Source organism: Ascaphus truei, unplaced genomic scaffold, assembly GCF_040206685.1.
Source record: "Ascaphus truei isolate aAscTru1 unplaced genomic scaffold, aAscTru1.hap1 HAP1_SCAFFOLD_1359, whole genome shotgun sequence".
Classification (NCBI taxonomy): domain Eukaryota; kingdom Metazoa; phylum Chordata; class Amphibia; order Anura; family Ascaphidae; genus Ascaphus; species Ascaphus truei.
The window spans coordinates 17,179-89,267 of record NW_027454238.1 but is presented as its reverse complement, the minus strand read 5'-3'; the positions used below and the strand labels follow the sequence as shown (position 1 = coordinate 89,267).

Below are 72,089 nucleotides of genomic sequence, written 5' to 3'. Positions count from 1 at the left end.
CAGAGAATACACAGAACAATGCAAAGAGCCACCCACAAACAGAACTGGTTGATGATAAACCAATGAATACCAAATTTCAAACCACAGAAACATTAACATTCACAGTATTTACAATCTTTAACAGAACTCTTATGGAGACAATAAAGGGGGTAGGTGCTCTGGGGAATTTCATACACAAGAGCCCCACAAACAGGGCTGGTTGATGATAAACCAATGAATACCATATTTAAAACCACATAAACATTACAAGTTACAGTACTTACAATCTTTATCAGAACTCTTATAGACAATAAATGTGGATATAAACACACACATTACAGTATGTGGGTGTATATGTGTACATTATCTCTAGGGGTAGGTGCTCTGGGCTATTTCACACAAAAGAGCCCCACAAACAGGGCTGGTTGATGATAAAACAATTAATACCATATTTCAAACTGCATAAACATTACAAGTTACAGTACTTACAATCTTTATCAGTACCCTTGTAGACAATAAATGTGGATATACACACACACACACACACACACACACATTACAGTATGTGGGTGTGTATGTGTACATTATCTCTAGGGGTAGGTGCTATGGACTATTTCATACACAAGAGCCACCCACAAACAGGGCTGGTTGATGATAAACCAATGAATACCATATTTCTAACCGCATAAACATTACAAGTTACAGTACTTACAATCTTTATCAGAACTCTTATAGTCAATAAATGTGGATATGGAGAAGGGAGAGAGAAAGAAAAGGGAGAGAGAAGGGAAAGGGAGAGAGAAGGGAGAGAGAAGGAAAGGGAGATAGAAGGAAAAGGGAGAGAGAAGGAAAAGGAAGAGAGAATGGAGAGACAAGGGAGAGGTAGAAACAAGGGAGAGGGAGCGACAAGGAAAGGGAGAGAGAAGGGATAGGGAGAGAGAAGGGAGAGGGAGAGAGAATGGAGTGACACGGGAGAGAGGAGGGAGAGAGAAGGGAGAGAGAAGGAGAGAGAAGGAAAAGGGAGGGGAAAGGAAGAGGGAGAGAGAAGGAAGATGGAGAGAGAAGGAAGATGGAGAGAGAAGGAAGAGGGAGAGAGAAGGAAGAGGGAGAGAGAAGGAAGAGGGAGAGAGAAGGAAGAGGGAGAGAGAAGGAAGAGGGAGAGAGAATGGAGAGACAAGGGAGAGGTAGAAACAAGGGAGAGTGAGCGACAAGGGATACGGAGAGAGAAGGAAGAGGGAGAGAGAGAAGGGAGAGAGAGAGAGAAGGGAGAGAAAGAGAGTGATGAGGGAGTGACAAGGAAAAGGGAGAGAGAAGGGAGAGGGAGAGAGAAGGGAGAGGGAGAGAGAAGGGAGAGAAGGGAGAGAGAGAGAAGGGAGAGGGAGAGAGACAGAAGGAAGAGGGTGAGAGAGAAGGGAAAGGGAGAGAGAGAGAAGGGAGAGGGAGAGAGAGAGGTAGAGGGAATTATGAGGGAGTTATAAGGGAGAGGGAGAGAGAAGGGAGGGGGAGAGAGAGAGAGAAGGGAGTGGAGAGAGAGAAGGGAGAGGGAGAGCGAAGGAAAGGGGAGGGGAAAGGAAAAGGGAGAGAATGGAGAGACAAGGAAAAGGGAGAGAGATTGGAAAGGGAGAGAGAAGGAAGAGGGAGAGAGAAGGAAGAGGGAGAGAGAAGGAAGAGGGAGAGAGAAGGGATAGGGAGAGAGAAGGGAGAGAGAAGGCAGAGGGATAGAGAAGGGAGTGAGAAAAGGGAGAGAGAAGGGAGAGAGAAGGGAGAGAGAAAGAAAAGGGAGAGAGAAAGAAAAGGGAGAGAGAAGGGAAAGGGAGAGAGAAGGAAAAGGGAGAGAGAAGGAAAGGGAGAGAGAAGGAAAGGGAGAGAGAAGGAAAGGGAGAGAGAATGGAGAGACAAGGGAGAGGGAGAGTCAAGGAAAGGGAGAGAGAATGGATAGGGAGAGAGAAGGGGGTGACAAGGAAGAGAGGAGGGAGAGAGAAGGGAGAGGGAGAGAGAAGGAAAAGGGAGGGGAAAGGAAAAGGGAGAGAGAATGGAAAGGGAGAGAGAAGGAAGAGGGAGAGAGAAGGAAGATGGAGAGAGAAGGAAGAGGGAGAGAGAAGGAAGAGGGAGAGAGAAGGAAGAGGGAGAGAGAAGGAAGAGGGAGAGAGAAGGAAGAGGGAGAGAGAAGGAAGAGGGAGAGAGAATGGAGAGACAAGGGAGAGGTAGAGACAAGGGAGAGGTAGAAACAAGGGAGAGGGAGCGACAAGGGATAGGGAGAGAGAAGGAAGAGGGAGAGAGAGAAGGGATAGGGAGAGAGAGAAGGGATAGGGAGAGAGAGAATGGATACGGAGAGAGAGAAGGTAGATGTAGAGAGAAGGGAGATGGAGAAGAAGGAAGATGGAGAAGGGAGAGAGAGAGAGAGAGAGAGAGAGAGAGAGAGAGAGAGAGAGAGAGAGAGAGAGAGAGAGAGAGAGAGAGAAGGGAGAGAGAGTGATGAGGGAGTGACAAGGAAAAGGGAGAGAGAAGGGAGAGGGAGAGAGAAGGGAGAGGGAGAGAGGAGAGAGAAGGGCGAGAGAGAGAAGAGAGAGGGAGAGACAGAGAGAAGGAAGAGGGTGAGAGAGAAAGGAATGGTTGAGAGAGAGAAGGGAGAGGGAGAGGGAATGACGAGGGAGTTATAAGGGAGAGGGAGAGAGAAGGGAGGGGGAGAGAGAGAAGGGAGAGGGAGAGAGAGAGAGAAGGGAGAGGGAGAGGTTGAGAATGGAAAGAGAGAGAAGGGAAAGGGAGAGAGAGAAGGGAGGTCAGGTGTTCAGGATATCCAAGCTTCAACACAGATGCTTTAATCAGTCCCTGCTTCAGCACAGGTGGCTCAATCAGGGTCTCTGTCTTCAAACAAGCCTCTGTTTGAGCCACTTGTGCTGAAGCTGGAAAATCCTGAAATTCAGACATGTTTCGTGGCTTAAGGACTTGAGTTGAGCAGCCATGTGTTCAAATTCTATTATACTTTTTATTTACATTTGCATCTAGAGTACTCTTTAGAAGCGGTTTGTCTCACTTCAGAGTGGCTAGGATAGGCCGCAAAAGCCATTGAGGTTTACAGGGAAAAAAAGAGGCCTAACAAACTAAGGCTGCCATCTCTTTATATCACAAGGTTACTCAGCAAACTTAACAGAAAAAACACAGAGAATACACAGAACTATGCAAAGAGCCACCCACAAACAGGGCTGGTTGATGATAAACCAATGAATACCATATTTCAAACCAAAGAAAAATGAACATGTACAGTATTTAAAGTACGTGAATGTGACCGCAATCACCGTTATGAATAGGTATATAGGATCAAACGACAGGTGCTCAAGGGGTATAGATATAATGTTTATCAGAGTTGATCAAAAAAGATTTGATCAGAAGAGTTCCCCTTATATACAGCACTCTATTGTCATTCGTATGGTAAAGGTAGACAACAATTGGTCTTGCAGTATATTACTGCAGATCTGTCAGGTTGGCCAGAATCACTGCGGATATCAGAAAATAATAAAATTTTATTAATTCTACATAGATAATTAAAAACACATATACATGATTAAAAATCCCTTTTTGTGGCTGATATGTAAATAGGATGAGGATTATTTGGATCTATTGCCATATATCATCATATCATGACTATCAGAGTAATAACAGCAGGTCTGTAATTGATTTGTATGTGGCTAGCTAGCAAACAAATTGGTCTTGCAGTATATTACTGCAGATCTGTCAGGTTGGCCAGAATCACTGCGGATATCAGAAAATAATAACATTTTATTAATTCTACATAGATAATTAAAAACACATATACATTATTAAAAATCCCTTTTTGTGGCTGATATGTAAATAGGATGAGGATTATTTGGATCTCTTGCCATATATCATCATATCATGACTCTGAGTAATAACAGCAGGTCTGTAATTGATTTGTATGTGGCTAGCTAGCAAACAAATGTTGGCAAAAATCACAGTTTGAGATCATATCATAACTCACAGAGTAATAACAGCAGGTCTGTAAATGTTTTGTATGTTATTAACTCGCAGATAGATACTTGCAAAATTCACCATTCAAACCACAATCACTGTCTAACATATATACTGGTATTGCTGCTCTGAATAGATAATTTACAGGGCAACTCTTCTGATCAAATCTTTTTTGATCAACTGATAAACATTTACAGTATTTACAATCTTTATCAGAACTCTTATAGAGACAATAAAAAGTGGATATATATATACACACACACACACACACACACACACACACACACACACACACACACACACACACACACACACACACACACACACACACACACATTACAGTATGTGGGTGTGTATGTGTGTATATTATCTCTAGGGGTAGTTGCTCTGGGCTATTTCATACACAAGAGCCCCACAAACAGGGGTGGTTGAGCCTTTCAGGTACAGACACATCTCAAATAAACACTGATACCTTATAAATATTTCTCTATTAAACAGAAAGTAATCAGCAGCTTTGTGCTTTTTCAGTAACAGACCCTCTTTAATCACAGAAGATTCCCAGAGATAAAAAAATAAAGCAACTTACTGTATTTGAGACACACACCACTCGGTTAAACACTTTGAATTGAAGCCCAGGCCCATCTGACATCACATGATCAGTGACCAATTAGAGAATTTGTAGCAGAGACAAAAAAACTACAGTGCCCATGAAGCTTTGCTGCAAACTCATCCTGGAGTTCAAGAGTTTACAATGATTGATGTCTTACAACTGGGAGTGAGACAAATTGTAACAAAAACTAAATGTATCTATTCTGCTTATTGTAATGTCAGTGTGTGTGTCTGAGGTCCAGGGATATGTCATTTAATTGTGTGTGTGTGTGTGTGTATGTGTGTGTGTCATCTTAAATCAATCTATTCTTAACAAATAAAAATATTTTACATGTACTAATTCTCTAATTTCTTTTAATTCACTATGAATTGACTGAATTATTTTAGTATTTTTCTCTCCGCTCTTAATTATTGCTTAATTATATATTTTTTCATGTTTGTGGTTCTGAATCCACACATTAGGAAGTATAGACAGTTGCTTTCTTTCTTTCTTGCTTTCTTGCTCTCTTGCACTCTTGCACTCTTGCACTCTTGTGGAGAGGGAGTGGCTCAGTGAGTAAAAGACACTGAGTGGCACTGAGAGTTTGAAGCCTGGGGCCTGGTTCAATTCCTGGTGTCAGATCCTTGTGACCTTGGGCAAGTCACTTTATCTCCCTGTGCCTCAGGCACCAAAAACATAGATTGTAAGCTCCATGGGGCAGGGACCTATATTATATTATTATAAATTATATTATTATATTATTGAGCATTTCCCATTTTAAATGCAAAATTACTAACTAATATGTTTTTCTCCTTGTGCTATGAAATGCCTTATTTGAATCCAAAACTCATTGTATGAGGATAGACGCCATTGATTTTTCTTTCATTATTGCACATATGAATGTACAGCTGCAGCAGCAGCGGCCTTTATTCGAACACTTCACGCTGTGTATACTTCAGAATACCCATGTAGTGGCACGTGATCTCTTCCAACCTTCCCGCCTTATCAGCCACTATCACTGCTTACTGAATAGCAGTAGGCATTAAGTGCTTGATAAGTGGCTTATGAACGCTTACTGCATAGGCGTGTGTGTGTGTCTGTGTCTATCTGAGGTACTGAGATACAGTAGGTCATTTAATTGTGTGTGTGTGCATGTACAAACTAAAAAAAAGTAACAGTGTTATTATAGCAATTACCAGTGTTACAAATATAGAAGTGCAAATAGCTAAAATGTAAGGAATCTACCGTTTTTTTTAAAAAAGGGGGGGACTATTCCATTGTGCATTTCACTTAATGTGACTTATTACCTTGCAATTAGATTTCTAGATATCTCTTGTATTTTCTAGGGTTACTCTTTGGGAGTATGTGTGAGAGCAAGAGACGGGTTGAGTGAAAGAAATAGAGTGGGAGTCAGGGTGAAAAAATGGAGAGAAGGGAAAGTGAGAGAGAAGGGAATGTGAGATAGAAGGGAAAATGAGAGAGAAGGGAGAGGGAGAGAGAAGGGAGAGGGAGAGAGAGCAGAGGTAAAGAGTGGTGTTTAAAGAGGGGGCAGTTTTAGTCGGGGAAGTAAGGCAAGGGTCATATCGAGAGAGATAAAGGGGGAGTGAGTGATAAAGGGAGAGAGAAAGGGGGAGAGAATGAGCTCTTAAAACAGGACTGCTTTAATGTTTTTAAAGCCTAAGAAATCAGATCAACATACACTGAAAATGAAGGATTTTTTAAAACCGATCGAATTGGCAGAACCAGACTGAAACAGCTTCGTACAAAGCCTTTTTAGATACAGATTGGACATGCGAGAAGGGCTTGCAGCATAGCAAACCATGCCAATTCGCATCTAGAGTGCTCTTTCGAAGTGATTTGTCTCACTTCAGAGTTTCTAGACTAGGCCGCAAAATCCTTTACGGTGTACAGGAAAAAAGAGACATAAAATACCAAGTCTATTTCAAAACAATGAATGCAACTTAAAGACTCAACATATCTGGCTGATGAATGCAAGGGTTAAACCTGGGAATACTATATTTTCAGTGTGACATGACCCTATTAAGATGCATTTCTCAAGGTTTACAAGTTACTGTATGGTTATTTTGCTGTTTAAAGTTTTTCTACCTTTTTTTGTTTAATTTCTTGAAATTACCTATGTACTGGTAGGAAGATAAATGTTTGAACAGGGGTTCTCAACTCCAGTACTCAAGCCTGTCCAACAGGTCAGGTTTTCAGGATATCCCACCTTAAGCACATGTGGTTCCATCAGGGGCTCAGTTTTCAACCAAGCCTCTGATTGAGCCAAGATATATGACACATATTACTAATGCAGGAATAAGTCATCAGAAATAGGCCCCTTGTTCAAAACAATATAACCATTTTCTCCTGGGATGTTGGAAGCATTAATATGCCTGATGACGCCATATGCTGGGCACAATGACCGAGATAGCAGCTGAGAGAAAGAGCAGAGAATGTAATAGTGTTTAAAATTGTTTCCCAATAGCTCAGATATAGCGATCAGTGAAAGAACAGTGTCCCATCAGCAGTGGCTGGACTGGATGTCTTGCTCACAAGTGCTATGTAATGTGGAAAAATGTTGCACACCAAAAATCAAAATAAATTTGAGATACTAATACCAGTGGGAGTCCGAGTGAAAAAATGGAGAGAAGGGAGAGTGAGAGAGAAGGGAGCGAGAAGGGAGTGGGAGAGGGAGAAGAGGTAGAGAGAGGTGATTAAAGATTGATTAGTTTGAGTCAGGGGAAGTGAGGCAAGGGTCATATAGAAGGAGATAAAGGGGGAGTGAGTGATAAAGGGAGAGAGAAAAGTTGAGAGATAAAGGGGGAGAGAATGAGCACTAAAAACAGGACTGCTATAACGTCTTGAAAGCCTAAGAAATCAGATCAACATACATAGACCTGAAAATGGAGGATTTTTTAAACCGATCGAATTGGCAGAACCAGACTGAAACAGCTTCTTATCAGCCGTCTACCACTGAGATGTATATTCTTTCAGTGGTAGAGAATGTATCATACCCTCCATTAGCAGTGTCTGATTACAATGGCTGCAGTGAAAGAAGTTAGGGTTAGGGTATCCTGAAAACCTGGCCTGTTTGCGGCTCTCGAGGACTGGAACTGTGCAGGCCTGGCTTACAGCATAGCAAAGTAGGCCAATTCACATAAAGAGAGCTATTTAGAAGTGGTTTTCCTCACTTCAGAGTTACTAGAATAGGCCACAAAATCCTTTGCGGTGTACAGGAAAAAAGAGGCATAACATACCAAGGCTGCCATCTCTTAATATTACAAGGTTACTAGATGCTCTGCAGAATTTTATAAATGCAGTAATTAATTGAAGCCAACTAAAGTGTCACTAATTTTAAATATCTTGGCATTTGGTTTCACTCCCATTTAAAATTTGAGTTGCATATTGATAATCTGACATCCAAAATCATTGCCAAACTGGGTGTACTTTATAGGAACAAATCCTCCCTAGGCCAAGGTGCATGATGGGTTAACTTTTGTATCTTACAGACATGCTTAAATGTAGTTAGTACTGCATTGCTGTGAACAGGACACATAGTGGAAAGTTACCTTAATTAAGAGAAACTCTCCAGAGTTGTATGGGAGTCTCCTGGGCCCTCCCCTAGGTCATGCTTATAGTGCCAGCAACGCGACTGGCGAAGTGACGGGTGACGTCACCTGCGAAAGTTATAATTTAACTTTCGGGGATGTCGCTGGCGACATGGGCATTGATTGGTTCAGAGGCTGTCACATGTGGCGACAGCCTCTGAAAAATCTGATTTCCCCAGCTCCAAATTTTGAGTCGCCAGCGTTACTCCCGTCGCGTCGCACTTACTATAAGCGCTGCCTAACTGGGATGTATACTGAATGCCTGGATGTGTTCTCTGACACATTTGTACAGCAGAGAAATGTGCCAGACTCTCAACTGTGGCAAAGCTGATAGTATACTCAGGACTGCGTGCAGTAAAAATTGATCACATAATAGCAACTATTGGGAGTCCCCTGGTTGTTGATGACATCATGAGCGCTATCCTGAGTGTCATAGAATGCTGAAATATATCCAAAGCTATGTATCCAATAAATTGAGCAGAAAGAGATAGGGGAAACTGTCCAAGCATTGCTGGAGTCAGAGGTAATATGGACCGCAGCCAGTTTGTTCAACTATCTGGGCTGTGGAAATACCAGATGGGTAGTGTAGGGTGGCTGTGCACTGTAGAACCCTAAACACAGTAGTGCCACTGTTGGTCGCTGTCATCGCTGACGTAGTTACTTTGGTGGAACATATGCTGTGAAGTATGTATATACAATTATACCAAGGTACAAAAATAGGAGAATGAGAAAAGGAACATAGAGTAGTACGTCTTTGGCTAAGAGAAGAAGAAACCACTTGATTGTCTCTCTCTCTCTCTCTCTCTCTTTATATATATATATATATATATATATATATATATATATATATATATATATATATATATTTATTTATATTTATATTTATATTTATTTATAAATAAATATATATATATAAAAAAAGAGAGAGAGAGAGAGAGATACTGACTGCACTGCACACAGATAGTGAGTATAACATGACCACACAATTATTACCCTATTTATTATTATCCTCTATCTACTCTATAATTCTTGATGCAATTCCTCAGATATACTACATACATTGTATCATTAATATGTCAGTGAGTTGACTGTATTACCCTGTTAATTTAATGTAATCATGTATGGTTATAACTCTGTTCCCAGGTCATTCTTGAAAATGAGAGGTAACTCTCACTGTATTACTTCCTGGTAAACATTTTATAAATACATAATCTAGTTTTTGTTAAACGAGTATACACTGGCGACACACTTTATTTGAGCTCGGCTAGTCCCACGAATTCGGGTATACCCGGGTGTATTGAGGTTTGTGACTGTTTTCTGCCCAAGTGCATTGAGTTATTTTCCAAGCAGGGATTGAAGCATTTTATTCCCGCTGGCTGCAATACTGCACAGTATATATATATATACTGCATTACAATTCATGAATTTATGCCATCTGGTAGACACACGAAGCATTGCAGCCTATTAAATCCTTATCATTATCATTTAACAGATCAGCCGCCCATCAGCCAGGCATGAACCCAGGCTGGGAAGGCAAATGCAACGGGGCTTGTCAGAGGTGAGAAGCGGCGCATTCCAGGTATCTGCCAGGTACATACCGGGTATTTGCTCGAATAAAGTGTGTCGGTGCAGTAAATGGCTATTGGATTTCAGAGCGCCCTCCTGGATGCTACAAATGTGGGCGCAATGGTGTCTCACCAGTACACATATAGCAAATAGAAACAAAGAAACACAGAGTTTACAGCAGGTACAACCAAGGAATCCTTTCAGATAAAGGGATTCATCAACTGTAATACTCAATAGGTGGTATATCTCCTGACATGCACATGCGGCCTACACTATCTAGGCCATACGAAACGAACAATGTGCAAAAAGTTTTTAGAACATCGGCGCACTAATGTCAAGGGATTCGTAGTCCTTTCAGTAGCTATCAGGAAGGTGATAAACCAAATCAAGGAATTTTCTGATAAGGGGATATCAAGGGCTCAAGAGCACTATAGTCAGAGATGTACAGCGGTTCCTATGTAAATCTGAAGAGTCATTTAAAATGCATGCCCATTAAGTAATAGGTATTGCAAGCTTACAAAAACTGTTGAATACAGGGACACCGATATAATCTAATAAAATTAAAATTAGAATTTGAGATTGTATTATGCTTAATGAACCATTTATTGAACAAAACAGCCAGCAAATATACGAGTGCACAGAGATATCTTCATAAGATCCCCTAATATTCTCTAAGTAGGTAGAGCATTATGAACTTTTCCCACTTTTGTTATATGAAGGGGTGATTAGATTTTCTAGGCCCAAAGCCTGGAACAGGTTGAAATGTAACTTACACGAATAGCTTTGGGCAAACCTCAATGAATGAAAAGTGTTATGATATTGCCTAGATTGAATAGGATGCCTACCGAGCAGACATTATGTATTAACATTGTTTCCCATTTTGATTTTATCATTTTATTATTGTTAGAACTTTAATAAAAATTATTTTAACTTTAGTTCCTATATGGATTTCACTAGCACTATAAGTGCTATAATGAAAACACTTGGGTGAAAAAAAGAAAAATACTTTTAACCATTAAGTTTTTTTCTCATTATGGCTTTTTAAAAATATATTCATACCCATAATTACTTGCACTTTTAAGTTTATTATTATTCATGTATGTTTAATAAATGGGCATCAAAGTGTCAAGGACCAAATAATACCTCTCTTAAAATGTTATTGTTGAGTTTTCCCTAGCTGAGGATGTTTGAGCTCATTCATATGTATTTTTATTCATGTCAATTTTATGCCATTATTTATTTTATTATATTTATTTAAAAAATCTTTTACCCAAGGAGCTGACAGTCAACCCATTTCACATGCTGGGAGGAGGTAAACTTAGGTCATATAGTGTTATACCACTGAATTTATTTGCACCAATCACCATCTATAGACATTGCACTCCCAGTGTATAAATTGGGGGCTGTTCCCCATCTGGGGTATCTCAGATGAAGTCACCTAGTGGCGAAATGCATTACGAGTTAGTGTTGGAGCATTTGCCACCAGCTAGCATGAGCTAGAACCCGTTGCCTTAGCTGCAGCACTCCTAGGCTGTGCAGAGGCATCCTGTATGATCACAGAGCTTTGTCAGCTGTTTGGAGACCAGCTACTGCGGGCCCAGGGAATCCCTTTCCTGATACAGGAAGTAGTCATATGTTTTTAAACGTATTGCGAGGGAGTGGGGGCTTCTATATACACTGGCGACACACTTTATTCGAGCTCGGCTAGTCCCACGAATTCGGGTATACCCGGGTGTATTGAGGTTTGTGACTGTTTTCTGCCCGAGTGCATTGAGTTATTTTCCAGGCAGGGATTGAAGCATTTTATTCCCACTGGCTGCAATACTGCACAGTATATATATATATACTGCATTACAATTCATGAATTTATGCCATCTGGTAGACACGCGAAGCATTGCAGCCTATTAAATCCTAATCATTATCATTTAACAGATCAGCCGCCCATCAGCCAGGCATGAACCCAGGCTGGGAAGGCAAATGCAACGGGGCTTGTTAGAGGTGAGGAGCGGCGCATTCCAGGTATCTGCCAGGTACATACTGGGTATTTGCTCGAATAAAGTGTGTCGGTGCAGTATGTCTTGGGGCTTTTTTTATATGAATTGGAGGGGTTTTATGTGCATTGGGGAGGTGGGTGGTTGTGTGAATTTGGGGGTTGCAGATTTTTTTGTATGTATTTGGGGGTTGGAATTTTTTTGCATTGGGGTGGTTTTTTTTTGGCATATATTTTGTGGGTGGAATTATGTGAGGGAGAGGGAATTGAGTCAGAGTGTTGTAATTGATGGAAGGGTGAGAGGAGAGAGGGGGAGAGAGAGTGAGGAAAAGAGGGAGTAGGGGTAAGAAATACATGTGAGGGGGGGTAGGTTTAGAGGGAGAGTTGGGTAATTGATGGCGGGGGGAGAGTGAGAGGTGAGACAGAGGGAAGAAAAATACATGGGAAAAGGGAGGGAAATAGAGAGGGCCTACAAAGTGTAAAATGGGGGGGTTTGCGAGGTGTGAAATAGGCCTTGCAACACTACCATTTGAGTAAAAGTTGTGCCCTAAAAAAAATGTCATGGTAGGTGTGCTATGGGGTAGGGAGGGGGGCCTGATCCTTGCATTTGTCCTGGGCCCCAATATTTCTGCTGGCGGCCCTACTGACAAGGGATTCCTCAAATTGGGCCCAGCAGAAGCTACTTCCCAAGCAAGCAATTGCCTTTTTATATTATTTGTTCTGCTTTTTACTATTACCAGTATATATATGTAACATCGCCAAAAGAAGGGTCGTGCGGTCACTGCTGTATTTCATCTCCTGTCTGCACCGCTGATAAGAGGCATAGAGGAATTTGTGAGGGCGGACCCTCGCTCTCGCAGAGGGGAGGGGTTTGATGTCTGTCTGTGTGTGTGTGTGTGAGAGGGAGAGAGAGAGTGTGTGTGTAAGAGGGAGTGTGTGTGTGTGTGTGTGTGTGTGTGTGTGTGTGTGTGTGTGTGTGTGTGTGTGTGTGTGTGTGTGTCACCCACCCTGTTTCCCTCTGTCTCACTTTCTGTCGCCCTCTGTCTCACTTTCTGTCACCCTCTGTCTCACTTTCTGTCACCCTCTGTTTCCCCCTGTCACCCTCTGTCTCACCCTGTCACCCTCTGTCTCACCCTGTCACCCTGTGTCACACCATGTCACCCATTTTCTCCCTGTCAACCTCTGTATCTCTCGGTATCACCCTGTCATTCTCTGTCTCACCCTGTCACCCTCTGCCTCACCCTGTCACCCTCTGCCTCACCCTGTCACCCTCTGCCTCACCCTATCTCACACACTCTCTGTGTCTCACACACTCTCTGTGTCTCACACACTCTCTGTGTCTCACACACTCTCTGTGTCACACACACACGCACACTCTCTCTGTGTCACACACACACTCTTAACAAGGACTAATTGTAGTATAATGTAATACAATAAATAAACATGTCAAAAACGAATGTTGTTCTTACTAGGAATTTATTAAAAAAAATTTAAAGCGGGCCTGGGGCGGGGCTAGGTGATGAGTAGATTTTTTTGTTCAGCGAGTAGATTTTTGGGTGATTTGTCAACCACAATATATATATATATATATATATATATATATATATATATGTAAGGGGGCCACTCCCGGCTTCCCTGATGTTCCTTTGCCCCTTGCCTTACCCCTGTGGCAGTGGGGGAAGGGGATGGCGACTTTTCCCAGTTGGCGCCGCTATCTGTGCCGGCGCCGTCGGGGGCCCTGATGCTCGAGCATGCGCAGATAGCCACAGCGGCCATGTTGTGTTTGGTGCGAGGTTCGCGCAATACGCAGAGGTTGGCAAGGGTAGTGGTGGCCATTACAAGTGTACAGGAGATCTGGTAGGTTGCGCAGGTGCAGTTATGTGTAGCGGTGGCCACTACAGCTTTGCACAGGTGCAGTAGAGACCGCGCACACAGTCCCCATAGGAAAGAGGTTCTGAGTGGACTACATCCCCCAGCAGCCTCTGGTGAATGCCCTATGTTCCCTGTCACCTGCAACCAACCAGCCACTGAGACTTGCAGATTCTCTGCAGCAGGGAATTTGATACATTGTTTTGTGCAGTCAGGAAGCAGACTGGGAAGCACATGAGTGAGTGAGACTTAGGGGACAAAGGGGGAAAGAAGGTGGGCAGAGAGCTGCGAGATTCTGCCCTAGGCCAGAAATCCCCAGGCTAGAGTTGAGGCCCTGACTTCCCACTAGTGAGGGTGGGTGGTCACAGGGACAGGCCCTAGTACAGGAACCTGTCACTTTAGAGAGAGAGAGAAGTGAAGGAAGCAGAGACTGTCGCAGCACCATTACAGAGGTTTAGGATCAGACCTCTTCAAGCACAGCAGCAACCAATCGGGTGGGATCGCCCTGGAAGGTAACCCTGACGTATCTTCACCGTCGGATCCTTTGCGAAGTCTGTTTGCAGGTCCTAGCGCTGGAGCGCTCGGCAGGTAACATCCATAAGTGCACCAACTATAAATCAGTACATAGTGGCTGTGCAGTCACACACACACATACCTTACTTTGGGGGTGGGGTTGTGGTGTGGGGAGTTGGACATGGTGTGGGTACACGGTGAGGGGTTGCATCCTGCGAGACACGTGAGTTACTGTGTCTCCTAGAAGAGAGACACTTAATGTATGACATGCATAGTTATGTTACTGTTAGAAAAGTCACTGTTCTTTTATATGCTGTGTGCGTGATATTATATTATTGTCCTGTGAGGAACAACTCCCGCTCTGCTTGGAGCCATCACAGGTGGAGGCGCTGCACCATATAGTATTGTTCAGGAGGATACACCCCAGGCTCTCATTGGCGGAGGCTCAGGCCTCCTGTGAGCCTCACAGGTAAAGCACCACACTGGGTAATACATATAGCTCCCCTCACATGCACCCTATCTGCGATTGGGTGGGGGAATATGGGTTACATATATATATATATATATATATATATATATATATAGTACCGACACACTTTATTCGAGTGTGGCCGGTACCGCAAGCCGGGAGATTTCCCGGCTTGCTAGTGGCCGCCCCTCGGCGTGCCGCGCGTCATAGACGCGCGGTCACGCGTCTTTGGGAGCGTGCGCCCCCTGCACGCGCGTCCAGGGGCTCCCCGAGGGAGCCCTGGTGTCCCGCGATCGCGGGACAGCGGCAGGGGGTTCCGGGGGACCCGGCGGACCCGGCAGCGGTAGGGAGAGCGCCCCGATCGGAAGCGCTGCTTCGGCGCGCGCCCGTCACTCTCGGGCGCGCGCCAGGCTACTGCTGCGGCCAAGAACGGGCAAATGCTCGAATAAACTTGGCCGCAGCAGTATATATATATATATATATATATATATATATATATATATATACTTATTATTAGGCTATAACTGCAGCACTGATTATTGTGCTACCTAGTTCTTGTTGGTTCTTAATAGATTGCTATGAGGGATATTGTTATATGCACTTATGATATAATACACCTCATTTAGCAATCAGGACGCCACACTCCATATATTTTAGCACCCTCCCCATCAGTTACATATGTTGCTGGTACCATGGTTTTTTACCTCACTACTTCTTATTGGGACTCACACTGGTACTGTCATTTAGCGCATGAATATTTATTTTGTTCTAACAAAATTAACACAGTATAGGAAAATATGCATTTGTCAGAGGGAAAGGCCAATAATCTGGAGTCAGGTCACCCTAATGTATATTAAAAATAAACACAGGCCTGTCTGATACTCCCTGATATTATAAAGTAAAGAGGCCACTCTATAATAAATATTTACACAGGCCTTTTTAAGTCTGTCCCTAATAATCTGTAATCAGGAGGTCATTATAAGTGTTAAACATTAGTGGTACTGTGATATTAAAGTGACAATCCCATACAAGTTTAATTCAGCCCAAATCCACACAATAATGTTAATAAATGCATTATAAATATCACATGACCATATGTATACTGGCTTAGTTCATGGCTGTGTTATTACATCATTACATGTGTAATTAAATCCGTGACATTCTCAGGCTCCCCCCTTCTGTGACAATAATACAGCCGGGCCGTTACATTGCAACACACTAATCCCGCCCCTAGTGACATCACGTGATCAGTAACCAGTCAGAGAAGCTAGCAGGCAAAGAACTACATTTCCCACAATGCACCTCGTGGAGTGTGGCTAGCAGCTACACCTTCTCTCACTAGTTTGTCTCCTGCGAGCTTCCGTACACAGCGTCTTGTTAGAGTGGGGCGTGGACATGTGTAAACTTCAATGGTGGGAAAATGAGACAGTTTTAGCTGCTAGCTGAGCAGTGGTACAGCGCTCTGTAGAAGGCGCTCTCATTCGGGTGAGTGATTTTTCAATGTGTGTGTTTATTTTATTTCATTTCTCATTTTACTTTCACTTTAAGTACTGCATGCTTACTTTTTTCTTTGGGCATTTAGGGAGTTAAGTGCTCTGTGAGCCGATTCCTCCATTGAAGGAGGAGCTATGAGGCCAACCTATCACAGCTACTGTACCATCTTCAGTTGCTTTCAGTATACTGATTAATCCACGGCACAGAATATGCAACTTCAAATACATCTATCAACTGTCTATATGTTAAGCCCCCGGACAAAGCATTTGGTGAAACAAGCATGTCAGGGCTTGTCTGTCTCATCTAGGATGTGGTGGTGATCTCAGCTATCACTCTGCTGGACACTTTGCTGTACACTCAGGACTGGTCTAAGTACTTTTGCTACCTATTTTGGCTTGTTAGTTATATCTGCCAATTTTTTGCTCATCTGTGTGTTTCATATCTATAGGCTTGGATCATATTACTAACTTATATAATTAACTTATTCATTTCCTTGCTTGTTAGTTATACACTAGTTTCATACAAGCACTTCACACAGGGGGCTTCAACTTAGGTAGTACTTGACCAGCCGGTCTGAGTGTTCTCATTTCCATATATTTCTTGCCTCTACACTTTATTTACACACTTTGTACTTATTACTGCAGTGTAGCATTTTTCCCCACACCTTAAGGTTCAGTTTATAACAGCTTTGTAGGTCACCACTGCTCCTCATTTTAACCATTTATGTGTATGTGATTAATAAACCTTTATTGATACAATTTGTGTATGTTAGAGTGCTATTCAGGGGATTCTTTTTTTCTGTGTTAGTTTTCATATATATATGTGTGTGTGTGTGTGTGTGTGTGTGTGTGTGTGTGTGTGTGTGTGTATATATTTATGTGTCTGTGTGACCTTGGGCAAGTCACTTCATATCCTCTGTGCCTCAGGCACCAATGTCATAGATTGTAAGCTCTATGGGGCAGGGACTTGTGTCTGCAAAATGTCTCTGTATAGCGCTACGTAAAACTAGCAGTGCTTTAAAAGAACATGCTGTTATTATTATTATATATAAATGTGTATGTATTTATTTATATAGCACTATTAATGTATATAGCGTTTCACAGTAGTAATACATGTGAAAATCCTATAAATAACAAATACAAATATCAGGTCATGGGAATAAGTGATTTGGACATAAAAGTAACATTTTGGAAGTGTGGACAACTAATACATCTTGTAGATTGCCTTTACAGTGTGATGTCATTGATTCAGTAGATTGTGTGCAGACCAGGACTGCAGTACAGTGTCACTCACATGGATGACTTGCGTGGTAGAAGCTCAAGAACAAGGATGTCAAACTCCAGTCCTCGAGGGCAGCAAACAGGCCAGGTTTTCAGGATATCCCTACTGAAAACCTGGCCTGTTTGGGACCCTCGAGGACTGGAGTTTGACATGCATGCTCTAGACGGAGCACAGCTGTGGGTGGGAGGTGGATTTGCTTTGCATCAAATGGTTTGGAGCAAGGTTTATTGTATGTATTATCATAATAACAATGCAAGTCTTAACTTTTATTTCAGGAGGGATGACTGCAGAACAGAAGTGAATATTGAAGCCATGTGTTCCTTTTCTTGCAAAAGAGAAAATTTGAAGGACAGTTGAACAGAATGAAAATTACTACACAGAGACAGATAAGCAATGTGTATATTTCTCATTTACCATTTAGTATTTGTCGTTTTATTGACTCCACACAATCCGGCTGCTACGGGTTTCACATTGAACATTTTCATCTCTACTCTACCCCTTCCTGTGATCTGAACCATGCAAGTTTTCATTGATTCAATACATCATGAGTAGAGTGTGGCTACAGTATGAAGTAAAGACCCAAGGACCACATCTACTACCATTCATAACAAGAACATGTGCAGTAGCGCACAGCTGCAGTTCTATGTGATTGTTATGAAAGGTTGAGGTGGTTCAATTCTATGAATCTGGAGTGGGATGGATCCTGTTTGCATCACATGGTTTCATCTAGGCCAGTAGATTATATAACTCTCAGTACAGGTTACACATGGCATCAGTATTAGTGATGTAAAGAGGAGGAAAGCTTCAATGTGGAGAACAAAGCCAAGTAATGTTGAAGTTACTCCTTTTACCATTTACTTGGTCAGTCTGTACTGTCTACTCCCCTCACAGCTGCTAAGGGTCTTCCATTTTAAATACTTTCACCTCCTATTCTGCACTGCTTTGCTGCCCATTATTTAGAGATGCGTTCCAGTCATGTTTACCACTCTGAATCTCTCTGCAGTCATTGATTCAGCACATCATGGGTAGAGCATGGCTACAGATACAGAAAGCTTTTATTATTTTACCGGCTGATCATCCATAATATTGCATTAAAACATAGAATATCACTTAATTTCCAAAAGATTCAGTGATGCTGATAATGCAGAATCTCACAACATTTCCCATCATAATGCCATAATGCACCAGAGGAAGAAATAATCCTTGCTATATCTGTACATTGTGTGACGTATTACCTCCATGACCATTGATAGCAAGTACATTTTCTGTATAGAGCGGCTGTGTTATGATGCAGTTATTGATCATCATTGACATAATCACAAGAATCTTATGCAAAGGGAAATTGTCCGCAGCGAAGTGAGATGTGTGCCTGTTTTAAGTCCTCCAGCTTAACGCCCCTACACCTCCCACTACACAGGCATACTTACTTATGCATACACTGACATCTGGCATACCTACACACACCCCAGGGCCACTTCCTTCCCCTGATGTCAGGGAGAGGATGGGCATGCAGAGTGCAGTAAGTCTCCACGTTACTCTGGCCAACAGTCTTGGCCTACCCCCAGCATCTGTCACCCACAACATCTGTTCCCTCCTTGTAAAGTGCTGAACTATCTCACCTGGGTCAGTGCTATAGCTGATCACAGTGCCCGATCATGATGTCACTGTGACAGGCAGCAGTGCAGATTGACTGGTCAATCAATGCAGTGCCGCACCATATGCACTAAATGAGATTTCCGTGCCCCCTGTCAGGTTACTCCCTGGGCAGTGACCCTGCTCACCCCCTCCCCTAGTTCCACCTCTGACCACAATTATCTCTCTTGGAGAGTGTAGCAAATTGGTGTTGGGGGAATCTCACCTCTGCCATGCATGGTCACAATCTGGGCACAGGACCCAAATAGTGGGCAATGTGGCACTTCTTACAGTAGAGAATAAGTAACTATATTCTTTACTTGTGTATTAAGGACCTTATTTGCATTAAAATTCAGTCCCCATGGGACCAAGACTTTCTGGCTTACTGAACAAAGTGGAATTGTTTCGTAGAGGGTGGAGAATTGTATTTTATCTGAAATTACCCCCTCTGCACAAAATACAAACAATTATACACATACACGTACCTTGTGGAAGTTGTTGCCCTCTATCTTCCTGTGGTCTCTCCCTGTTTCTCACCGTGCCTCCTCCCATTTCCTTGCACCTCTGCGTCTCCGCATATATCCCTATACTCAGAGCCGGCTCCGGTCAGTGACATGGGATGCCCAAATATGAGCATATCCATACATGGGCATCCATGCCACTGACCGGAGCCCACTCTGTTGCGGATATGGAGAGAGACTGGGAGATTTACATCCCCTTATAATTCAGATGGTGCATAGTACCGGCACGTATTGTTTTACAGTTACTGTGTACCTTCCTACTTTCACACTGGTACAGTATGTGCTGCAGTGGGACTGAGAGGGATATATTGGTAACACATAGTTATTGTTGGGGGAATTCAATCCATTTTGAAAATAGTAATGAAATGTTTTTCACTTTTCTTTTTTTTCAGTAATGAAGAATGAAACATTTCTGTTAAAATTGAATTGGAGGTGAACTGGATTCATCATCAACTCTGCACCAGTGTGAATTGATGTTCTTTAATGTTCTGATAAGGTACATGCAACATCTCTTCCTCAACCCCTGCACCACTCTCTGCCTCTTGCCTCTCTCTCTCCACCTCCCTGCTAAGCGTATTAACCCATCTAATGTAATCCACATTCCATGTCTCACTTTACTCTTCACTTCTCATGTGCCCTCTGGAATGTCTGCTCTCTGACTAACAAGGTCTATTTGTACATGACCTCTTCTGCTCTCATCATCCACCACTTCTCATTCCCCTCACCCCTGTCCTACTCGATACCTCAGCTTAATTGAACTCTCTCCTCTGACATCTACCCTTATCTCTAACCTCTCCTCACTTTCTGCTTAAACTAACTATCTTGTTAACTTTTACAATGCTATCATCTCCTCCTCCTCCCTCCTCCCTCCTCCATTATATATTTATATGCCCCTTCTAGGCTCTGACACACTCATCCCTCTAAGGCCATGATTATCATGGGCACATGCTTGGTCATCCACAGTGCGTGCGAGCGATGCAGAGCCGCCTCGGACCTCAGTGCAGGGATTGCTGCATACCCCAGCATCTGTCACCCACAAACAATACACACACTAATACTCCCCACAATACACACTATAATACCTCCTCAATACTAATCTCCCCAATAATATTATAGCTCCAAACACAATATACACAACACCCTTACACAAGATACACAATCTAGTACTCTCCTCTGCACCTCTACACACAATATAATACTCCCACACACACAATATACACACTACCCTCCTACCCCCATAAAATACAACCAATAATACACACACACTTTGTGGATGTTGGGACCAGCTCCCGGCATGCACCAGTGAAAGAGAGAGGCCCGCAGAAGCTCGGAAGAACTCCCTCCATCCGTGCCTTCCTCCGTTTCACATCTTCTCCCTGTCTCTCTCCCTCCCTTTCCTTGCATCTCCCTGCGTCTTTACGTATACCCAGTCAGTGACGGCTCTGGTCACGTGATGCCTTAATATGGGCTTATCCATATATGTTCATCCACGTCACTAATGTGATGCCCGCACTGTTGCGGAGCTGGTACTTACGACGGGCACTTATTGTTTTATCAGTACTGCGTACCTGACTCTACCGGCCTACTTTCAACACTAGTACAATATGTGCTTCACTACGAGTGAGTGGGGAATATTGGCATCACACAGTCACTGTTGAATATGCCATTCAATCCATTTTGAAAATAGTAATGCAATGTGGTTTTGTTTTGTTTGCTTTTTGCAGTAATGAAGAATGGAAAAGTTATATTAAAATTAAATTGGAGGGGAACTAGATTCAGCATTTCATCATGAACTCTGCACTTGTGAGAATTTAACTTCTTGAATACCCTGACAGGTACACGCAACATTAAGACTATAATCTGCTGTGCAAGCTTTCGTGCTATACCTCCCCCTCAGGTTTTGATTTATACATTTGCTCCCTCAATTCATGTCCTCTAATATTTGAAAGCTCTCTCCTAGCATTTTCTCTTTACCACAGAACGTCATCCCAATGTAACCTCTCTCTTGTTCTTTCTGCTTGCTGTTTCCTCACTCCTCTGTTAAACTTTTCTAATTTCTCTAACTTCCACACTCCTGCTTTTATCCACATGTTCTCCTCTTTCCTTCCCCTACCTTTGCATGTGTCTACACACTGCACCATTTGTACAGACCTCTATTGCAGCTATTTCTGCACTGCTCAATGAAAAGCACTCTTTAATATCCTATTCTCTGTGCCCCCTCTCTCTGCGCCCCCTCTCTCTCTGCGCCCCCTCTTTTGGCGCCTCCTCTCTCTGCGCCCCCTCTCTCTGCGCCTATCTGTCTCATTCTCTCTACGTCCCTCTCTCTCTACATAGAGCTATCTCTGTCTCTCTCTACACCTATCTCTGTGTCTCCTTCTATGTTTGCTGATGTGTGGGATATCTCTTATAATCTTGAACCTGCTCATATACACATCGGGCCTCCCTGCCTCTGCCTCCCTGCTAAGAGTGTTAACCTATCTAATGTAATCCACATTCCTTTCCTTACTTTTCTCTTCCCTTCTCCTATGCCATCTGGAATGCCCGTTCTCTGACTAACAAGGCTCTAGTTGTACATGACCTCTTCTGCTCTCATCATTCACAATCAGTCATTCCCCTCACCCCATCTTACCTGTCCCACTGATTTTCCTCTGCTTAATTAAACTCTCCTCTGACATCTACTCTAACCTCTCTCTCTCTTTCCACTTAAACTAACAATCTTATTAACTCTTACAGTGCTATCCTCCTATCTATATGCCCCCTCTAGGCTCTGACACACTTGTCCCTCTAGCCCACACCCTTGGCTAAATTCCCAAACATGTTCATCACACTTCCACTCGCTGTTCTTAATGCCTATGAAGGAAATCACACAATTGATATTTGATTTTTCTACAGTAAAAATGTCTCCAGTCCTGTATAAAGCTGCTCTTTGGGGCCAAACCACACTACTTTTTTTTCACATTCATCAACACTCAAATTTAATTTACGCTGTCTTTTTTTCCCTGTATTTGACTCCCTCCACTAACCTTCTCCTCACACTTGCCATCCTTCCTTCACTTCTCCTCAAGCATTTGACTACTTCAGAGACAAGGTGGATGCCACCCACAAGGAGATTCCTTCTGTCCCTTCCCCCTTCTCTCCTTCTACCTAATTCTCCTTCTGCATTTGACTCTTTTTCTTCTCTTACAGAGCTGGAAGCAAATCATCTTCTCTTCTCCCTCTACCACATGCCCTCTAGATCGTATCCCCTCACACCTTACTGCATCTCTTAGTCCCCACTCTCACCCACATCTTCAATTCCTCCCTATTCTCTGGCTCTTTACCCTCTTACTTTAAGCCTGTAGTGGTCACCCTTTTCTCAGAAACAACCTACACCCTATGTGCCTTACTAACTACCGCCCTGTATCCCTCCTGCTGTTTGTCTCCTAATTGCTAGAATGTCAACATTCTTAAATCACATTCCCTCCTGGATCCTTTACAACCTGCCTTTCGTACAGCTCGTTCTACAGACTGTGCTTAAAGCAAATTCCCAAGGTCACTTTTCCCTACTAATCCTACTTGATCTATCTGCTGCGTTTGATGCTCTCAATCACTCTCCTCCTTCATATTCTAAACTCTCTCTTGGTATCCGTAACACAGTTCTATCCTGGTTTTCATCATAACTTTCCTGTCACACATTCTCCATCTCTGTTGCTAACATGTCTTCGTCTTCTATTGATCTGTCTGTGGGTATACATCAGGGCTCTGTTCTGAGATCTCTCTTTCTCTCTACATACTATCATTTGGTGACCTCATCAACTCTTTGTGACAATCCTATAAATAACAAATACAAATATCAGGACATGGGAATAAGTGATTTGGACATAAAAGTAACATTTCGGAAGTGTGGACAACTAATACATCTTGTAGATTGCCTTTACAGTGTGATGTCATTGATTCAGTAGATTGTGTGCAGACCAGGACTGCAGTACAGTGTCACTCACATGGATGACTTGCGTGGTAGAAGCTCAAGAACAAGGATGTCAAACTCCAGTCCTCGAGGGCAGCAAACAGGCCAGGTTTTCAGGATATCCCTACTGAAAACCTGGCCTGTTTGGGACCCTCGAGGACTGGAGTTTGACATGCATGCTCTAGAAGGAGCACAGCTGTGGGTGGGAGGTGGATTTGCTTTGCATGAAATGGTTTGGAGCAAGGTTTATTGTATGTATTATCATAATAACAATGCAATGCTTAACTTTTATTTCAGGAGGGATGACTGCAGAACAGAAGTGAATATTGAAGCCATGTGTTCCTTTTCTTGCAAAAGAGAAAATTTGAAGGACAGTTGAAGAGAAGGAAAATTACTACACAGAGACAGATAAGCAATGTGTATATTTCTCATTTACCATTTAGTATTTGTCGTTTTATTGACTCCACACAATCCGGCTGCTACGGGTTTCACATTGAATATTTTCATCTCTACTCTACCCCTTCCTGTGATCTGAACCATGCAAGTTTTCGTTGATTCAATACATCATGAGTAGAGGGTGGCTACAGTATGAAGTAAAGACCCAAGGACCACATCTACTACCATTCATAACAAGAACATGTGCAGTAGCGCACAGCTGCAGTTCTATGTGATTGTTATGAAAGGTTGAGGTGGTTCAATTCTATGAATCTGGAGTGGGATGGATCCTGTTTGCATCATATGGTTTCATCTAGGCCAGTAGATTATATAACTCTCAGTACAGGTTACACATGGCATCAGTATTAGTGATTTAAAGAGGAGGAAAGCTTCAATGTGGAGAACAAAGCCAAGTAATGTTGAAGTTACTCCTTTTACCATTTACTTGGTCAGTCTGTACTGTCTACTCTCCACACAGCTGCTAAGGATCTTCCATTTTAAATACTTTCACCTCCTCTTCTGCACTGCTTTGCTGCCCATTATTCAGAGATGCGTTCCAGTCATGTTTACCACTCTGAATCTCTCTGCAGTCATTGGTTCAGCACATCATGGGTAGAGCATGGCTACAGATACAGCAAGCTATTATTATTTTACCGGCTGATCATCCATAATATTGCATTAAAACATAGAATATCACTTAATTTCCAAAAGATTCAGTGATGCTGATAATGCAGAATCTCACAACATTTCCCATCATAATGCCATAATGCACCAGTTGGAGAAATAATCCTTGCTATATCTGTACATTGTGTGACGTATTACCTCCATGACCATTGAGAGCAAGTACATCTTCTGTATAGAGCGGCTGTGTTATGATGCAGTTATTGATCATCATTGACATAATCACAAGAATCTTATGCAAAGGGAAATTGTCCGCAGCGAAGTGAGATTTCAGCCCCCAAACGTCTGTAATATTAATGCAATGTCTTACTTTTGTTGCAGTGAACACTGAAGAGACGGATCTACTACAACACTGTACAGGATGAGCATACGCTACAAGCAGCAAAATGATCTTGCAGTTGACAGTATGTTGTTCTGGTAATGTGCACAATTATTATTTATGGGCTACACACCACAGTGCTGGACATATTCTGTTAACTTCAACTCTACTCCTAACATGGAGATGTCTTCCTGGTGTTACTGATTCAGTACATCATATGCACAGTGTGGTTATAATATGATGGATTGATTTAATGAACCCACCAACCAATGATGACATCTGCATCATCTTCTGTAAAGTGCAGCTACAGCATGATATTATCAGCATTTGGTGCAGTATAATCAGAGGTATCTATGTGCTTTTGTGCCTGTTTTAAGTCCTCCAGCTTAACGCCCCTACACCTCCCACTACACAGGCATACTTACTTATGCATACACTGACATCTGGCATACCTACACACACCCCAGGGCCACTTCCTTCCCCTGATGTCAGGGAGAGGATGGGCATGCAGAGTGCAGTAAGTCTCCACGTTACTCTGGCCAACAGTCTTGGCCTAACCCCAGCATCTGTCACCCACAACATCTGTTCCCTCCTTGTAAAGTGCTGAACTATCTCACCTGGGTCAGTGCTATAGCTGATCACAGTACCCGATCAGGATGTCACTGTGACAGGCAGCAGTGCAGATTGACCGGTCAATCAATGCAGTGCCGCAACATATGCACTAAATGAGATTTCCGTGCCCCCAGTCAGGTTACTCCCTGGGCAGTGACCCTGCTCACCCCCTCCCCTAGTTCCACCTCTGATCACAATTATCTCTCTTGGAGAGTGTAGCAAATTGGAGTTGGGGGAATCTCACCTCTGCCATGCATGGTCACAATCTGGGCACAGGACCCAAATAGTGGGCAATGTGGCACTTCTTACAGTAGAGAATAAGTAACTTTATTCTTTACTTGTGTATTAAGGACCTTATTTGCATTAAAATTCAGTCCCCATGGGACCAAGACTTTCTGGCTTACTGAACAAAGTGGAATTATTTCGTAGAGGGTGGAGAATTGTATTTTATCTGAAATTACCCCCTCTGCACAAAATACAAACAATTATACACATAGACGTACCTTGTGGAAGTTGTTGCCCTCTATCTTCCTGTGGTCTCTCCCTGTTTCTCACCGTGCCTCCTCCCATTTCCTTGCACCTCTGCGTCTCCGCATATATCCCTATACTCAGAGCCGGCTCCGGTCAGTGACATGGGATGCCCAAATATGAGCATATCCATATATGGGCATCCATGCCACTGACCGGAGCCCACTCTGTTGCGGATATGGAGAGAGACTGGGAGATTTACATCCCCTTATAATTCATATGGTGCATAGTACCGGCACGTATTGTTTTACCGGTACTGTGTACCTTCTTACTTTCACACTGGTACAGTATGTGCTGCAGTGGGACTGAGAGGGATATATTGGTAACACATAGTCATTGGTGGGGGAATTCAATCCATTTTGAAAATAGTAATGCATTGTTTTTTACTTTTTTTTTTTGCAGTAATGAAGAATGAAAAAGTTCTGTTAAAATTGAATTGGACGTGAACTGGATTCAGCATTTCATCATCAACTCTGCACCAGTGTGAATTGACGTTCTTTAATGTTCTGACAAGGTACATGCAACATCTCTTCCTCTACCCCTACACCACCCTCTGCCTCTTGCCTCTCTCTACACCTCCCTGCTAAGCGTATTAACCCATCTAATGTAATCCACATTCCTTGTCTCACTTTACTCTTCCCTTCTCACGTGCCCTCTGGAATGTCTGCTCTAAGACTAACATGGTCTATTTGTACATGACCTCTTCTGCTCTCATCATCCACCACTTCTCATTCCCCTCACCCCTGTCCTACTCGATACCTCAGCTTAATTGAACTCTCTCCTCTGACATCTACCCTTATCTCTAACCTTTCCTCACTTTCTGCTTAAACTAACTATCTTGTTAACTCTTACAATGCTATCATCTCCTCCTCCCTCCTCCTCCATCATCTATATGCCCCTTCTAGGCTCTGACACACTCATCCCTCTAAGGCCGTGATTATCATGGGCACACGCTTGGTCGTCCACAGTGCGTGCGAGCGATGCAGGGCCTCCCCGTCGCCTCGGACCTCAGTGCAGGGATTGCTGGAGCGACAGGCATGCGCTAACTTTGCCTTCTGTTGCGTGCTTACTATAGACGCAGCCTAACCCATGCATTGGTTAAATTCACAAGCACGCTCTCATCACACTTCATCACATCACACTGCTGCTCTTAACACCTATGGAGGAAATCTCACAGTCTGATTTTCTACACTAAACCTTTGTCCTGTTCTGTAAAACTCTGCTCCTTTTTTTAAGGTCAAACACTACTTTTTCCTCACTCATCAACACTCCAATTTCATTCACACTGTCTTCTATGTATTTGAGTCCCACCACTGACTTTCTCCTCCCACTTAACATCCATCCTTTATTTCTCCTCAAGCCTTTGCTCACTTGAGGCAAGGTGGATGAAATCCACAAGTAGATTCGTTCTCTCCCTTCCCCCTCTCTCTTTTTCTATCTAGATCTCATTGCACTCTTGACTCCTTTTCTCCTGTCACAAAGCTGGAACCTGATCTTCTCTTCTCCCTCTACCACATGCCCTCTCAATCCTATATTCTCACTCTCACCCACATCTTCAATTCCTCCATATCCTTTGGCTCTTTCAACTCTTCCTTTTAAGCATGCAGTGGTCACCCCTATTCTCAAAAATAACCTTGACCCTGTGTGAATTTCTAACTATCGCCCTGTATCCTTCCTACCATTTGCCTCCTAATTGCTAGAACGTCTTGTGATCTCCCGTTTGATCAACATTCTTAAATCACATGCTCCTCTGGGCCCTTCACAATCTGCCTTTCCCAATGTAACCAATTATGTACATAAAGAAAATTCCCAAGGTCCATTTTACTTACTAATCCTGCTTGATCTCTCTTCTGCTTTTGATACTGTCAATCACTCTTCTCATTCATATTCTAAACTCTTTCTAAACCGGCCACTTGAGAAGTGGACTTGGCCGGGTAATACCCGGCGTCGGGTAATGTCAGGGCAGCTGGAAATAATCTTTTATACTTACCTTTCCTAAGACATCTAGGATCAGCAGCAGCAGTCCTCTGATGTTGGCAGCATCAGAGGTGTCTTCACCTGGCGGGGGGAGCTGCAGGAATCACTTCCACAGCACCGAAGCAGGTAAGCTGTGTCTGTGAGCCTGCAGCTCCCCCGCCGGCTGAAGACACCACAGATGCTGCCACCGTCACAGGACTGCTGCTGATCCTAGATTTCACCGCCACCCGGAAGGTAAGTGCCAAACCGTGTACCCGACCGGGTAGAACCTTTCATTTTGGCCGGGTACCCGTTACCCATTTTTTTATAGTTGAGGACCCAGTCCAACACTATTCTCTATTTATCTGCTCTTTCCTACATATCATCTTTGGTCTCGTTATGCCCTTCCTCGTCTCCTAAGCTCTACTAATAACTGTCTCCATTATACTTCTTACACCTCTACTGCGCACTCGCTCTCTTGCCTGAAACCCTTTCCCATCAATTTACCTGTGAAACTCACACACACTCAGTATATGCCAACATAACCTCTTCCACCCACATTTAAAATCAACCTTAAAATTCACAACTTAAATGAAGCATTTCAATAGCTTTTACTCGTTGCTACTGTCACTCATTCAGTCACTAACTATTGTTCCCAAGAAGTGCTTTATACTACAAGTACCCACCATTAAGGACAAGCATTGTCATCTACTGCACTTGTTCCCCCACCTGTTGTCTCTCTGTAAGTCTCCTTACATTTCTCTTAGATTGTAAACTACCCAGGACAGGGATTTACTTTCCTATTGTCTGTTTTTGTTTGTTGAACTTATTGTATAATAATTTCCTGTACTTTTTGGTCTCTCTTGTAAAGCGCTGAGTACACAATGGGTGGTATATAAATAGAGATATATGCAGAGTCTAGAGACAAGGCACACCTGTATAGGTAGCTACAGTTTATCCGGGACTGTATGCATCCTTGAAGTGCCTGTCCCAGTTATTTTCTATTGATTGCAATGTAGGAGTGTCTGTCCTGTCTTATTTTTTTTATTATTATTATTATTATTATTATATATACAAAGATATATACAAAGATTGTTTCCTGTCGTTAGCATGACATTGTGTGACACAGTGTGATGTCATTGATTCAGTAGATTGTGTGCAGACCGGGACTGCAGTACAGTTTCACTGACATGAATAACTTGTGTGGTAGAAGCTCTAGAAGGAGCACAGCTGTGGGAGGGAGGTGGATTTGCTTTGTATCACATGGTTTGGAGCAAGGTTCATTGTATGTATCGTCAATAATAATTATAATAATAATAATGCAATGCTTAACTTTTTTATTTCAAGAGGAAAGACTGCAGAACAGAAGTGAATATTGAAGCCATGTGTTCATTTTCTTGCAAAATAGAAAATTGAAGGACAGTTGAAGAGGAGGAAAATGACTACACAGAGACAGATAAGCAATGTGTATATTTCTCATTTAGTATTTGTCGTTTTATTGACTCCAAAAAATCCGGCTGCTAAGGGTTTCGCATTGGACATATTCACCTCTACTCCACCCCTTCCTGTGATCTGTACCATGCAGATTTTTGTTGATTCAATACATCATGAATAGAGTGTGGCTACAGTATGAAGTACTGACCCAAGGACCACATCTACTACCATTCATAACAAGAACATGTGCAGTAGCGCACTGCTGCAGTTCTATGTTATTGCTATGAAAGGTTGAGGTGGTGCAATCATATGAATCTTGAGTGGGAGGGATCCTGTTTGCATCATTTAATTTGATCTAGGCCAGTAGAGTATATAACTCTCAGTACAGGTTACATATGGCATCAGTATTAGTGATTTAAAGAACAGAAAAACAGGAGTGGAGAACAAAACCAAGTAATGTTGAAGTTACTACTTTTTACTATTTACTTGGTCAGTCTGTACTGTCTACTCCCCACACAGCTGCTAAGGGTTTCCATTTGAGATACATTCACCTTCTACTCTGCACTACTGTGCTACCCTCTATTCAGAGATGAGTTCAAGTCATGTTTACCACTCTAAATCGCTCTGCAGTCATTGATTCAGCACATCATGGGTAGAGCATGGCTATAGATACAGCAAGCTTTATTTTACCCTAATATTGCATTAAAAAATAGAATATCACTCAGTTTCCTACCGATTTACTGATGCTGATAATGCAGAATCTCACCCTCCCATCATAATACACCAGAGGAAGAAATAATCCTTGCTATATATGTACATTGTGTGACATATTGCCTCCATGACCATTGATGGCAAATACATATTCTGTATAGAGCAGCTGTGTTATGATGTAGTTGTTATTGATCATCATTGAGATATAATCACAAGAATCTTATGCAAAGGGAAACTGTCATTAGCATAGTGGGATTTCAGCCCCCAAACTTCTGTAATATTAATGCAATGTCTTACTTTTATTGCAGTGAACACCGAAGAGACGGATCTACTACAACACTGCACAGGACAAGAGTATACACTACAAGCAGCAAAATGATCATGCAGTTGACAATATGTTGTTCTGGTAATGTGCACAATTATTATGTATGGGCTCCACTCCACAGTGCTGGACATATTTTGTTAACTTCAACACTACCCCTACCATGGAGATGTCTTCCTGTGATTGGTGTTACTGATTCAGTACATCATATGCACAGTGTGGCTATTATATGATGGATTGATTTAATGAACCCACCAAACACTGATGACATCTATATCCTCTTCTGTAAAGTGCATCTACAGCAGGATATTATCAGCATTTGGGGTGATATAATCAGAGGCATCTATGTGCTTTTGTGCTGGGTAAAGTCCTCCAGCTGAACCGCCCCCCGCCCCCCACCCCCCTACACCTCCTGCCACACAGGCAAACTTACTTACACACACAGCACACTTACTTATGCACACTGACACTTGGCATACCTACACACACACACCCCACAGCCACTGGCATGCATGCAGAGTCCTGGGCATGCAGAGTACAGAATATCTCCACCTTGCTCTGGCCCGTACTCTTGGCCTACCCCCAGCATCTGTCACCCACAACCTCTGTTCCCTCCCTGTAAATTGCTGCACTAACACACCTTGGTCAGCGCTGCAACCGATCACAGCACCGGATCATGTCACTGTGATAGGAAGCAGTGCTAATTGACCGGTCAATCAATGCCACGTGGCAACATACGCACCAAAAGAGATTTCCATGCCCCCTGACAGGCTACTCCCTGGACTGTGACCCTGCTCATCTTCCACCTCTGATCACAATAATCTCTCTTGGAGAGTGTAGCAAATTGGAGTTGGGGGAATCTCACCTCTGCAGTGCATGTAGAGTCCTGTATGCAGAGTACAGAAAGTCTCCACCTTAGTCTGGCCCGTACTCTTGGCCTACCCACAGCATCTGTCACCCACAAATAATACATACACTAATACTCCCCACAATACACACTTTAATACCTCCTCAATAATACTCTCCCCAATAATATTATAGTCTTAAACACAATATACACAATACCCCCTAACACAAGATACCCAATCTAATACTCTCCTCTGCACCTCAACATAATATACACACTATAATACCCTACACACAATATAATACTCCCACACACACACAATATACACACTATCCTCCTACCGCCATAAAACACAACCAATAATACACACACACTTTGTGGATGTTGGGACCAGCTCCTTGCATGCACCAGTGAAAGAGAGAGGCCCGCCATCCGTGCCTCCCTCCGTTTCCCATCTTCTCCCTGTCTCTCTCCCTCCCTTTCTTTGCATCTCCCTGCATCTTTGCATATACCCAGTCAGTGACGGCTCCGGTCACGTGATGCCTTAATATGGGCTTATCCATATATCTGTTGCAGAGATGGAGAGAGACCTGGAGATTTTACATTTCCTTATAATTCATATTGGTACTTAGTACGGGCACTTATTGTTTTATCAGTACTGGGTACCTGACCGTACTGGCCTACGAGTGAGAAGGCAATATTGGCATCACACAGTTACTGTTGAATATGTCATTCAATCCATTTTAAAAATAGTAATGCAATGTGGTTTTGTTTTGTTTGCTTTTTGCAGTAATGAAGAATGAAAAAGTTATATTAAAATTAAATTGGAGGGGAACTGGATTCAGCATTTCTTCATGAACACTGCACTTGTGAGCATTGACCTTCTTGAGTGCCCTGACAGGTACACGCAACTTTAAGACTATAATCTTCATCAACTGCTGTGCAAGCTTTCGTGCTATACCTCCCCCTCCGGTTTTGATTTATACATTTGCTCCCTCAATTCATGTCCTCTAATATCTGGAGGCTCTCTCCTAGCATTTCTCTCTACCACAGCACGTCATCCCAATGTAACCTCTCTCTTGTTCTTTCTGTTTACTGTTTCCTCACTCCTCTGTAAAACTTTTCTAATTTCTCTAACTTCCACACTCCTGCTTTTATCCACATGTTCTATACACTTTCCTTCCCCTACCTTTGCATGTGTCTACACAAAGCACCATTTGTACAGACCTCTATTGCAGCTATTTCTGCACTGCTCAATGAAATGCACTCCTGCACATCCTATTCTCTTCCACCTTCCCTCATTCTCTACGCCCCCCTCTCAAAGCCCCCTCTCTCTACGTCTCCTCTCTCTACGTCTATCTGTCTCATTCTCTTGACGTCCTTCTCTCTCTACATACCCCTATCTCTGTCTCTCTCTACACCTATCTCTGTGTCTCCTTCTATGCTCGCTGATGTTGGGGGATATCTCTTATAATCTTGGACCGGCTCATATACACATCGGGCCTCCCTGCTAAGAGTGTTAACCTATCTAATGTAATCCACATTCCTTTCCTTACTTTTCTCTTCCCTTCTCCTGTGCCCTCTGGAATGTCCACTCTTACTAACAAGGCTCTAGTTGTACATAACCTCTTCTGCTCTCATCAGTCACAATCAGTCATTCCCCTCACCGTGTCTTACCTGTCCCACTGATTTTCCTCTGCTTAATTAAACTCTCCTCTGACATCTACTCTAACCTCTCTGCTCTCTCTCTCTCTTTTCACTTAAACTAACAATCTTATTAACTCTTGCAATGCTATCCTCCTATCTATATGCCCCTTCTAGGTTCTGACACACTCGTCCCTCTAACCCACACCCTTGGCTAAATTCCCAAACATGTTCATCACACTTCCACTCGCTGTTCTTAATGCCTATGAAGGAAATCACACAATTGATATTTGATTTTTCTACAGTAAAAATGTCTCCAGTCCTGTATAAAGCTGCTCTCTGGGGCCAAACCACACTACTTTTTTTTCCACATTCATCAACACACAAATTTAATTTACGCTGTCTTTTTTTCCCTGTATTTGACTCCCTCCACTAACCTTCTCCTCACACTTGCCATCCTTCCTTCACTTCTCCTCAAGCATTTGACTACTTCAGAGTCAAGGTGGATGCCACCCACAAGGAGATTCCTTCTGTCCCTTCCCCCTTCTCTCCTTCTACCTAATTCTGCTTCTGCATTTGACTCCTTTTCTTCTCTTACAGAGCTGGAAGCTAATCATCTTCTCTTCTCCCTCTACCACATGCCCTCTAGATCATATCCCCTCACACCTTACTGCATCTCTTAGTCCTCACTCTCACCCACATCTTCAATTCCTCCCTATTCTCTGGCTCTTTACCCTCTTACTTTAAGCCTGTAGTGGTCACCCTTTTCTCAGAAACAACCTACACCCTATGTGCCTTACTAACTACCACCCTGTATCCCTCCTGCTGTTTGTCTCCTAATTGCTAGAATGTCAACATTCTTAAATCACATTCCCTCCTGGATCCTTTACAACCTGCCTTTCGTACAGCTCGTTCTACAGACTGTGCTTAAAGCAAATTCCCAAGGTCACTTTTCCCTACTAATCCTACTTGATCTATCTGCTGCGTTTGATGCTCTCAATCACTCTCCTCCTTCATATTCTAAACTCTCTCTTTGTATCCGTAACACAGTTCTATCCTGGTTTTCATCATAACTTTCCTGTCACACATTCTCCATCTCTGTTGCTAACATGTCTTCGTCTTCTATTGATCTGTCTGTGGGTATACATCAGGGCTCTGTTCTGAGATCTCTCTTTCTCTCTACATACTATCATTTGGTGACCTCATCAACTCTTTTGGCCTTAGATATAATCTCTATGCAGATGATACACACACAAATCTATCCACCCCTGCTCTCACTCCTGCAATCCAGTCCCTACTCTTGGGTTGCCTCCTGGCTATATGCTCATGGATGGCACTCCACTGCCTTAAACTTAATGTCTAAAACTGGGCTCATATTATCCCCTTTCTCCATCACAGTAAACAGTACTACCATCTATCTTGTCATCAAACATGTTGCCTAGGAGTAACATTTGGCTCTTCAATTCCATCTCCATTCACATGCATGGCCATGGGTAAAGTTTGGATCCTCTTTCTCTGTAATATTACCAAGATCTTCCCTTTCCCCTCTCAACCTACTGCTAAAACTCCAATGTATACTGTTATCCTATGGGTTATTTTAAAATACTACTAACAGGCCTCCCTGCTTCACAACTTTCTCCTATGCAAAACTCTGCTGCTTGAATAATCTCACTTTCTCCCACAACAGTCTCTGCTCATCTCCTTAAATCCCTGTCCTGGCATCCCATCAAGTTTTTGTATCACCTACAAAGTTCTCCTCCTTACCTTTTTGTGAAGGCTCTCCATTAATCTGCTCCTTCTTGCATATCATCTTTGATCTCTCGTTATGCCCTTGCTCGTCTCTTGCACTATAACCATAACTGTCTCCTGTTAACTTCTTTCACCTCTACTGTTCTCTCACTTGCCTGAAACCATTTTCCATCACTGCACCGTACATGTGAAACTCCCTCACACTCAGTATATGCCAACATAACCTCTTCCACCCACATTTAAGACCAATCTTAAAATTCACGACTTAAATCAAGAATTTCAAAAACTTTGACTCGTGGCTACTGTCCCACACCCACAGTCACTGCTAACAACTATTGTTCCCAAGAAGTGCTTTCTACTAAAAGTACCCACCATTAAGGACAAGCAGTGTTATCTACTGCACTTCTTCCCCCAACTGCTGCCTCTCTTTAAGTCTTCTAACATTTCTCTTAGATTGTAAAGTTCCCAGGGCAAGGATTTACTTTCCTATTGTCTGTTTTAATTTGTCGCACTTATTTTTTATTTATTTTTTTCCCCTCTCCCCTAATGATATACATATAGGCTTTCCTGTCCTTTGCATGACATAGTTATTATGGATAACTATTGCATCATGTAGACTGCCTTTTCAGTGTGATGTAATTGATTCATTACTTTGTGTGCAGACTGTGACTGCAGTACAGTGTCACAAACATTAATGACTTGTGTGGTAGAAGCTCTAGAAGGAACACAGCTGTGGGAGGGAGGTGGATTTACTTTGGATCACATAGTTTGGCGCAAGGTTAATTGTATGTACACTGGCGACACACTTTATTCAAGCTCGGCTAGTCCCACGAATTCGGGTATACCCGGGTGTATTGAGGTTTGTGACTGTTTTCTGCCCGAGTGCATTGAGGTATTTTCCAAGCAGGGATTGAAGCATTTTATTCCCGCTGGCTGCAATACTGCACAGTATATATATATATACTGCATTACAATTCATGAATTTATGCCATCTGGTAGACACGCGAAGCATTGCAGCCTATTAAATCCTAATCATTATCATTTAACAGATTAGCCGCCCGTCAGCCAGGCATGAACCCAGGCTGGGAAGGCAAACGCAACGGGGCTTGTCAGAGGTGAGGAGCGGCGCATTCCAGGTATCTGCCAGGTACATACTGGGTATTTGCTCGAATAAAGTGTGTCGGTGCAGTATGATCATAACCATGCAATGCTTAACTTTTATTTCAGGAGGGAAGAACAGTGAATATTGAAGCCATGTGTTTCTTTTCTGGCAGAAGAGAAATTTTGAAGGACAGTTGAAGAGGAGGAAAATGACTACACAGAGACAGATAAGCAATGTGTATATTTCTCATTTAGTATTTGTCGTTTTATTGACTCCACACAATCCAGCTGCTAAGGGTTTCGCATTGGACATATTCACGTCTACTCTACCCTTCCTGTGATCTGTACCATGCAGGTTTTTGTTGATTCAATACATCATGAGTAGAGTGTGGCTGCTGTATGAAGTTTTGACCCAAGGACCACATCTACTACCATTCATAACAAGAACATGTGCAGTAGCGCACTGCTGCAGTTCTATGTGATTGTTATGAAAGGTTGAGGTGGTTCAATTCTATGAATCGAGTGGGATGGAACCTGTTTGCATCATATGGTTTCATCTAGGCCAGTAGATTATATAACTCTCAGTACAGGTTACACATGGCATCAGTATTAGTGATTTAAAGAGGAGGAAAGCTTCAATGTGGAGAACAAAGCCAAGTAATGTTGAAGTTACTCCTTTTACCATTTACTTGGTCAGTCTGTACTGTCTACTCCCCACACAGCTGCTAAGGGTCTTCCATTTTAAATACTTTCACCTCCTATTCTGCACTGCTTTGCTGCCCATTATTCAGAGATGCGTTCCAGTCATGTTTACCACTCTGAATCTCTCTGCAGTCATTGATTTAGCACATCATGGGTAGAGCATGGCTACAGATACAGCAAGCTATTATTATTTTATCGGCTGATCATCCATAATATTGCATTAAAACATAGAATATCACTTAATTTCCAAAAGATTCAGTGATGCTGATAATGCAGAATCTCACAACATTTCCCATCATAATGCCATAATGCACCAGAGGAAGAAATAATCCTTGCTATATCTGTACATTGTGTGACGTATTACCTCCATGACCATTGATAGCAAGTACATCTTCTGTATAGAGCGGCTGTGTTATGATGTAGTTATTGATCATCATTGACATAATCACAAGAATCTTATGCAAAGGGAAATTGTCCGCAGCGAAGTGAGATTTCAGCCCCCAAACGTCTGTAATATTAATGCAATGTCTTACTTTTGTTGCAGTGAACACTGAAGAGATGGATCTACTACAACACTGCACAGGACAAGCATACACTACAAGCAGCAAAATGATCTTGCAGTTGCAAGTATGTTCTGGTAATGTGCACAATTATTATTTATGGGCTACACACCAAAGTGCTGGACATATTCTGTTAACTTCAACTGTACCCCTTAAATGGAGATGTCTTCCTGGTGTTACTGATTCAGTACATCATATGCACAGTGTGGCTATGATATGATGGATTCTGCATCATCTTCTGTAAAGTGCAGCTACAGCATGATATTATCAGCATTTGGTGCGGTATAATAAGAGGTATCTATGTGCTTTTGTGACTGGTTTAAGTCCTCCAGCTTAATGCCCCTACACCTCCCACTACACAGGCATACTTACTTATGCATACACTGACATCTGGTATACCTACACACACACCAGGGCCACTTCCTTCCCCTGATGTCAGGGAGAGGATGGGCCTGCAGAGTGCAGTAAGTCTCCACGTTACTCTGGTCAACAGTCTTAGCCTACCCCCAACATCTGTCACCCACAACATCTGTTCCCTCCTTGTAAAGTGCTGAACTATGTCACCTGGGTCAGCGCTATAGCTGATCACAGTGCCCGATCATGATGTCACTGTGACAGGCAGCAGTGCAGATTGACCGGCCAATCAATGCAACGCTGCAACATATGCACCAAATGAGATTTCCGTGCCCCCAGTCGGGCTACTCCCTGGGCAGCGACCCTGCTCACCCCCCCCCCCCATAGTTCCATCTCTGATCACAATTATCTCTCTTGGAGAGTGTAGCAAATTGGAGTTGGGGGAATCTCACCTCTGCCATGCTTGGTCACAATCTGGGCACAGGACCTAAATAGTGGGCAATGTGGCACTTCTTACAGTAGAGAATGAGTAACTATATTCTTTACTTGTGTATTAAGGACCTAATTTGCATTAAAATTCAGTCCACATGGGACCAAGACTTTCTGGCTTACTGAACAAAGTGGAATTGTTTCGTAGAGGGTGGAGAATTGTATTTTATCTGAAATTACCCCCTCTGCACAAAATACAAACAATTATACACATAGACGTACCTTGTGGAAGTTGTTGCCCTCTATCTTCCTGTGGTCTCTCCCTGTTTCTCACCGTGCCTCCTCCCATTTCCTTGCACCTCTGCGTCTCCGCATATATCCCTATACTCAGAGCCGGCTCCGGTCAGTGACATGGGATGCCCAAATATGAGCATATCCATATATGGGCATCCATGCCACTGACCGGAGCCCGCTCTGTTGCGGATATGGAGAGAGACTGGGAGATTTACATCCTCTTATAATTCATATGGTGCATAGTACCGGCACGTATTGTTTTACCGGTACTGTGTACCTTCCTACTTTCACACTGGTACAGTATGTGCTGCAGTGGGACTGAGAGGGATATATTGGTAACACATAGTCATTGTTGGGGGAATTCAATCCATTTTGAAAATAGTAATGCATTGTGTTTTACTTTTTTTTTTGCAGTAATGAAGAATGAAAAAGTTCTGTTAAAATTGAATTGGACGTGAACTGGATTTAGCATTTCATCCTCAACTCTGCACCAGTGTGAATTGACGTTCTTTAATGTTCTGACAAGGTACATGCAACATCTCTTCCTCTACCCCTACACCACCCTCTGCCTCTTGCCTCTCTCTCCACCTCCCTGCTAAGCGTATTAACTCATCTAATGTAATCCACATTCCTTTTCTCACTTTTCTCTTCCCTTCTCACGTGCCCTCTGGAATGTCTGCTCTACGACTAACATGGTCTATTTGTACATGACCTCTTCTGCTCTCATCATCCACCACTTCTCATTCCCCTCACCCCTGTCCTACTCGATACCTCAGCTTAATTGAACTCTCTCCTCTGACATCTACCCTTATCTCTAACCTCTCCTCACTTTCTGCTTAAACTAACTATCTTGTTAACTCTTACAATGCTATCATCTCCTCCTCCCTCCTCCTCCATCATCTATATGCCCCTTCTAGGCTCTGACACACTCATCCCTCTAAGGCCGTGATTATCATGGGCACACGCTTGGTCGTCCACAGTGCGTGCGAGCGATGCAGGGCCTCCCCGTCGCCTCGGACCTCAGTGCAGGGATTGCTGGAGCGACAGGCATGCGCTAACTTTGCCTTCTGTTGCGTGCTTACTATAGACGCAGCCTAACCCATGCATTGGTTAAATTCACAAGCACGCTCTCATCACACTTCATCACATCACACTGCTGCTCTTAACACCTATGGAGGAAATCTCACAGTCTGATTTTCTACACTAAACCTTTGTCCTGTTCTGTAAAACTCTGCTCCTTTTTTTAAGGTCAAACACTACGTTTTCCTCACTCATCAACACTCCAATTTCATTCACACTGTCTTCTATGTATTTGAGTCCCACCACTGACTTTCTCCTCCCACTTAACATCCATCCTTTATTTCTCCTCAAGCCTTTGCTCACTTGAGGCAAGGTGGATGCCATCCACAAGTAGATTCATTCTCTCCCTTCCCCCTCTCTCTTTTTCTATCTAGATCTCATTGCACTCTTGACTCCTTTTCTCCTGTCACAGAGCTGGAACCTGATCTTCTCTTCTCCCTCTACCACATGCCCTCTCAATCCTATATTCTCACTCTCACCCACATCTTCAATTCCTCCATATCCTTTGGCTCTTTCAACTCTTCCTTTTAAGCATGCAGTGGTCACCCCTATTCTCAAAAATAACCTTGACCTTGTGTGAATTTCTAACTATCGCCCTGTATCCTTCCTACCATTTGCCTCCTAATTGCTAGAACGTCTTTTGATCTCCCGTTTGATCAACATTCTTAAATCACATGCTCCTATGGGCCCTTCACAATCTGCCTTTCCCAATGTAACCAATTATGTACATAAAGAAAATTCCCAAGGTCCATCTTACTTACTAATCCTGCTTGATCTCTCTTCTGCTTTTGATACTGTCAATCACTCTTCTCATTCATATTCTAAACTCTTTCTTCGTATCCGCAGCAAACTTATATCCTGGTTTTCATCATACTTCTCCATCACACATTCTCCATCTCTGTTGCTAACGTGTCTTTGTCTCCTGTTGTTCTGTCTGTTGGTATACCTCAGGGCTCTGTTCTGGGACCTCTCTCACTACATACTATCACTTGTTGACCTTATCAACTCTTTTGGCCCTTGATATCATCTCTATGCAGATGATACACACACCTATCCACCCTACCGTCACTCCTGCAATTTAGTCCCTAGTTTCGGGTTGCCTCCTGGCTATATCCTCCATGGATGACACTCTTCTGCCTTAAACCTAATGTCTAAAACTGAGCTCCTCATATTTCCCCCTAAATCTGGCCTAATATCACCTTTCTCCATCGCAGTAAACAGTACTACCATCATCCTGTCATGAAAGCACATTGCCTAGGAGTAACATTTGACTCTTCCCTTTCCATCTTCATTCACGACACTGGCTAAAGTTTGTCGATTCTTTCTCTGTAATATTTCCAAGATTTTCCCTTTTCTCTGTCAATCTACTGCTAAAACGCCAATGCATGCCCTTATCGTATGGGTTAACATACTACTAACAGGGCTCCCTGCTTCACAACTTTCTCATTTGCAATCTATCCAAAACTCTGCTGCTTGAATAATTTCCCTTTCTCCCACAACAGTATCTGCTCATCTCCTCCTCCTCCTTAAATCCCTCTCCTTGCTTCCCATCAAGTTTCAGATCACCTACAATGTTCTCCTCCTTACCTTTTTGTTAAGGTTCTCTATTAGTGGTGTATCGAGTACCCGGCGTTACCCGACACATTTCCAGCTACCCGGACATTACTCGAAACCGGCCACTGAGAAGTGGACTTGGCCGGGTAATACCCGGCGTCGGGTAATGTCAGGGCAGCTGGAAATAATCTTTTATACTTACCTTTCCTAAGACATCTAGGATCAGCAGCAGCAGTCCTCTGATGGTGGCAGCATCAGAGGTGTCTTCACCTGGCGGGGGGAGCTGCAGGAATCACTTCCACAGCACCGAAGCAGGTAAGCTGGTAACCCTAACCCCCGCCGGCTGAAGACACCACAGATGCTGCCACCGTCACAGGACTGCTGCTGATCCTAGATGTCACCGCCACCCGGAAGGTAAGTGCCAAACCGTGTACCCGACCGGGTAGAACCTTTCATTTTGGCCGGGTACCCGTTACCCATTTTTTTATAGTTGAGGACCCAGTCCAACACTATTCTCTATTCATCTGCTCCTTCCTACATATCATCTTTTGGTCTCGTTATGCCCTTCCTCGTCTCCTAAGCTCTACTAATAACTGTCTCCATTATACTTCTTACACCTCTACTGCGCACTCGCTCTCTTGCCTGAAACCCTTTCCCATCAATTTACCTGTGAAACTCACACACACTCAGTATATGCCAACATACACTCTTCCACCCACATTTAAGATCAACCTTAAAATTCACAACTTAAATGAAGCATTTCAATAGCTTTTACTCGTTGCTACTGTCACTCATTCAGTCACTAACTATTGTTCCCAAGAAGTGCTTTATACTACAAGTACCCACCATTAAGGACAAGCATTGTCATCTACTGCCCTTGTTCCCCCACCTGTTGTCTCTCTGTAAGTCTCCTTACATTTCTCTTAGATTGTAAACTACCCAGGACAGGAATTTACTTTCCTATTGTCTGTTTTTGTTTGTTGAACTTATTGTATAATAATTTCCTGTACTTTTTGGTCTCTCTTGTAAAGCACTGAGTACACAATGGGTGATATATAAATAGAGATATATGCAGAGTCTAGAGACAAGGCACACGTGTATAGGTAGCTACAGTTTATCCGGGACCGTATGCATCCTTGAAGTGCCTGTCCCAGTTATTTTCTATTGATTGCAATGTAGGAGTGTCTGTCCTGTCTTTTTTTTTTATTATTATTATTATTATTAATATATATACAAAGATATATTCAAAGATTGTTTCCTGTCGTTAGCATGACATAGTGTGACACAGTGTGATGTCATTGATTCAGTAGATTGTGTGCAGACCGGGACTGCAGTACAGTTTCACTGACATGAATAACTTGTGTGGTAGAAGCTCTAGAAGGAGCACAGCTGTGGGAGGGAGGTGGATTTGCTTTGTATCACATGGTTTGGAGCAAGGTTCATTGTATGTATCGTCAATAATAATTATAATAATAATAATAATGCAATGCTTAACTTTTTTATTTCAAGAGGAAAGACTGCAGAACAGAAGTGAATATTGAAGCCATGTGTTCATTTTCTTGCAAAATAGAAAATTGAAGGACAGTTGGAGAGGAGGAAAACGACTACACAGAGACAGATAAGCAATGTGTATATTTCTCATTTAGTATTTGTCGTTTTATTGACTCCAAAAAATCCGACTGCTAAGGGTTTCGCATTGGACATATTCACCTCTACTCCACCCCTTCCTGTGATCTGTACCATGCAGATTTTTGTTGATTCAATACATCATGAATAGAGTGTGGCTACAGTATGAAGTACTGACCCAAGGACCACATATACTACCATTCATAACAAGAACATGTGCAGTAGCGCACTGCTGCAGTTCTATGTTATTGTTATGAAAGGTTGAGGTGGTGCAATCATATGAATCTTGAGTGGGAGGGATCCTGTTTGCATCATTTAATTTGATCTAGGCCAGTAGAGTATATAACTCTCAGTACAGGTTACATATGGCATCAGTATTAGTGATTTAAAGAACAGAAAAACAGGAGTGGAGAACAAAACCAAGTAATGTTGAAGTTACTACTTTTTACTATTTACTTGGTTAGTCTGTACTGTCTACTCCCCACACAGCTGCTAAGGGTTTCCATTTGAGATACATTCACCTTCTACTCTGCACTACTGTGCTACCCTCTATTCAGAGATGAGTTCAAGTCATGTTTACCACTCTAAATCGCTCTGCAGTCATTGATTCAGCACATCATGGGTAGAGCATGGCTATAGATACAGCAAGCTTTATTTTACCCTAATATTGCATTAAAAAATAGAATATCACTCAGTTTCCTACAGATTTACTGATGCTGATAATGCAGAATCTCACCCTCCCATCATAATACACCAGAGGAAGAAATAATCCGTGCTATATATGTACATTGTGTGACATATTGCCTCCATGACCATTGATGGCAAATACATATTCTGTATAGAGCAGCTGTGTTATGATGTAGTTGTTATTGATCATCATTGAGATATAATCACAAGAATCTTATGCAAAGGGAAACTGTCATTAGCATAGTGGGATTTCAGCCCCCAAACTTCTGTAATATTAATGCAATGTCTTACTTTTATTGCAGTGAACGCCGAAGAGACGGATCTACTACAACACTGCACAGGACGAGTATACACTACAAGCAGCAAAATGATCATGCAGTTGACAGTATGTTGTTCTGGTAATGTGCACAATTATTATGTATGGGCACCACACCACAGTGCTGGACATATTTTGTTAACTTCAACACTACCCCTACCATGGAGATGTCTTCCTGTGATTGGTGTTACTGATTCAGTACATCATATGCACAGTGTGGCTATTATATGATGGATTGATTTAATGAACCCACCAAACACTGATGACATCTGTATCATCTTCTGTAAAGTGCATCTACAGCAGGATATTATCAGCATTTGGGGTGATATAATCAGAGGCATCTATGTGCTTTTGTGCTGGGTAAAGTCCTCCAGCTGAACCGCCCCCCGCCCCCCACCCCCCTACACCTCCTGCACACAGGCAAACTTACTTACACACACAGCACACTTACTTATGCACACTGACACTTGGCATACCTACACACACACACCCCACAGCCACTGGCATGCATGCAGAGTCCTGGGCATGCAGGATGGGCATGCAGAGTACAGAATATCTCCACCTTGCTCTGGCCCGTACTCTTGGCTTACCCCCAGCATCTGTCACCCACAACCTCTGTTCCCTCCCTGTAAATTGCTGCACTAACACACCTTGGTCAGCGCTGCAACCGATCACAGCACCGGATCATGTCACTGTGATAGGAAGCAGTGCAGATTGACCGGTCAATCAATGCCACGTGGCAACATACGCACCAAAAGAGATTTCCATGCCCCCTGACAGGCTACTCCCTGGGCAGTGACCCTGCTCATCTTCCACCTCTGATCACAATAATCTCTCTTGGAGAGTGTAGCAAATTGGAGTTGGGGGAATCTCACCTCTGCAGTGCATGTAGAGTCCTGTATGCAGAGTACAGAAAGTCTCCACCTTAGTCTGGCCCGTACTCTTGGCCTACCCACAGCATCTGTCACCCACAAATAATACATACACTAATACTCCCCACAATACACACTTTAATACCTCCTCAATAATTATCTCCCCAATAATATTATAGTCTTAAACACAATATACACAATACCCCCTAACACAAGATACCCAATCTAACACTCTCCTCTGCACCTCAACATAATATACACACTATAATACCCTACACACAATATAATACTCCCACACACACACAATATACACACTATCCTCCTACCGCCATAAAACACAACCAATAATACACACACACTTTGTGGATGTTGGGACCAACTCCTTGCATGCACCAGTGAAAGAGAGAGGCCCGCCATCCATGCCTCCCTCCGTTTCCCATCTTCTCCCTGTCTCTCTCCCTCCCTTCCTTTGAATCTCCCTGCATCTTTGCGTATACCCAGTCAGTGACGGCTCCGGTCACGTGATGCCTTAATATGGGCTTATCCATATATCTGTTGCAGAGATGGAGAGAGACCTGGAGATTTTACATTTCCTTATAATTCATATTGGTACTTACAGTAGTACAGGCACTTATTGTTTTATCAGTACTGGGTACCTGACCGTACTGGCCTACGAGTGAGAAGGCAATATTGGCATCACACAGTTACTGTTGAATATGTCATTCAATCCATTTTGAAAATAGTAATGCAATGTGGTTTTGTTTTGTTTGCTTTTTGCAGTAATGAAGAATGAAAAAGTTATATTAAAATTAAATTGGAGGGGAACTGGATTCAGCATTTCTTCATGAACGCTGCACTTGTGAGCATTGACCTTCTTGAATGCCCTGACAGGTACACGCAACTTTAAGACTATAATCTTCATCAACTGCTGTGCAAGCTTTCGTGCTATACCTCCCCCTCCGATTTTGATTTATACATTTGCTCTCTCAATTCATGTCCTCTAATATCTGGAGGCTCTCTCCTAGCATTTCTCTCTACCACAGCACGTCATCCCAATGTAACCTCTCTCTTGTTCTTTCTGTTTACTGTTTCCTCACTCCTCTGTAAAACTTTTCTAATTTCTCTAACTTCCACACTCCTGCTTTTATCCACATGTTCTATACATTTTCCTTCCCCTACCTTTGCATGTGTCTACACAAAGCACCATTTGTACAGACCTCTATTGCAGCTATTTCTGCACTGCTCAATGAAATGCACTCCTGCACATCCTATTCTCTTCAACCTTCCCTCATTCTCTACGCCCCCTCTCTCTACGTCTCCTCTCTCTACGCCTATCTGTCTCATTCTCTTGACGTCCTTCTCTCTCTACATATCCCTATCTCTGTCTCTCTCTACACCTATCTCTGTGTCTCCTTCTATGCTCACTGATGTTGGGGGATATCTCTTATAATCTTGGACCGGCTCATATACACATCAGGCCTCCCTGCTAAGAGTGTTAACCTATCTAATGTAATCCACATTCCTTTCCTTACTTTTCTCTTCCCTTCTCCTGTGCCCTCTGGAATGTCCACTCTTACTAACAAGGCTCTAGTTGTACATAACCTCTTCTACTCTCATCAGTCACAATCAGTCATTCCCCTCACCGCGTCTTACCTGTCCCACTGATTTGCCTCTGCTTAATTAAACTCTCCTCTGACATCTACTCTAACCTCTCTTCTCTCTCTCTCTTTCTGCTTAAACTAACAATCTTATTAACTCTTACAATGCTATACTCCTATCTATATGCCCCCTATAGGCTCTGACACACTCATCCCTCTAACCCACACCTTTGGCTAAATTCCCAAACACACTCATCACACTTCCACTCGCTATTCTTAATACCTACGGAGGAAATCTCACACTTTGTTTGATTTTTCTACAGTAAAAATGTCTCCTGTCCTGTATAAAGCTGCTCTCTAGGGCTAAATACACTACTTTTTTCCACACTCATCAACACTCAAATTTAATTTACGCTGTTTTTTTTCCTCTGTATTTGACTCCCTCCACTGACCTTCTCCTCCCACTTGCCATCCTTCCTTCACTTCTCCTCAAGCATTTGACTACTTCAGAGGCAAGGTGGATGCCACCCAAAAGGAGATTCCTTCTGTCCCTTCCCCCTTCTCTCCTTCTACCCAAATCTCCTTCTGCACTTGACTCCTTTTCTTCTCTTACAGAGCTGGAAGCTAATCATCTTCTCTTCTCCCTCTACCACATGCCCTCTAGATCGTATCCCCTCACACCTTACTGCATCTCTTAGTCCCCACTCTCACCCACATCTTCAATCTTCAATCTCCCTATTCTCTGGATTTTTGCCCTCTTACTTTAAGCCTGTAGCGGTCACCCTTTTGTCAGAAACAAACTACACCCTATGTGCCTTACTAACTACCGCTCTGTATCCCTCATGCTTTTTGCCTCCTAATTGCTAGTGTCAACATTCTTAAATCACATGCCCTCCTGGATCCTTTACAACCTGCCTTTCGTACAGCTCGTTCTACAGACTGTGCTTAAAGCTAATTCCCAAGGTTTTTCCCTACTAATCCTACTTGATCTATCGGTTGCGTTTGATGCTCTCAATCACTCTCCTCCTTCATATTCTAAACTCTCTCTTTGTATCCGTAACACAGTTCTATCCTGGTTTTCATCATAACTTTCCTGTCACACATTCTCCATCTCTGTTGCTAACATGTCTTCGTCTTCTATTGATCTGTCTGTGGGTATACATCAGGGCTCTGTTCTGAGATCTCTCTTTCTCTCTACATACTATCATTTGGTGACTTCATCAATGCTTTTGGCCTTAGATATAATCTCTATGCGGATGATACACACACAAATCTATCCACCCCTGTTCTCACTCCTGCAATCCAGTCCCTACTCTTGGGTTGCCTCCTGGCTATATGCTCATGGATGGCACTCCACTGCCTTAAACTTAATGTCTAAAACTGGGCTCATATTATCACCTTTCTCCATCACAGTAAACAGTACTACCATCTATCTTGTCATCAAACATGTTGCCTAGGAGTAACATTTGGCTCTTCAATTCAATCTCCATTCACATGCACGGCTATGGGTAAAATGTGTTGCCTCTTTCTCTGTAATATTGCCAAGATCTTCCCTTTCCCCTCTCAACCTACTGCTAAAACTCCAATGTATACTGTTATCCTATAGGTTATTTTAACATACTACTAACAGGCCTCCATGCTTCACAACTTTCTCCTATGCAAAACTCTGCTGCTTGAATTATCTCACTTTCTCCCACAACAGTCTCTGCTCATCTCCTTAAATCCCTGTCCTGGCATCCCATCAAGTTTTTGTATCACCTACAAAGTTCTCCTCCTTACCTTTTTGTTAAGTATCTCCATTAATCTGCTCCTTCTTGCATATCATCTTTGATCTCTCATTATGCCCTTGCTTGTCTCTTGCACTATAACCATAACTGTCTCCTGTAAACTTCTTTCACCTCTACTGTTCTCTCACTTGCCTGAAACCATTTTCCATCACTGCACCATACATGTGAAACTTCCTCACACTCAGTATATGCCAACATAACCTCTTCCACCCACATGTAAGACCAATCTTAAAATTCGCAACTTAAATCAAGCATTTCAAAAACTTTGACTCGTGGCTACTGTCCCACACCCACAGTCACTGCTAACAACTACTGTTCCCAAGATGTGCTTTCTACTAATTGTACCCACCATTAAGGACAAGCATTGTCATCTACTGCACTTCTTCCCCCAACTGCTGCCTCTCTTTAAGTCTTCTAACATTTCTATTAGATTGTAAAGTTCCCAGGGCAAGGATTTACTTTCCTATAATCTGTTTTTATTTGTCGCACTTATTTTTTAATTATTTTTCCCCTCTCCCCTAATGATATACATATAGGTTTTCCTGTCATTTGCATGACAGAGTTATTATGGTTAACTATTGCATCATGTAGACTGCCTTTTCAGTGTGATGTAATTGATTCAGTACTTTGTGTGCAGACTGTGACTGCAGTACAGTGTCACGAACATTAATGACTTGTGTGGTAGAAGCTCTAGAAGGAACACAGCTATGGGAGGGAGGTGGATTTACTTTGGATCACATGGTTTGGCGCAAGGTTCATTGTATGTATGATCATAACCATGCAATGCTTAACTTTTATTTCAGGAGGGAAGAACAGTGAATATTGAAGCCATGTGTTTCTTTTCTGTCAGAAGAGAAATTTTGAAAGACAGTTGAAGAGGAGGAAAATGACTACACAGAGACAGATAAGCAATGTGTATATTTCTCATTTAGTATTTGTCGTTTTGTTGACTCCACACAATCCAGCTGCTAAGGGTTTCGCATTGGACATATTCCCCTCTACTCTACCCTTCCTGTGATCTGTACCATGCAGGTTTTTGTTGATTCAATACATCATGAGTAGAGTGTGGCTGCTGTATGAAGTATTGACCCAAGGACCACATCTACTACCATTCATAACAAGAACATGTGCAGTAGCGCACTGCTGTAGTTCTATGTGTTTTATTAAAGGTTGAAGTGGTGCAATCATATGAATCTGGAGTGGGATGAATCCTGTTTGCATCATATGGTTTCATCTAGGCCAGTAGAGTATATCTCTCAGTACAGGTTACACATGGCATCAGTAGTAGTGATTTAAAGAACAGAAAAAACAAGAGAAACTTCAATGTTGATAACAAAGCCAAGTAATGTTGAAGATACTCCTTTAACTATTTATTTGATCAGTCTGTACTGTCTACTCCCCACACAGCTACTAAGTCTTCCATTTGAGATACATTCACCTCCTACTCTGCACTGCTGTTCTGTCCTCTATTCAGAGATGAGTTCCAGTCATGTTTACCACTCTGAATCACTCTGCAGTCATTGATTCAGCACATCATGGGTAGAGCATGGCTACAGATACAGTAAGCTTTATTTTACTGGCTGATCATCCATAATATTGCATTAAAACATAGAATATTACTCAGTTTCCAAAAGATTCAGTGATGCTAATAATGCAGAATCTTACAACACATCCCATCATAATGCACCAGAGGAAGAAATAATCCTTGCTACACTACCGACACGTTTTATTGAAGCACGGCTAGCACCGCAAGCCGGGGGATGCCCCGGCGTGCTAGCCGCACTCCCTCAGCGTGCCGCGCATCACCGATGCACGGTCACGCGTCATCGGGTGCCTGCGCCCCCGCACGCGCGTCCAGGGCTCCCCGAGGGAGCACTGGTGTCCCGCGATGTGGGGGACAGCGGCAGGGGGTTCCGGGGGACCCAACGGACCCGGCAGCGGAAGGGAGAAAGCCCCGATCGGAGGGCGCTCCTCCGCTGCTTCGGCGTGCGCCCGGCACCCTCCGGCGCGCGCCAGGTTACTGCCAGGTTACGCGCCAGGTTACTGCTGCGGCCAAGAACGGGCAAATGCTCGAATAAACTCGGCCGCAGCAGTATATCTGTACATTGTGTGACGTTTGGCCTCCATGACCATTGATAGCAAATACATATTTTGTATTGAGCAGCTGTGTTATGATGTAGTTGTTATTGATCATCATTGAGATATAATCACAAGAATCTTATGCAAAGGGAAAATGTCTGCAGCATAGTGGGATTTCAGCTCCCAAACTTCTGTAATATTAATGCAATGTCTTACTTTTATTGTAGTGAACACTGAAGAGACGGATCTACGACAACACTGCACAGGACAAGAGCAAACACTACAAGCAGCAAAATGATCTTGCAGTTGCAAGTATGTTCTGTAATGTGCACAATTATTATTTATGGGCTACACACCACAGTGCTGGACATATTCTGTTAACTTCTACCCCTACCATGGAGATGTCTTCCTGTGATTGATTCAGTACATCATATGCACAGTGTGGCTATGATATGATGGATGGATTTAATGAACCCACCACCCACTGACATCTGCATCATCTTCTGTAAAGTGCAGCAGGATATTATCAGCATTTGGGTGATATTATCAGCTTTTGTGCCTGGATAAGTTCCTCCAGCTGAACCACCCCCCTATACCTGCCACACAGGCATACTTACAGAGCACACTTACTTATGCACACTGACACTTGGAATACACACACACACACACACACACACACACACACACACACACACACACACACACACACACACACACACACACAGACACACACAGACACTGTCATGCATGCAGTGTCCTGTATGCAGAGTACAGAAAGTCTCCACCTTACTCTGGCCCGTACTCATGGCCTATCCCCAGCATCTGTCATCCACAACCTCTGTTCCCTCCCTGTAAAGTGCTGCACTAACACACCTGGGTCAGCGCTGCAGCTGATCACAGTGCCGGATCATGATGTCAATGGGATAGGCAGCAGAGCTGATTGACAAGTCAATCAATGCAGCTCCGCAATATATGCACCAAAAGAGATTTCTGTACCCCCTGTCAGGCTACTCCCTGGGCAGCGACCCTTCTCACCCCTCTCATTCCACCTCTGATCACAATAATCTCTCTTGGAGTGTGTAGCAAATTGGAGTTGGGGGAATCTCACCTCTGTAGTGCATGGTCACAATCTGGGCACTGTACCCAAATATTGGGCAATGTGGCACGTCTTACAGTAGAGAATAGAATAAGTAACTATATTCTTTACTTGTGTATTAAGGAACTTATTTGCAATAAAAATTCAGTCCACCTGGGACCAAGACTTTCTGGTTTTCTGAACAAAGTGGAATTGTTTTCCTATAATTTTATATTCTCTGAAATGTAACATCACAATAAAGTACTCCTATTTTTTTCCTTTGTGCTTTTTTATGGACTATTCCTTTATGTATTTCACTTAATGGGACTAATTACCTTACGATTAGATTTCACTTGTATTTTCTTGGGTTACTCTTTGGAATTTCTCTCTGTGTTCATTTATACTATCTTATTTAGAGCAGTCTTTGCCATTGGACCCCATTTCTTGCCAGAGAGATCTGTAACACAGAGTATTGAAGAGAGTACAGAACAGTGGTGAAGTAGATTTTTATGCTTCTAGGCAGCCTCCCTTCTCACCATGTATTCTGCCCCCGACGGTCTCTTGCACTGCTCCCTCCTACACCCACTCTCCTCACTCTTCCCTCCCCTCCCCGCTATCACTCAATGACCCCCTCTCATTCAATCCTGCTCCCTTACTCCCCCCTCACTCATTCTTCCTTCTGCACACACAATCCTCCCGAATATCACTCCCAAACAACACACACACTAATTCTCCCCACAATACACACTATAATACCTCCTTGTGACGATAGCTTCCACAGGCTTATTAATATTACACAAAAATAATTGGGTTTGAACTGAACGAGGCTTAAGATATAATAAATTGTATTTATTCCTTAGAATATAGGTGAACACAACAGATAATACAGTAACGAACAAGAAGTACACTTACTTAAGGGTTGGGGAATGAGAAGTATGATGTAGCATTTCTTTCAGCAGTGAGGAAATCATTCAGGTGATATCAGGTAACCATATCAGCAAACGAAGACAAAGGATATATGGGTGGACAGCAGTTTATAAACCATTCTCCTTCTATTCTTAACCTTAAGCACAGGGGATTGGTTTACAATTACCTCCAGCCACTCACTAACGTGGGAAAGCATTCTGACCCATGCCCCCCTGCTAGTTGGCACATGCGCAGTAGAACTCTGGGGGTCTCATTTCTGAAGCCCCACATTTACGTCAGGAATGCCAGACAGTCTACCATTTGGAGTTCTGGCAGGAAAACCTTTGTTGAAAGGTGTTAACTGGAACACTTAAGACCTGCCCTGGTTTGGGCTTCGGATAAACAGTGAGGGTGATAAAACTCTTTGAACAGCACTTAAATCCTAGACATAGCGGCGTCCCCAGGGCCATCTGCTACCTTATGGCCCAAAAGAATCTCTTCTGGGTCTTTGTCCATACCTTAAGATACACTATTAAGCATAAAACATAAACGTATTAAAATATCCGGTTCCGTTAGGTTTAGCAGGTCCAAACTTCCCAGTTCGCATTGCCAGAACTGGGACACCATATGGTCCAAAAAGCGACTTGCTACGACCTAAGAAACCGGAGTTACACCAATGCACATTAAATCATTTTAATACAAAAATCTCCATTGAAAAAGAAATCTCAGCTTTTCACTAAATCCCCATTGAAAACAACGGGCAGCTCCGCCATAGACTTTCAATGGTAAATCGCCGCCATTGAAGTCAATGGGGGTTTTCTGCCATTGAAGTTTATGGGAAAAGTCCCGAACTTCAAGGGGGTCCATACTCCGTCGGGTTGGTCCAAGCGGGTCAAGGATGGTTCTGCAGCGATGCCGGAGCAGTGGCTACAGATACCCCAAACCCTGATCCGCTGAACCCTCCGGAACCGGAGATATGGATTCCTAAAATTCAGCATTTCTCACTTAGTCATTTTTCTGAGCCGTTTCTGCCGCCGCCGGCAAAGCCTATGGCGCGACCCGCTCTATCTGGTTCGACCCTTATCGGGGGTCCAGGATTCGGGGACCCGGTGGTGGTCGAGTGGGGGGACGCTTAGGAACTAGGGGCAAAAAGAATTTTATCCCTAGGTGCCCTAAAACAGTTTATTTCCCCGCTAATTGACGTTGAACTTGACCCAGTGATTTTAGCTCTTTTGAAGGACATTGTATCCGCTTTGCGGTTTGCGGTCTGGACGGCAGCCAACTAGGTTACCTCGAGGCATCTCCATTGAAGTCAATGAGCCCATTGACTTTCAATGGGAAACCGCCGCTCTCCCTCTCGGACGCCACCTGCTGGTCACTACAGGAAACAGGACGAAAACAGCACAAATTCCTATTGAAATGCATTGAGCCCTAATGGCGGCCAATGGGGACCTGCAAAATGGTGCCCGAAAAGGCGGGAAACTTACACAAAGAGCTATAATCATTAAAGAATTATTAACCCTTGTGCTCCCGGATGGATTCTAGTGTGTGTGTGATGCAAACACTGAGTAACCAGACATTACAATGGAACAGGGGAAAATACATTTACATGTCATAACAAGGGTTGCATCACATTTCTGGACCTCAGCCCAGTTAACCCCTTGTCTCCCTGGTGCGGTCAGGGGTGGCCAAATGGGGTGCAACCCCTTTAATACCGGGCCACCCCCTCTCTCCCTCTACACCTCCCCTTCTTAATGCGTGTCCTGTGGCCCACTGGCCCTGACGGGGAGTGGGGCACTGCTGGCACCATTAATGAATTCAGTCTCAGAGGGATAGTCCTGGCGTGAAAGTCCATCAGCATTGCAGTTTTCACTACCCTTTTTGTGCTGAATGGTGAATTCAAATTCTTGCAAAGCCAAGCTCCATCTCAGCAGTTTGGCATTTTCCCCTGATACCCTCTGTAGCCAGCTCAGGGGATTGTGATCGGTAATGACCGTGAAAGCCCTCCCATAGACATAGGGCTGGAGCTTTTTGAGTGCCCACACAATGGCCAAGCACTCCTTTTCAATGGTGGCATATGCCACCTCCCTGGGGAGCAGTTTGCGACTGAGATACACCACAGGGTGCTCTTTGCCGTCGTCCCCCACCTGGCTCAACACAGCCCCACACCAAAGTCTGAGGCATCAGTCTGAATAAGAAAATGCTTGGTATAATCTGGGGCAGCCAGGATGGGGGCCTCAGCATGCGCAGCTTTCAGTGCCTGGAAAGCAGTTTCACAGGCAGGAGACCAGGTAATAAGCACAGGCAGTTGCTTCTTAGTCAGATCAGTCAGGGGTTTGGCCACGGCGCTGTACTGTGGGACAAATTTCCTGTAGTACCCTGCGGTGCCCAAAAAGGCCATGACCTGTTTCTTGGTTTTTGGAACAGGCCACTGAACTATGGCTTCTACCTTGGCTGGCTCTGGCTTGAAATGCCCTCCACCCACCCTGTGCCCTAAGTACAGGACTTCTGCCATACCTACCATACACTTAGTGGGTTTTAAGGTAAGCCCAGCCTCCCTGATTCTATCCAGCACCGCAGCTACATGTCCTATGTGGGATTCCCAGGAATTACTAAAGACAGCAATGTCATCTAAGTAAGCCCTGGCATAGCTCTGCATCCCTTCCAGTAACCTATTGACCAGGCGTTGGAAGGTAGCCGGGGCATTCTTCATCCCAAATGGCATCACCAAAAACTCATAGAGGCCACTTGGAGTGATGAATGCTGACTTCTCCCTAGCCTCCAGGGTCAGGGGAATCTGCCAGTAGCCTTTGCTCAGATCCATGGTGGTCAGATACTTTGCCCCCGCGAGTTCATCTAGTAACTCATCCATGCGGGGCATGGGGTAAGCATCTGACACCGTCCCAGCGTTGAGCAACCGGTAGTCCACACAAAACCGGGTGGTTTTGTCCTTCTTAGGCACTAGGACTACTGGACTTGCCCAAGGGCTCTGGGACGGAGTAATTACCCCTAGGGTCAGCATCTCCTCAATCTCTCTCTCCATACTTGTCTTGACCTCTGCTGACACTCTATAAGCGTGCTTATGCAGAGGCTGCAGGTCCCCTGTGTGTACTGGGTGTTTGGTGAGATGTGTGGTCCCTGGCATGTCAGTGAAGAGGGCGCTATACTGAGCTAGCATGTCCCTGGCTTCTCCCTTCTGCCTAGCACTCAACTGTGCCCCGATCTCTACCTGCTCAACAGTGTTTCCTTGCTTTGCCTCCCCTAGGAGATCAGGCAGAGCATTGCTCGCCGGATCCTCCAGCAGTGGGCTACAAATGGCCATTACTGCTCCCATACTCGGTGCTCTGTATTCCTTTAACATATTAATGTGATATGTCTTGTGCCTCTCAGGCGCTACCTGTACAACATAGTTGCACTCATTCACCTTTCGGATAACCGGGTACGGTCCCGACCAGGCAGCCATCAGCTTGTTCTCCCGAGTGGGTTTGAGAACAAGCACCTGCTGTCCTGGGATGAATTCTCTGCTACGGGCCTGCTGGTCATACCATTGCTTTTGCTTGGTCTGAGCAGCCCTGAGGTGGTCCTGGGCCACCCCCATAAGCATCTCTAACCGGTCTCTGAGATCTACTACATACTGGATCACTGAAGCATCAGTAGCAGTAGTCTCCCCCTCCCATCCCTCACGGAAGAGGTCCAGAGGTCCACGTACCCTGCGGCCATATAGTAGCTCGAAGGGGGAGAAGCCTGTAGATTCTTGCGGTACCTCTCGGTATGCAAACAGCAAGTGCTGCAGGTGAATCTCCCAGTCTTTCCCCTCCGCCTCTATAAAGGTCCGAAGCATCTGCTTCAGGGTACCATTAAACCTCTCACATAATCCGTTTGTTTGGGGATGGTAAGGGATAGTGCGCTGGTGCTGTACACCGCAGGCATCCCAGAGACAATGTAACAGTTCACTCATGAACTGCGACCCCTGATCAGTTAGGATCTCACTAGGGAAACCTACCCTAGCAAAAATGTTCAGCAAAGCTGCTGCCACTGTCTTGGCACTTATGGTGCCCAGCGCTACCGCCTCAGGGTACCGGGTGGCAAAATCCACCACCGTGAGGATGTAGCGCTTCCCTGACCTGCTAGGAATCATGAGGGGTCCTATCAGGTCCATCGCTACCTTCTGGAAGGGTTCCCCTATTATCGGTAGGGGTCTCAGGGGTGCCTTCACACGGTCGCCCGCCTTACCTACTCGCTGGCAGGCATCACAGGAGCGGCAGAAATCAGCCGCATCCCTGGATGCCCCCGGCCAGAAATAACGCTGCAATAACCGGGCTCGCGTTCTGGTGACCCTCTGATGTCCTGCTAACGGAATAGAGTGAGCTACCCGTAACAATTGCTGTCGGTACCCCTGGGGTACTACTAGCTGTCGCTTACCGGTCAATCCCTTCTCTATTCTCGGGTTCCCTTCTTCTCTGTATAGGAGTCCCTTATGCCATAGGCAGCGCTCAGTGCCCTCCCCTGCCTGAGATTCGGACGCCCGAAGTCTCACGCCGGCCAGGGTAGGGTCTGCCTTCACTGCCTCCCTAAACTGGGCTCCTAAATCTGCCCCCCCCCAGTCATGTCATTGTCAGGGGAAGGGGACACGGTAAGGGGGAACAGTAAGTCAGCCTGTGGTTGCAACTGATCCTGGCTTACCTCCCTGGGCTCCTCTGTGCCCTCCGCTAACGTTGGTCCCAAAGGCTGGGGGACTGGGGTGGCCACCGCCGACATTGCCACGGTCTGGCTCCGGGTAACTGCCGCCACTGCAGCGGGCTGGGGCACACGGTCGTAGGTGCAGGTCATCGGTCCCAGGTCATTGCCCAAAAGAATTTCAGCATCCAAACCTGGTAAAACCCCCACCTCCCGCACACCCTTGCCCACCCCCCAATCCAAAAAAATGCGGGCCACCTGCAGGAAACGTGGCTCTCCGTCAGCCACAGTGATCTGTATCCCAGGGCCTGGGATCAATTCCTCTGGCCGGACCATATCAGGTCGGACCAAGGTCACTGCAGCTCCTGAATCAAGTAAGCCAACTGCTTGCCGGTCACCGACTGTGACCGGGGTGAGATGCTTGCTCCTGCCGTCCGTCTGCTGCAGGTCTGCGCTGTGATGTCCTCCGCTCCTGGCTGTAGGCACTGAAGAAACCGGGGTAGGGGTGACATGGGACGTCTCGCTGGGAGTTGTTTCCATGACCGGTCCTGGTTCTTTGGTGGAAGCCACCCGCACGCGGGCTACCGGCTTTGCAGCTGGGGTGCGTTGCCCTCGATAGGGTCCGTTGGAACGCACGGGTTCTGGGCAATCTGGTCTGATGTGACCAGTGCTGTTGCAATTGTAGCACCGGCGCTCATGCCGGAGCTCTCCCGCCTTCTGTGACCCGCTGCCTGCAGGCGGCTTTTGGGTCCACTGGGGGGTACTCACAGCTTTCTTGGCCGGCGCCGGTGGGGTTACCGCTTTGGCTGGTACCTTGGCGGTCATCTGGGACCGGCTGACCACATAGTCATCTGCCATCCTCGCCACCTCGGTGTAGGTCTTGGGCTTTTTATCATACACAAAAGCCCTCACCGCCGGCGGGCACTGCTGCATGAGCTGCTCCTGAAAGATGAGGTCCAGCAGGCATTGGTAAGTCTTGGCCTCAGAGCCCTCCACCCAGTGTAACCCATACAAAGCCATGCGGGTCACATAAGTGACATAGGTCTCCTGAGGGTGCCTCTCCTCCAGCCGGAACTTACCCCGGTAAGCTTCAGGGGTAAAACCATGCTGAAACAGCAAAAGTTCTTTCAGGTGGTCATAGTCATCAGCAAACTCCTCTGTAAGCGCCATCAAAGTCTGTTTAGCCAAGCCGGAGAGTAGCGGGTCCAGGCGTGCAACCCTATGCTGGGGAAGCACCCCGTACCGCCGGCACTGCGTTTCAAAGTTCCTTAGAAACATGTCAATCCGATCAGTGCCCTCCACATACTTGGTGAGACTGTGCTTGTCCAGTTGGAGTCCATCTCTGGGGGGTCGGACCGGGGGGCAATAAGCGGGTCTGTTCACTGCCATAGAGATAAACGTTAGGGTTAGGGTTAGGGTTAGGGTTATAGGGGAATACGAAAATTTAGGTATGTGACTCATTTGGGTACTAACCAATCAGAGAAGAGTTAGGGTTGAAAGTTAGGGTTGAAAGTTAGGGTTGAAAGTTAGGATTATTTTTCTATTTTTGTTTGGCCCAGGGTTATAGGGGAATACGAAAATTTAGGTATGTGACTCATTTGGGTACTAACCAATCAGAGAAGAGTTAGGGTTGAAAGTTAGGGTTGAAAGTTAGGGTTGAAAGTTAGGGTTGAAAGTTAGGGTTGAAAGTTAGGATTATTTTTCTATTTTTGTTTGGCCCAGGGTTATAGGGGAATACGAAAATTTAGGTATGTGACTCATTTGGGTACTAACCAATCAGAGAAGAGTTAGGGTTGAAAGTTAGGGTTAAAAGTTAGGGTTGAAAGTTAGGGTTGACACTTAGGATTATTTTTCTATTTTTGTTTGGCCCAGGGTTATAGGGGAATACGAAAATTTAGGTATGTGACTCATTTGGGTACTAACCAATCAGAGAAGAGTTAGGGTTGAAAGTTAGGGTTGAAAGTTAGGGTTGACACTTAGGATTATTTTTCTATTTTTGTTTGGCCCAGGGTTATAGGGGAATACGAAAATTTAGGTATGTGACTCATTTGGGTACTAACCAATCAGAGAAGAGTTAGGGTTGAAAGTTAGGGTTGAAAGTTAGGGTTGAAAGTTAGGGTTGAAAGTTAGGGTTGAAAGTTAGGGTTGACACTTAGGATTATTTTTCTATTTTTGTTTGGCCCAGGGTTATAGGGGAATATGAAAATTTAGGTATGTGACTCATTTGGGTACTAACCAATCAGAGAAGAGTTAGGGTTGAAAGTTAGGGTTGAAAGTTAGGGTTGACACTTAGGATTATTTTTCTATTTTTGTTTGGCCCAGGGTTATAGGGGAATACGAAAATTTAGGTATGTGACTCATTTGGGTACTAACCAATCAGAGAAGAGTTAGGGTTGAAAGTTAGGGTTGAAAGTTAGGGTTGAAAGTTAGGGTTGACTCTTAGGATTATTTTTCTATTTTTGTTTGGCCCAGGGTTATAGGGGAATACGAAAATTTAGGTATGTGACTCATTTGGGTACTAACCAATCAGAGAAGAGTTAGGGTTGAAAGTTAGGGTTGAAAGTTAGGGTTGAAAGTTAGGGTTGAAAGTTAGGGTTGACACTTAGGGTTATTTTTCTATTTTTGTTTGGCCCAGGGTTATAGGGGAATACGAAAATTTAGGTATGTGACTCATTTGGGTACTAACCAATCAGAGAAGAGTTAGGGTTGAAAGTTAGGGTTGAAAGTTAGGGTTGAAAGTTAGGGTTGAAAGTTAGGGTTGACACTTAGGATTATTTTTCTATTTATGTTTGGCCCAGGGTTATAGGGGAATACGAAAATTTAGGTATGTGACTCATTTGGGTACTAACCAATCAGAGAACAGTTAGGGTTGAAAGTTAGGGTTGAAAGTTAGGGTTGAAAGTTAGGGTTGACATTTAGGATTATTTTTCTATTTTTGTTTGGCCCAGGGTTATAGGGGAATACGAAAATTTAGGTATGTGACTCATTTGGGTACTAACCAATCAGAGAAGAGTTAGGGTTGAAAGTTAGGGTTGAAAGTTAGGGTTGAAAGTTAGGGTTGAAAGTTAGGGTTGACACTTAGGATTATTTTTCTATTTTTGTTTGGCCCAGGGTTATAGGGGAATACGAAAATTTAGGTATGTGACTCATTTGGGTACTAACCAATCAGAGAAGAGTTAGGGTTGAAAGTTAGGGTTGAAAGTTAGGGTTGAAAGTTAGGGTTGACACTTAGGATTATTTTTCTATTTTTGTTTGGCCCAGGGTTATAGGGGAATACGAAAATTTAGGTATGTGACTCATTTGGGTACTAACCAATCAGAGAAGAGTTAGGGTTGAAAGTTAGGGTTGAAAGTTAGGGTTGAAAGTTAGGGTTGACACTTAGGATTATTTTTCTATTTTTGTTTGGCCCAGGGTTATAGGGGAATACGAAAATTTAGGTATGTGACTCATTTGGGTACTAACCAATCAGAGAAGAGTTAGGGTTGAAAGTTAGGGTTGAAAGTTAGGGTTGAAAGTTAGGGTTGAAAGTTAGGGTTGAAAGTTAGGGTTGACACTTGGGATTATTTTTCTATTTTTGTTTGGCCCAGGGTTATAGGGGAATACGAAAATTTAGGTATGTGACTCATTTGGGAACTAACCAATCAGAGAAGAGTTAGGGTTGAAAGTTAGGGTTGAAAGTTAGGGTTGAAAGTTAGGGTTGAAAGTTAGGGTTGACACTTAGGATTATTTTTCTATTTTTGTTTGGCCCAGGGTTATAGGGGAATACGAAAATTTAGGTATGTGACTCATTTGGGTACTAACCAATCAGAGAAGAGTTAGGGTTGAAAGTTAGGGTTGAAAGTTAGGGTTGAAAGTTAGGGTTGAAAGTTAGGGTTGACACTTAGGATTATTTTTCTATTTTTGTTTGGCCCAGGGTTATAGGGGAATACGAAAATTTAGGTATGTGACTCATTTGGGTACTAACCAATCAGAGAAGAGTTAGGGTTGAAAGTCAGGGTTGAAAGTTAGGGTTGAAAGTTAGGGTTGACACTTAGGATTATTTTTCTATTTTTGTTTGGCCCAGGGTTATAGGGGAATACGAAAATTTAGGTATGTGACTCATTTGGGTACTAACCAATCAGAGAAGAGTTAGGGTTGAAAGTTAGGGTTGAAAGTTAGGGTTGAAAGTTAGGGTTGAAAGTTAGGGTTGACACTTAGGATTATTTTTCTATTTTTGTTTGGCCCAGGGTTATAGGGGAATACGAAAATTTAGGTATGTGACTCATTTGGGAACTAACCAATCAGAGAAGAGTTAGGGTTGAAAGTTAGGGTTGAAAGTTAGGGTTGAAAGTTAGGGTTGAAAGTTAGGGTTGAAAGTTAGGGTTGACACTTAGGATTATTTTTCTATTTTTGTTTGGCCCAGGGTTATAGGGGAATACGAAAATTTAGGTATGTGACTCATTTGGGTACTAACCAATCAGAGAAGAGTTAGGGTTGAAAGTTAGGGTTGAAAGTTAGGGTTGAAAGTTAGGGTTGAAAGTTAGGGTTGACACTTAGGATTATTTTTCTATTTTTGTTTGGCCCAGGGTTATAGGGGAATACGAAAATTTAGGTATGTGACTCATTTGGGTACTAACCAATCAGAGAAGAGTTAGGGTTGAAAGTTAGGGTTGAAAGTTAGGGTTGAAAGTTAGGGTTGAAAGTTAGGGTTGACACTTAGGATTATTTTTCTATTTTTGTTTGGCCCAGGGTTATAGGGGAATACGAAAATTTAGGTATGTGACTCATTTGGGTACTAACCAATCAGAGAAGAGTTAGGGTTGAAAGTTAGGGTTGAAAGTTAGGGTTGACACTTAGGATTATTTTTCTATTTTTGTTTGGCCCAGGGTTATAGGGGAATACGAAAATTTAGGTATGTGACTCATTTGGGTACTAACCAATCAGAGAAGAGTTAGGGTTGAAAGTTAGGGTTGAAAGTTAGGGTTGAAAGTTAGGGTTGAAAGTTAGGGTTGAAAGTTAGGGTTATTTTTCTATTTTTGTTTGGCCCAGGGTTATAGGGGAATACGAAAATTTAGGTATGTGACTCATTTGGGTACTAACCAATCAGAGAAGAGTTAGGGTTGAAAGTCAGGGTTGAAAGTTAGGGTTGAAAGTTAGGGTTGACACTTAGGATTATTTTTCTATTTTTGTTTGGCCCAGGGTTATAGGGGAATACGAAAATTTAGGTATGTGACTCATTTGGGTACTAACCAATCAGAGAAGAGTTAGGGTTGAAAGTTAGGGTTGAAAGTTAGGGTTGAAAGTTAGGGTTGAAAGTTAGGGTTGACACTTAGGATTATTTTTCTATTTTTGTTTGGCCCAGGGTTATAGGGGAATACGAAAATTTAGGTATGTGACTCATTTGGGAACTAACCAATCAGAGAAGAGTTAGGGTTGAAAGTTAGGGTTGAAAGTTAGGGTTGAAAGTTAGGGTTGAAAGTTAGGGTTGAAAGTTAGGGTTGACACTTAGGATTATTTTTCTATTTTTGTTTGGCCCAGGGTTATAGGGGAATACGAAAATTTAGGTATGTGACTCATTTGGGTACTAACCAATCAGAGAAGAGTTAGGGTTGAAAGTTAGGGTTGAAAGTTAGGGTTGAAAGTTAGGGTTGAAAGTTAGGGTTGACACTTAGGATTATTTTTCTATTTTTGTTTGGCCCAGGGTTATAGGGGAATACGAAAATTTAGGTATGTGACTCATTTGGGTACTAACCAATCAGAGAAGAGTTAGGGTTGAAAGTTAGGGTTGAAAGTTAGGGTTGAAAGTTAGGGTTGAAAGTTAGGGTTGACACTTAGGATTATTTTTCTATTTTTGTTTGGCCCAGGGTTATAGGGGAATACGAAAATTTAGGTATGTGACTCATTTGGGTACTAACCAATCAGAGAAGAGTTAGGGTTGAAAGTTAGGGTTGAAAGTTAGGGTTGAAAGTTAGGGTTGAAAGTTAGGGTTGAAAGTTAGGGTTGAAAGTTAGGGTTGACATTTAGGATTATTTTTCTATTTTTGTTTGGCCCAGGGTTATAGGGGAATACGAAAATTTAGGTATGTGACTCATTTGGGTACTAACCAATCAGAGAAGAGTTAGGGTTGAAAGTTAGGGTTGAAAGTTAGGGTTGAAAGTTAGGGTTGACACTTAGGATTATTTTTCTATTAGGGTTAGGGTTAGGGTTATAGGGGATTAGGGTTAGGGTTAGGGTTAGGGTTAGGGTTATAGGGGAATACGAAAATTTAGGTATGTGACTCATTTGGGTACTAACCAATCAGAGAAGAGTTAGGGTTGAAAGTTAGGGTTGAAAGTTAGGGTTGAAAGTTAGGGTTGAAAGTTAGGGTTGAAAGTTAGGGTTGACACTTAGGATTATTTTTCTATTTTTGTTTGGCCCAGGGTTATAGGGGAATACGAAAATTTAGGTATGTGACTCATTTGGGTACTAACCAATCAGAGAAGAGTTAGGGTTGAAAGTTAGGGTTGAAAGTTAGGGTTGAAAGTTAGGGTTGACACTTAGGATTATTTTTCTATTTTTGTTTGGCCCAGGGTTATAGGGGAATACGAAAATTTAGGTATGTGACTCATTTGGGAACTAACCAATCAGAGAAGAGTTAGGGTTGAAAGTTAGGGTTGAAAGTTAGGGTTGAAAGTTAGGATTATTTTTCTATTTTTGTTTGGCCCAGGGTTATAGGGGAATACGAAAATTTAGGTATGTGACTCATTTGGGTACTAACCAATCAGAGAAGAGTTAGGGTTGAAAGTTAGGGTTGAAAGTTAGGGTTGAAAGTTAGGGTTGAAAGTTAGGGTTGAAAGTTAGGATTATTTTTCTATTTTTGTTTGGCCCAGGGTTATAGGGGAATACGAAAATTTAGGTATGTGACTCATTTGGGTACTAACCAATCAGAGAAGAGTTAGGGTTGAAAGTTAGGGTTAAAAGTTAGGGTTGAAAGTTAGGGTTGACACTTAGGATTATTTTTCTATTTTTGTTTGGCCCAGGGTTATAGGGGAATACGAAAATTTAGGTATGTGACTCATTTGGGTACTAACCAATCAGAGAAGAGTTAGGGTTGAAAGTTAGGGTTGAAAGTTAGGGTTGACACTTAGGATTATTTTTCTATTTTTGTTTGGCCCAGGGTTATAGGGGAATACGAAAATTTAGGTATGTGACTCATTTGGGAACTAACCAATCAGAGAAGAGTTAGGGTTGAAAGTTAGGGTTGAAAGTTAGGGTTGAAAGTTAGGGTTGAAAGTTAGGGTTGAAAGTTAGGGTTGACACTTAGGATTATTTTTCTATTTTTGTTTGGCCCAGGGTTATAGGGGAATACGAAAATTTAGGTATGTGACTCATTTGGGTACTAACCAATCAGAGAAGAGTTAGGGTTGAAAGTTAGGGTTGAAAGTTAGGGTTGAAAGTTAGGGTTGAAAGTTAGGGTTGACACTTAGGATTATTTTTCTATTTTTGTTTGGCCCAGGGTTATAGGGGAATACGAAAATTTAGGTATGTGACTCATTTGGGTACTAACCAATCAGAGAAGAGTTAGGGTTGAAAGTTAGGGTTGAAAGTTAGGGTTGAAAGTTAGGGTTGAAAGTTAGGGTTGACACTTAGGATTATTTTTCTATTTTTGTTTGGCCCAGGGTTATAGGGGAATACGAAAATTTAGGTATGTGACTCATTTGGGTACTAACCAATCAGAGAAGAGTTAGGGTTGAAAGTTAGGGTTGAAAGTTAGGGTTGAAAGTTAGGGTTGAAAGTTAGGGTTGAAAGTTAGGGTTGAAAGTTAGGGTTGACATTTAGGATTATTTTTCTATTTTTGTTTGGCCCAGGGTTATAGGGGAATACGAAAATTTAGGTATGTGACTCATTTGGGTACTAACCAATCAGAGAAGAGTTAGGGTTGAAAGTTAGGGTTGAAAGTTAGGGTTGAAAGTTAGGGTTGACACTTAGGATTATTTTTCTATTAGGGTTAGGGTTAGGGTTATAGGGGATTAGGGTTAGGGTTAGGGTTAGGGTTAGGGTTATAGGGGAATACGAAAATTTAGGTATGTGACTCATTTGGGTACTAACCAATCAGAGAAGAGTTAGGGTTGAAAGTTAGGGTTGAAAGTTAGGGTTGAAAGTTAGGGTTGAAAGTTAGGGTTGAAAGTTAGGGTTGACACTTAGGATTATTTTTCTATTTTTGTTTGGCCCAGGGTTATAGGGGAATACGAAAATTTAGGTATGTGACTCATTTGGGTACTAACCAATCAGAGAAGAGTTAGGGTTGAAAGTTAGGGTTGAAAGTTAGGGTTGAAAGTTAGGGTTGACACTTAGGATTATTTTTCTATTTTTGTTTGGCCCAGGGTTATAGGGGAATACGAAAATTTAGGTATGTGACTCATTTGGGAACTAACCAATCAGAGAAGAGTTAGGGTTGAAAGTTAGGGTTGAAAGTTAGGGTTGAAAGTTAGGATTATTTTTCTATTTTTGTTTGGCCCAGGGTTATAGGGGAATACGAAAATTTAGGTATGTGACTCATTTGGGTACTAACCAATCAGAGAAGAGTTAGGGTTGAAAGTTAGGGTTGAAAGTTAGGGTTGAAAGTTAGGGTTAGGTACGCGCCATCAAAGTCTGTTTAGCCAAGCCGGAGAGTAGCGGGTCCAGGCGTGCAACCCTATGCTGGGGAAGCACCCCGTACCGCCGGCACTGCGTTTCAAAGTTCCTTAGAAACATGTCAATCCGATCAGTGCCCTCCACATACTTGGTGAGACTGTGCTTGTCCAGTTGGAGTCCATCTCTGGGGGGTCGGACCGGGGGGCAATAAGCGGGTCTGTTCACTGCCATAGAGATAAACGTTAGGGTTAGGGTTAGGGTTAGGGTTATAGGGGAATACGAAAATTTAGGTATGTGACTCATTTGGGTACTAACCAATCAGAGAAGAGTTAGGGTTGAAAGTTAGGGTTGAAAGTTAGGGTTGAAAGTTAGGATTATTTTTCTATTTTTGTTTGGCCCAGGGTTATAGGGGAATACGAAAATTTAGGTATGTGACTCATTTGGGTACTAACCAATCAGAGAAGAGTTAGGGTTGAAAGTTAGGGTTGAAAGTTAGGGTTGAAAGTTAGGGTTGAAAGTTAGGGTTGAAAGTTAGGATTATTTTTCTATTTTTGTTTGGCCCAGGGTTATAGGGGAATACGAAAATTTAGGTATGTGACTCATTTGGGTACTAACCAATCAGAGAAGAGTTAGGGTTGAAAGTTAGGGTTAAAAGTTAGGGTTGAAAGTTAGGGTTGACACTTAGGATTATTTTTCTATTTTTGTTTGGCCCAGGGTTATAGGGGAATACGAAAATTTAGGTATGTGACTCATTTGGGTACTAACCAATCAGAGAAGAGTTAGGGTTGAAAGTTAGGGTTGAAAGTTAGGGTTGACACTTAGGATTATTTTTCTATTTTTGTTTGGCCCAGGGTTATAGGGGAATACGAAAATTTAGGTATGTGACTCATTTGGGTACTAACCAATCAGAGAAGAGTTAGGGTTGAAAGTTAGGGTTGAAAGTTAGGGTTGAAAGTTAGGGTTGAAAGTTAGGGTTGAAAGTTAGGGTTGACACTTAGGATTATTTTTCTATTTTTGTTTGGCCCAGGGTTATAGGGGAATATGAAAATTTAGGTATGTGACTCATTTGGGTACTAACCAATCAGAGAAGAGTTAGGGTTGAAAGTTAGGGTTGAAAGTTAGGGTTGACACTTAGGATTATTTTTCTATTTTTGTTTGGCCCAGGGTTATAGGGGAATACGAAAATTTAGGTATGTGACTCATTTGGGTACTAACCAATCAGAGAAGAGTTAGGGTTGAAAGTTAGGGTTGAAAGTTAGGGTTGAAAGTTAGGGTTGACTCTTAGGATTATTTTTCTATTTTTGTTTGGCCCAGGGTTATAGGGGAATACGAAAATTTAGGTATGTGACTCATTTGGGTACTAACCAATCAGAGAAGAGTTAGGGTTGAAAGTTAGGGTTGAAAGTTAGGGTTGAAAGTTAGGGTTGAAAGTTAGGGTTGACACTTAGGGTTATTTTTCTATTTTTGTTTGGCCCAGGGTTATAGGGGAATACGAAAATTTAGGTATGTGACTCATTTGGGTACTAACCAATCAGAGAAGAGTTAGGGTTGAAAGTTAGGGTTGAAAGTTAGGGTTGAAAGTTAGGGTTGAAAGTTAGGGTTGACACTTAGGATTATTTTTCTATTTATGTTTGGCCCAGGGTTATAGGGGAATACGAAAATTTAGGTATGTGACTCATTTGGGTACTAACCAATCAGAGAACAGTTAGGGTTGAAAGTTAGGGTTGAAAGTTAGGGTTGAAAGTTAGGGTTGACATTTAGGATTATTTTTCTATTTTTGTTTGGCCCAGGGTTATAGGGGAATACGAAAATTTAGGTATGTGACTCATTTGGGTACTAACCAATCAGAGAAGAGTTAGGGTTGAAAGTTAGGGTTGAAAGTTAGGGTTGAAAGTTAGGGTTGAAAGTTAGGGTTGACACTTAGGATTATTTTTCTATTTTTGTTTGGCCCAGGGTTATAGGGGAATACGAAAATTTAGGTATGTGACTCATTTGGGTACTAACCAATCAGAGAAGAGTTAGGGTTGAAAGTTAGGGTTGAAAGTTAGGGTTGAAAGTTAGGGTTGACACTTAGGATTATTTTTCTATTTTTGTTTGGCCCAGGGTTATAGGGGAATACGAAAATTTAGGTATGTGACTCATTTGGGTACTAACCAATCAGAGAAGAGTTAGGGTTGAAAGTTAGGGTTGAAAGTTAGGGTTGAAAGTTAGGGTTGACACTTAGGATTATTTTTCTATTTTTGTTTGGCCCAGGGTTATAGGGGAATACGAAAATTTAGGTATGTGACTCATTTGGGTACTAACCAATCAGAGAAGAGTTAGGGTTGAAAGTTAGGGTTGAAAGTTAGGGTTGAAAGTTAGGGTTGAAAGTTAGGGTTGAAAGTTAGGGTTGACACTTGGGATTATTTTTCTATTTTTGTTTGGCCCAGGGTTATAGGGGAATACGAAAATTTAGGTATGTGACTCATTTGGGAACTAACCAATCAGAGAAGAGTTAGGGTTGAAAGTTAGGGTTGAAAGTTAGGGTTGAAAGTTAGGGTTGAAAGTTAGGGTTGACACTTAGGATTATTTTTCTATTTTTGTTTGGCCCAGGGTTATAGGGGAATACGAAAATTTAGGTATGTGACTCATTTGGGTACTAACCAATCAGAGAAGAGTTAGGGTTGAAAGTTAGGGTTGAAAGTTAGGGTTGAAAGTTAGGGTTGAAAGTTAGGGTTGACACTTAGGATTATTTTTCTATTTTTGTTTGGCCCAGGGTTATAGGGGAATACGAAAATTTAGGTATGTGACTCATTTGGGTACTAACCAATCAGAGAAGAGTTAGGGTTGAAAGTCAGGGTTGAAAGTTAGGGTTGAAAGTTAGGGTTGACACTTAGGATTATTTTTCTATTTTTGTTTGGCCCAGGGTTATAGGGGAATACGAAAATTTAGGTATGTGACTCATTTGGGTACTAACCAATCAGAGAAGAGTTAGGGTTGAAAGTTAGGGTTGAAAGTTAGGGTTGAAAGTTAGGGTTGAAAGTTAGGGTTGACACTTAGGATTATTTTTCTATTTTTGTTTGGCCCAGGGTTATAGGGGAATACGAAAATTTAGGTATGTGACTCATTTGGGAACTAACCAATCAGAGAAGAGTTAGGGTTGAAAGTTAGGGTTGAAAGTTAGGGTTGAAAGTTAGGGTTGAAAGTTAGGGTTGAAAGTTAGGGTTGACACTTAGGATTATTTTTCTATTTTTGTTTGGCCCAGGGTTATAGGGGAATACGAAAATTTAGGTATGTGACTCATTTGGGTACTAACCAATCAGAGAAGAGTTAGGGTTGAAAGTTAGGGTTGAAAGTTAGGGTTGAAAGTTAGGGTTGAAAGTTAGGGTTGACACTTAGGATTATTTTTCTATTTTTGTTTGGCCCAGGGTTATAGGGGAATACGAAAATTTAGGTATGTGACTCATTTGGGTACTAACCAATCAGAGAAGAGTTAGGGTTGAAAGTTAGGGTTGAAAGTTAGGGTTGAAAGTTAGGGTTGAAAGTTAGGGTTGACACTTAGGATTATTTTTCTATTTTTGTTTGGCCCAGGGTTATAGGGGAATACGAAAATTTAGGTATGTGACTCATTTGGGTACTAACCAATCAGAGAAGAGTTAGGGTTGAAAGTTAGGGTTGAAAGTTAGGGTTGACACTTAGGATTATTTTTCTATTTTTGTTTGGCCCAGGGTTATAGGGGAATACGAAAATTTAGGTATGTGACTCATTTGGGTACTAACCAATCAGAGAAGAGTTAGGGTTGAAAGTTAGGGTTGAAAGTTAGGGTTGAAAGTTAGGGTTGAAAGTTAGGGTTGAAAGTTAGGGTTATTTTTCTATTTTTGTTTGGCCCAGGGTTATAGGGGAATACGAAAATTTAGGTATGTGACTCATTTGGGTACTAACCAATCAGAGAAGAGTTAGGGTTGAAAGTCAGGGTTGAAAGTTAGGGTTGAAAGTTAGGGTTGACACTTAGGATTATTTTTCTATTTTTGTTTGGCCCAGGGTTATAGGGGAATACGAAAATTTAGGTATGTGACTCATTTGGGTACTAACCAATCAGAGAAGAGTTAGGGTTGAAAGTTAGGGTTGAAAGTTAGGGTTGAAAGTTAGGGTTGAAAGTTAGGGTTGACACTTAGGATTATTTTTCTATTTTTGTTTGGCCCAGGGTTATAGGGGAATACGAAAATTTAGGTATGTGACTCATTTGGGAACTAACCAATCAGAGAAGAGTTAGGGTTGAAAGTTAGGGTTGAAAGTTAGGGTTGAAAGTTAGGGTTGAAAGTTAGGGTTGAAAGTTAGGGTTGACACTTAGGATTATTTTTCTATTTTTGTTTGGCCCAGGGTTATAGGGGAATACGAAAATTTAGGTATGTGACTCATTTGGGTACTAACCAATCAGAGAAGAGTTAGGGTTGAAAGTTAGGGTTGAAAGTTAGGGTTGAAAGTTAGGGTTGAAAGTTAGGGTTGACACTTAGGATTATTTTTCTATTTTTGTTTGGCCCAGGGTTATAGGGGAATACGAAAATTTAGGTATGTGACTCATTTGGGTACTAACCAATCAGAGAAGAGTTAGGGTTGAAAGTTAGGGTTGAAAGTTAGGGTTGAAAGTTAGGGTTGAAAGTTAGGGTTGACACTTAGGATTATTTTTCTATTTTTGTTTGGCCCAGGGTTATAGGGGAATACGAAAATTTAGGTATGTGACTCATTTGGGTACTAACCAATCAGAGAAGAGTTAGGGTTGAAAGTTAGGGTTGAAAGTTAGGGTTGAAAGTTAGGGTTGAAAGTTAGGGTTGAAAGTTAGGGTTGAAAGTTAGGGTTGACATTTAGGATTATTTTTCTATTTTTGTTTGGCCCAGGGTTATAGGGGAATACGAAAATTTAGGTATGTGACTCATTTGGGTACTAACCAATCAGAGAAGAGTTAGGGTTGAAAGTTAGGGTTGAAAGTTAGGGTTGAAAGTTAGGGTTGACACTTAGGATTATTTTTCTATTAGGGTTAGGGTTAGGGTTATAGGGGATTAGGGTTAGGGTTAGGGTTAGGGTTAGGGTTATAGGGGAATACGAAAATTTAGGTATGTGACTCATTTGGGTACTAACCAATCAGAGAAGAGTTAGGGTTGAAAGTTAGGGTTGAAAGTTAGGGTTGAAAGTTAGGGTTGAAAGTTAGGGTTGAAAGTTAGGGTTGACACTTAGGATTATTTTTCTATTTTTGTTTGGCCCAGGGTTATAGGGGAATACGAAAATTTAGGTATGTGACTCATTTGGGTACTAACCAATCAGAGAAGAGTTAGGGTTGAAAGTTAGGGTTGAAAGTTAGGGTTGAAAGTTAGGGTTGACACTTAGGATTATTTTTCTATTTTTGTTTGGCCCAGGGTTATAGGGGAATACGAAAATTTAGGTATGTGACTCATTTGGGAACTAACCAATCAGAGAAGAGTTAGGGTTGAAAGTTAGGGTTGAAAGTTAGGGTTGAAAGTTAGGATTATTTTTCTATTTTTGTTTGGCCCAGGGTTATAGGGGAATACGAAAATTTAGGTATGTGACTCATTTGGGTACTAACCAATCAGAGAAGAGTTAGGGTTGAAAGTTAGGGTTGAAAGTTAGGGTTGAAAGTTAGGGTTGAAAGTTAGGGTTGAAAGTTAGGATTATTTTTCTATTTTTGTTTGGCCCAGGGTTATAGGGGAATACGAAAATTTAGGTATGTGACTCATTTGGGTACTAACCAATCAGAGAAGAGTTAGGGTTGAAAGTTAGGGTTAAAAGTTAGGGTTGAAAGTTAGGGTTGACACTTAGGATTATTTTTCTATTTTTGTTTGGCCCAGGGTTATAGGGGAATACGAAAATTTAGGTATGTGACTCATTTGGGTACTAACCAATCAGAGAAGAGTTAGGGTTGAAAGTTAGGGTTGAAAGTTAGGGTTGACACTTAGGATTATTTTTCTATTTTTGTTTGGCCCAGGGTTATAGGGGAATACGAAAAATTTAGGTATGTGACTCATTTGGGAACTAACCAATCAGAGAAGAGTTAGGGTTGAAAGTTAGGGTTGAAAGTTAGGGTTGAAAGTTAGGGTTGAAAGTTAGGGTTGAAAGTTAGGGTTGACACTTAGGATTATTTTTCTATTTTTGTTTGGCCCAGGGTTATAGGGGAATACGAAAATTTAGGTATGTGACTCATTTGGGTACTAACCAATCAGAGAAGAGTTAGGGTTGAAAGTTAGGGTTGAAAGTTAGGGTTGAAAGTTAGGGTTGAAAGTTAGGGTTGACACTTAGGATTATTTTTCTATTTTTGTTTGGCCCAGGGTTATAGGGGAATACGAAAATTTAGGTATGTGACTCATTTGGGTACTAACCAATCAGAGGAAGAGTTAGGGTTGAAAGTTAGGGTTGAAAGTTAGGGTTGAAAGTTAGGGTTGAAAGTTAGGGTTGACACTTAGGATTATTTTTCTATTTTTGTTTGGCCCAGGGTTATAGGGGAATACGAAAATTTAGGTATGTGACTCATTTGGGTACTAACCAATCAGAGAAGAGTTAGGGTTGAAAGTTAGGGTTGAAAGTTAGGGTTGAAAGTTAGGGTTGAAAGTTAGGGTTGAAAGTTAGGGTTGAAAGTTAGGGTTGACATTTAGGATTATTTTCTATTTTTGTTTGGCCCAGGGTTATAGGGGAATACGAAAATTTAGGTATGTGACTCATTTGGGTACTAACCAATCAGAGAAGAGTTAGGGTTGAAAGTTAGGGTTGAAAGTTAGGGTTGAAAGTTAGGGTTGACACTTAGGATTATTTTTCTATTAGGGTTAGGGTTAGGGTTATAGGGGATTAGGGTTAGGGTTAGGGTTAGGGTTAGGGTTATAGGGGAATACGAAAATTTAGGTATGTGACTCATTTGGGTACTAACCAATCAGAGAAGAGTTAGGGTTGAAAGTTAGGGTTGAAAGTTAGGGTTGAAAGTTAGGGTTGAAAGTTAGGGTTGAAAGTTAGGGTTGACACTTAGGATTATTTTTCTATTTTTGTTTGGCCCAGGGTTATAGGGGAATACGAAAATTTAGGTATGTGACTCATTTGGGTACTAACCAATCAGAGAAGAGTTAGGGTTGAAAGTTAGG

The 72,089-nt window shown here is 42.7% G+C and overlaps 1 long non-coding RNA gene across 5 annotated transcripts; it reads left to right on the top strand.

Moving 5' to 3' along the window:
* The first annotated feature begins 16,155 nt into the window (after nt 1-16,155).
* Nucleotides 16,156-42,366, top strand: LOC142475747 (uncharacterized). Of its 5 annotated transcripts, none has more exons than XR_012791112.1 (14): nt 16,156-16,436; nt 17,621-17,740; nt 19,891-19,994; nt 21,223-21,333; nt 23,742-23,861; nt 24,882-24,977; nt 26,422-26,533; nt 29,323-29,442; nt 30,429-30,526; nt 32,080-32,190; nt 35,910-36,021; nt 37,030-37,112; nt 38,537-38,648; nt 42,266-42,366. It is a non-coding gene; the product is annotated as an uncharacterized LOC142475747 (long non-coding RNA). The 5 variants fall into 5 exon arrangements; XR_012791111.1 differs by having other exon boundaries at nt 37,030-37,122; XR_012791114.1 differs by having other exon boundaries at nt 16,156-16,461; nt 17,621-17,742; nt 37,030-37,122.
* Nucleotides 42,367-72,089: the final 29,723 nt, after the last annotated feature.